The following is a 71359-nucleotide window of genomic DNA, read 5'->3' as shown; positions in this document are numbered from 1 at the left end:
TCTGTACACACTCTAGAGTTATATCATCATTGACAGCTTTCTGATCACCAAAATTACCAAGAGTAGATGTATTCAAGCAAACTGATTTTTCACTGGTGTTGCGGCCTGGTGTTGCAACACCGAAGGCAACACCCAGTGGGTTGACTTGAAAACACCTCTTTTCTTTCAACAATGCAGCCAGGGAGGTATGATCTTCTTCATCATTCTGTTCTTGATCTCTGTCAGAGTCATCATCACTCAAGAACATAGTCATACCTTTGTGGAATCGATTTGCACATTCAATTGCATAGTGTCCATATCCATTGCATTTCCTGCATTGTACATAATCAAAATTCTTGGTATTAGATTCATAATTAACAACATACCTTGTTCGAGATGGTTCTCGAGTAGGTGACACCCTCGACATATTTTCAGGAACAGGAAAACTAGGGTGCTTAAACTGTTGTCCAAATTTATGTTTGTTTATTCTCTTCAAATAATCTTCAAAATTCTGGGTGATCAAAGAAATTGAATCTTCACATAATTCTGAATTATTGACTTCCGGTGGTCGGAATTTGACGTCAACAACCGACACGTCCATGATAAACCTACAAAACAAAAATAACCAGAATCTCTCTTAGTAAGGTCAAGAGTTGGCTCTGATGCCACTTGATAGAAATCGTATTGTAATTGTAGGTTAAAACAAAGAGTCAGTGTTGTCCGCGGTGTCACAACATCAACGACAACACAGGGCAGCGGAAAATAAACAAAAATAAATAACACAAGAAATTAATTTTGCACGAGTATAAAACTCGTGCGGGTGCCTTAGGGCTAAATATCAGTAGTAAACGTAAGATCAGTCTTACAAAGTAATCCTAGTGATTTTACGAAAAGTCATTAAATCCTAAATTTCTCAACAAGTCGAGAAATCAAACTTACATCATAAATAAATCAGAGTAAAAACAATAGATGCAACTCCCGTAGCCTAAATTTGAAGAGACAGAAAAGATCTTTGATCAACACAGTTTCCACAGTGTTGTCTCTAATGTTTTCAACACGAACGGCAGCTCGGGGACAAGCAACAACGATGGTTGCAAAAGTTCTTTAGAATCTTCGAATTCTTCTATGTGATTTTCTCTGTAAGCTCTTATGAAATCTCCTCTGAAGTTCTGGTTTGTTTGTGCGCAGAATCCTTTCTTATAGATGAGAGTCCAAGCGTGGAGTCCTACACAAATAAGGAAATTAGTATTTGTTAGGAATAAGACTCTTTTAAATATAATTGATAATATCTTGATAATACATGATAATCAATAATACACAATATTTCCTTATCAAGATAATACTCAATCTAGGTAAATATTTTATCTCAATATTTTCGATAATATCACATAAATATTTACCCTATCATATCAATTCATATCTTGATAATATTTCATAAATCCTTTCAATTCGATATCAAGATATAATTAAGTTAAATATCTATCCTAAATATATTATCGAGATCATAGAATATTTAACCATATCATATCAAATATTTTGTCTAGAAGGCAAAATTCAATATTCTAATTAGCACGCTTAAGGAAAAAATTTTCAAGGAATTAATATTCCTTTCAATCTCCCCCTTTTGCCTTTCTGGACAAAACCAGCACAAAAAATTTTAAATATAAACTCCCCCTGAGTTTAAAACACTTCTCCCCCTGAATTTTAAGTCTCCCCCTGAAGGTGTTGTCCCTCGTGTTGGCAACACCAAGGATAACACGAACCTTGACGCTTAGAAATTCTATAATTCATATATCAGAGCATAAGAGGGGTAGAAGTAGTTAGTCTAGTTAAAGCATATCAGAGCAATTAAGGCACATAACTAGATAAAAAAAAGATAAAAATCAGAAAATTAAGGTTAAGATGAGATAAGGAAAAAAAATATGAGGTGACACCAATCAATCCAAAATTGATCAGTATCAGATCCCTCCTGATCTTCAGTGTCCTCATCCTCATCGTCCTTAGTCCCAGATGGACCTCATCGTCCTTAGTCCCAGATGGACCAGCCTCATTTTGTGCATTCTCTCCCCCTTTTTGGCCAAAAATGCCAAATCTTGTACGACAGTCACCTAACAAGGCTCCATAATGATCCAAGTCCTCCTGGGCTTGGAAAACTTATTTTCAGCATGAGCCATGAGAGCCTGAAGGATAGAAACATAAAATTCTCGAGAAGAGGGTGTATGCACAATTTCATCAGTTTCTTCAGTGTTGTCTCCCGTGTTGGCAACACCGGGAACAACATCAGCACCAGTAACAGCAGCACTAGATTCAGACCAAGGAAGGTCAAGGTTTCTCTTCCCTCTTATTAAAGCAGCTGCAACCTGCAGATCTTCAGTCAGTTCAGAGATACCTTCACCAAAATCACAAAGCAAATCTTGAAACTCCAAAATTCCATAGATCAAAGATGGAAAAGGCATTTGATGGATTTTAAGCTTCCATCTGCAAACTGGAGTATAGTCTTGAATACGAGCTTTGCTAAAAAAAAAATTGCTCTCAGTCTCTATTTCAAATGACACAAACGCTTGTGGTCGAGTCACCACAGTGGAGCGTGTAGAAAGAATCCAATTTTGTATAGCTGTTTTGTGTAAGATAGAGTAAAAGGATGTGAGCTGTGCAACAGAGAGTTGTCCAGGAAACTTTTGAGCAAACCACCGATGAGTAAGCAGTAACTTTATGAATATCAAGGTGGTTCCTCTCTTCAATATCCGGTGAGTCTTGATTGTGGCAGGGTTGAACTCAAAAAGCTTTTTTTTCTTACAAAAATTCCAGCACTGGTTTCCTGCTGTAGGGAACCACTGAAATAAAAATAGCTTTTGATCCTTCAAAAATTCAACCAAATTGATCCTTCCATAGGCATCCACATCGATATTCTTCTCATCAATCAGCATCGATTCACATACAAGAGCCACACAGCAGTGAATTATCGAGATCATAGAATATTTAACCATATCATATCAAATATTTTGTCTAGAAGGCAAAATTCAATATTCTAATTAGCACGCTTAAGGAAAAGATTTTCAAGGAATTAATATTCCTTTCATATTTTATTAATAAACTTATTAATATAATAAGCTAAATATTATTAGGTTTCAACTCATATAACACTTAATTGTGGACTTAATTCGCATAATTTTTATTGTTGGGGCGATCAAATTGTAAAATCACGAAATGCTATTTTATTTTTGTGTATTTTTTTAAAAAAATTAATTAATAATTTAATTAATTCATATTTATAATTATCTAATTAGAACAAATATATAGAACAAGACTCAAGAGATTAATTTGACAATCTATTTAACAAAATTTATTTAGTAATTGTATCCGAACATTTTGTTAATAATTATCCGATATATTTTTTCTCTTAACAAAACTTTGAACATTATCCGGAATATTTTAAAATTATATGTTTTAAGTTGAATTTTTATTTTTATTTATAAATATAAGTTTCTAAATAGTATATTTAATAAAATTATCACATATTTTTTTATTTTTTGAACGAAATCTTGAACATGAAAAAAAATTCGGGATTTTCTCTCCCTAGCTACCCGACAGGATCCCGAATGTATAGTCGGGTCCCGAAATGTTTCGGGTACGGGATCAGGAGAAAAAAAAGTTTTCCGATTCTTTTCGGGACGGGAGTTGGGTAGGGGGTTTACGGGACGGGTCCCGACCCTATTCCACCCCTACTCTACACTACCACCAAAAAAAGAAAAAAAAATACCATAAAATGTCGATGCAAATAATTGACACAATACCCAATCACATAAAGGATCAGCTTCGACATTTTAGTCATGATCATCCATTGATATACGTCATTGAAGTGGAAAATCCCAAGGCACGTTGCAGTGCTTGCGGGGTGGCATTATATTGTCGACTCCTTCTTATAGATTGCCATTTTTTTCTCCACCAACCATGCACAGAATTGCCCCGAATCGATCATTCGAGCAGCCACCTCATGACAGATGCAACTGTAAGAAATGTGGACAGTCATGCGATAAATTTACTTACGAATGCTCGGGTATGGACAGTAACAATACAGTACTAGTATTTTATGTCCACTCCCAATGTTTTTTCCCTTTGGAGATGAACATACAACATATTAGTCATCATAAACAACCATTGATGGTAATGTCTAAGGAAGCTTCGTTGGTCTGTGATGCATGTGGGAAACAACAGAAAGGAACATTTTTCTATTGCCCAAAGTGTAGTTATTACATTCATCAAGATTGTTGCTTATAATTGCCTGGTATTGTGAAGATCAATAATCATCTTCATCTTCTCTCTCTACAATATTCTCTTCATGAAGTCTATGTTTGGGATCAAAATTGTTTAATTTGTGACAAAGACGAATCATTGCACGACTTTGGTGGATATGTTTGCGAAATGTGTAATCTTGCGGCTCATATAAATTGTGCAGCATTGAAATTGGAGGAGCCAGGTAGGTAAGAACTACTTTATATATGTTTATATCCTTCTACTAATTAATTGGTTACAACTTTAATTTTGATGAGACTACATTCTTTTTTTTTTTTTGTACATTTTCACAGGCAGTGTTCCATTATCCATTCATCTTCCAAACACGCCTGATCTATTTCCAAGTTTGGTAATACGTACGTTGCTAGAGAATAGAGATAATAGAGAAATACCACAGTGACCATTCTTCTTGGATTATTTCTCATTATAACCAAGAAAGTGAATTTCAATTGATGAGGTGCAATGCATGCATTCAACCTATAATTGGACCTCCTTCTTCATACTATAGTTGCCCCCAACCTCAGTGTTCTTTTCTCCTCCACCAACTGTGTGACAAATTTCCTCACATTATCAACTACTATTTGGCAGACAGACCATTACAACTGTTTTCAAAATCAAGTAATTTCAGTTCTGTGTTTCATTGTGTTTGTTGTGAAAAACAATGCAATGGATTTGGATACACAATTGGAGAGGATGCCATTGATGTTGCCGACCGCCATCAAGCATGAATCACACAATATATCAGCATCCTCTTGCTCTAGTATTCATGTGGTCTCGATCTTTTCGACCTTCTTGCTGTGATTCGAGTGTTACCTATACAGGTTACTTTTGTAGACTGTGATTACTATATTCACATGCCTTGTGCCTTCCTACCAAAATCAGTTAAGCACAAATTTGATGAACATCCTCTGGATCTCGTTTACAACCCTACAAATCAAATCCAACATGAAGAAGATAAAGAAATTAAATGTGAGTTCTGCGAGGCAGATATCAATCCAAAGTTTTGGTTTTACTATTGTGGCAAATGTGATCAATCCTTTCATGTTAAGTGCATTCCTTCGACTGGGAAGTTGTCGAAGATCAAGTTCGGACGCAATCTTGATCTATTTATAAAATTTTGTACTCTTCGTTTCTGCTCGATATGTTTATTTTTTGCAACTATATATAATAAGTTAATAACATAATGGTTTTTGTTTTTTTAATCTCAAGTTTGAAATTATATCTTGCTATCTTTTATTTTTATTTTCTTGATTATTATCATTAACAAATACATGGGAATAAGATTTCGAGTGCATTTGTTATGGAAGCCAACAAAAAAAAATACTTATTTTTTTAAAAAAAATGTTTTTCTTAAAAACTTAGGCGTTTGGTTACAACAGTCAACACTTATTTAAGTCTAAATAAGTGTTTTTTTCAAAAACCATAAATTTTGGCTTTTGAGCTTCTGCTTCTATTTTTATTTAAAAAATTATTTTTTCAACATTTATCAAAACGCCAAAATTGCTTCTACTTTTGTATCCATGCGGACCATGCCGACACTTCATTCCTTTAGAAAAAAGGGCAATTCGATAAAACAAGACATGTACATTTAAAAAGTGGACAAATAATGTTACAGATGTTTTAATTTTCTTGATATCGTTTGGTACGAATATCTTAAATCAAAATATGAACATCATCTAATGGTTAGATGAATACTAATTTTTTTATATACATCGAAGTATACGAGAAAAATTTAATTCATATAGTTTTAAAAAAATTAATAATTCATACGAACAAAATAATGTTACATATGTTTTAATTTTCTTGAGGATCGTTTGGTGCGGCTATTGCAAGGATATGATTCAAGGTTTCATAGATGTATGACTTTTTTTCATTGTTCAATGTGTGAATTTTGGATCCATTTTTGAATGTTCAAAAGAAGTTTCAAGTCAAGAACATGGCAAGTTATTAGCCTATATATTAGGCTCCGTTTGTACAAAAATTTATAAAATATTTTTTAAGTGTCTTTTACAATTTTTTTATAATTTTTTTTAAAATTTATTTTAAGAATAAATACGTGTGTATACAAATATTTTATAAAAACAATTAAATTTAAAATGTAATATGTTTTGATTTTCATAATTGTCTTTCATCCTAAAAACATCTCAAAACACCTCACAATTGTTTTTAAAAACTATACTTAGAGAATATTTTTAAGAAATTTATCAAAAACATTTACAAAAGTTCTAAAACATATATTTTTAAGTTTTTTTCACCTATAGAATATTAAAAGCGTTTTTAAAATACCTCTAAACAATGACAGATATTGATTTTCCTTTTTAATGCCAATTGTGAAAAATAAAATTAAAAGCAAAAAGCAAAAACATGAAAAATTAATCACATTTTAAAAATCAATTTTTCCCCAAAAATTAAGCATAAAATCCCCTATCAGAAAGGTAAATATACCCGAGTTTTTATAACATAAGACTGAAATGTGTTAAATTTTTTTAAAAAATAAAGGATGTATTAGCTTATAATTACTATTTCTCATGAAGTTTTATAATTTTTAGATTTTTCACAAGGTGGACTGATGCAATTAGCCCTTAATGTGGCACTTACGTATGTAGCACAACATCAAAACTTTTGAAGAAAATGACTAGAATTAATATATATCGCTAAAGTTGAAATTTGATACTTTCCAAAGCGCTTTTATCCCAGACAGATTAATTATAGATAATGTTATTGTGGGATTTGAATGGATTCGTACTAATCCAAAAGCAAAGTCAGGATTTGCAGCTTTGAAATTGGACATGAGCATAATATATGATAGAGTGTAATGGTCTTTTTTGGAATCAATGTTATTAAAGCTGAGATTTGCAACAAATTGGGTCAGATTAATCATGAAGTGTGTCACAACAATTTCGTACTCTTTCCGTACCAACCATTCGATTTATGATCAATACTACATGTACAACCAAATTTGTACAACAATTTTTACACCACAAAAAATTCAATACAAAATTTTAATTTATCAAATCTCATGATATATTGAATGCAAAATCTCACGATATGATATCATATCAAAATATCACGAGATAATAGCAAAATATCACGAGATAATTGTTGTAAATATCGTTGTACGATATATTGGTTGTACCTCTAGCATTATTCTTCGATTTATTGGAGTATTTTTCCAAAAAGGAGCTTAAGGGGATCCAATATCTCCACACTTATATTCACTAGTAAGGAACACGTGCGTTGCAACAATTTGATAATTGCAAGTGATAGGTTGTTTAAATTAAGTACTGGTTGAAATCATTACAGCCATGAAATTTGGGGAAAAAAAATGAGTAGAAATATTCTTAAAGCTTTTCTTGCTTAATCTTTGTTTCTTGATCCTTGAGCTTCTTTTTTCGTCTTGATAGTTTCTTGCTTCTTCGAAAGAATGATATTTTTTTATCATCTCCTATCTCAATTAATTGGGGTCTTTTTTATAAAATTAATTTAAAAATTAAATTAAATTTCAAAAATAAAGTGAGCTATAGCGTTTTACTGCTAATGTCCGCTTATGCTGGCAGCGTCTCAATTTTGGGGACCGTGCCATGTATGTATGGCACGTCCCATGATCCTTTTTTTTTTCTTGTGGTTCTTTTATTTATTTATTTTTTGGGTTTTTTTCATGCAATTTGTGAATAATGATTTATATTTATTATATTGTTAATTTTTTCTCAAAAAAATCTAATTTGTTATTTAATTTATGAATTGATCATCAACTAAATTTTTTTATTTTATTAAGAAGACAAAATCTAATATAATTTTTTTTAAATGTTATAATTACAATTTATACCAAAAATTAAAAATAGTTATTATATCTTGAATATATTCTAAATCAAATGCATGCATTATCAAATGTCAATTATAGTTCAACAAATATATTTTGTTGATCAGCTTTTATTGTGACACTCAAACGATGATAACTTATATAATGATGAAATGATAATTAACCAAACAAATTATTTTTTATTATTTAATAATTTTAACTGATTATTTTAAAAAAAATTAGTTTAACCAATTTTTTGTAAAGATATTAAAAATAAATTTGATATAAAAAAAATCAACGTATTTAATTATCAGATATTTTAGTAATTATATTTCCATCATTATATAATTTATCATCGTTTGAATGTCACAATAAAAGTTGATCAACAAAATATATTTTTTGAACTATAATTGGCATTTGACAATGCATGCATTTGATTTAGAATATATTCAAGATATAATAACTATTTTTACTTTTGATATAAATTGTAATTATAACATTTTTAAAAAAATGATATTAGATTTTTGTCTTCTTAATAAAATAAAAAAAAGTAGTTGATGATCAATTCATAAATTAAATAACAAATTAGATTTTTTTTGAAAAAAAAATTAACGAAATAATAAATATAAATCATTATTTACAAATTATATGAAAAAAGAACCCAAAAAATAAATAAATAAAAGAGACACAAAAAAAAGTATCATGGGACAGTGCCATACATACATGGCACATGGCACGGTCCCCAAAATTTACAAATAGTTGTCGCCTGGCAGCATAAGCAAGCACTGCAATTAAAATTGGACATTGTCCGCTGTTAGCAATAGCGTTTTATAGATTTTTGAAATTTAATTTATATTTTAAATTAATTTTATAAAAAAACCCCAATTAATTGACTTTGGCATGTTTTTTTCTCTTGATTTGTTGTTGAAACTTTCTGATTTTCTATTTTGGGATGTTCATTGCTCGTATGTTGATGTTTGTCTTTCATTTTTTTTGCTTTCCTCTTCTTCTCTTCTTTGAAATTCTTTGGCAGGGCATTTGTTTTTTCCAATGCTTCTACTATGATGGATAATGATTGATTTTTTTCTTCAATATTGTGGTCCAATTTGAACATAAACTTGTATTTGTCCTTTTTTTGTTGCTTGAAACGTTGTAGATACTTGTCTAGATCCTCTTCCTGTTAATTACATTTAAGTGGATTTATATTGTCATCATTATATGTACAGAATTATATGTTGTTGCTAGTAAGAGTGAATGTTTTACCTGGTTAATGAATTCATTTACTTGTAAACCAATCAACATCGTTGCAGCTTCTTCAAATAATGTCAATCTTGCTACCAGGTCATCCTCTTGTACAAGTAGCGTTAAACGATACCTATGAATGTTTATTTGTTAAAATAAAAAACTAATTTTTTCATTGCTTTCAATTAAAATTAATTAAATTGAATTTAAATATATACAATACATCAATTTTCAAGCTTACATGTGAATTAGATTAAGTTTCACTGTGACACAACGCTTGCAATTGCTTCAATTACTTGCTTTGGTGATAACTCTCAAACAGTTGTCACAAGTTTCATACCATGAATTTGACTTATTTTGTATATTGCTGATTCAAACCAATAGAAGAGATTCTGTCATATTAGAAATTTGAGGGGGACAAATAAAAGTGTTACTGAATTTCATATTGCAATTTTATTTTATTTTATATGTTATGGATGACCTTTGGAACGATTGGTGATGTATTTTTTAGATTTCCGCACATTGAATTGATATCGCATTATTTTCTGTGAGATAAATTGTTAATTATTGTCAAACTTTTCAAAGTTTATAGACTCCACATTGGAGAAGTTTGAATTCAATTAATATTTTTTAAAAATATTTCTCCTCAAGAAAATATTATTAATATTAAATTCTTTTTATACTTTCCAAGGATGATGAAAAATTTTGGATTGACTTTTGGAATACTCGTTTATATTAATATTAATATATAAGGTGGTTTAATTGATTTCTCCTCGTTGAATTCAATTTTTCAAATGATTAACTTTTTTATTCCAGATATCATTATTATTTTCAATTTGCATACTTTATTTTTAAAAATTATTATTTTAATTAAATTAAAATTGTAAAACATAATAATTAACTTGTCAGATATATTTGTATAAATTAAACTATTGACATATATATATTCGTTTTGATTAATTAATTTATAATGATAAAATTTATATTTCATGGGATTGTCAGAGATCCGTTTTCTATTATCACCGTCACAGTTCCCAATGATTAAATATAAAGAATGTAATTTGAAATTAATGCAATATGAAGCATATCAGGAAATAAGATTTCTTATTGCGTTTATTTCTAAATAAAATAAATTTTAAATTAGCCGTTATTGTGTACTTATTTAATTTTGTTATTGTCTTCCAAGTTTTCCGTACTTGAATGTGCATAATATTTATTTATTTATTCATCTATTAAAAATAATGATGATATGAGAGTGTTTGATGACAGCTATACTCATAAAATTACATCTCCAGTTCAGAGATTGTTTCTCTAATGAATTAATATAATGGAATCACATTATATTAAGAAAATTCTCCTCAAGTAACGTTGGATGTAATATAATATCATCATGGATTTGGTCATCAATGGAACTAAATAAATAAAAAATTTAATGTACCTCTTATGATTATTTCTACACCACATCCATTTATTCCAAGTCAATTTATATTTAAAATAATATTCTAATATATGTATATATATATATATATATATATCGCATACATATACATATTGATAAATAGATGTAAGGATTGGTAGTCATAGATTAAATCATTACATATATTATGACAGAGCTTTCATGGTCTTATAAATCTATGGATAAGTCCTGCTGTTCTTGAACGTGAAGTTTTGTTGAAGGCGAATAAAATTTCGATGTTTGTTGTAATTTTTGTATTTCATGTTCATTTATTCAAAGCCAATATTAATGATATTTTCACATTCATTGATTCATTGAGTATTTCGCAAGAGTTGAATTCTTTACTCATTTAAAAATTAAAAATTAAAGAGTAAACTTTCATTCAATCATTCATTATTTCTTTTGAATTGAACCAAGTTCATTTACACACTTAGTCATTTCTTTGGAAGAGAAAAGAAATAGACACAATAAGCAAAGATATCATAAACCCAATCAGGAAAATTGAAGGAGAAAACATAGATTCTTCAACTTTATTGAAAGCTATTAGAAAAGAAAGCACAACCTTTTACAATAGCTTACATAAATTGAATAACACGAAGATGATCTAACAATTCGGAGACCTCGTAGTTTCAACCGTATGCGAAAATAGTACCCTAATACACCCTCACAAAAAAATTGTCTACTTAAGAATTGTTCGATAGCATGATAATCCTTTTCTCGACATTGAATCTCAAAATGCATCTCACAATGAGGACTACATCCACAATAGGAACAATTGTAAGCCAAGCCATTTCAAGATTTAATAGATAATAGATTTATTCTAAATCTTATGACTCCTCAAACCTTGCAAGCATAAAGCATGCATCAATGCCCTTATATATAGGAAAAAACCAATAGGAACATGCAATTATATGAGCATTGGGAGAAATTTTGACCGTGCGTACAATTCCAAACATTCAGGCTTATTTAATGAAGAGAATGTCCAAAGAAATTTTATACTGTGCACAATATCCATCCAATAAAATCAAATCTATTTAATGATTAAGAAATTTGACTGTGTGCATATTTATATTTATATTTATATTTATAATTATAATTGCTGCCAGCCCAAAACTATACAGGACCAATATACCCCTAAACATGATTCTAATCTAGAACATATCATGATGCCAAATGGTTATTAGGGGTATTTCACGCTTGCAAACATTCATGCTTTTATATATATATATATATATATATATATATAATAGATTATATGTGCTCTAGGGCTATTCCGGATAATCACAAATGCAGTAGAATGTCGGCTGATTCGGGGAGTTAGGGTGACGAATTCTTTTCAATTGATCTCCCACATATTCTTTGCTGACGATAGTCTGATATTTTTCAAAGCTACGAAGAGGATTGTCTACAAGTTCAAAAGTTCCTTCTTATGTATGAAAAGTCCTCGGGACAATTGATCAACTATGATAAATCCGCTCTAACATTCGGTCTCAGTACCTCTCCACAAACAATTGAAGAGATCAAGAACTTGCTCAATATTTCAGTAGTCAAGGCCCACAATTTCTTTGCGGAAGAAAAGGCCGCAATTTGATTACTTGCGGGTAGAGGTTTCAAAATGAGCTACACCCGTCAGGTTGGCCCTCTCTGCCATAAAAAATAGATGAGTTGGGTTGATATTTCATCCTAGCTAGGCTATGTCGTGTTTCCGGTTGCCATTTTCTTTGTGTAGGAGAGTAGAACAAGCTTGTGCAAATTTTTGATGGAGCGATAGGAGTGATAAAAGGGCGATGCATTGGACGAAGTGGTCGGCCTTGTGTAAGCCGAAATATATGGGAGGTATGGGCTTTAGGATAATTGCCTTCAATAAAGCACTATTAGCCACTCCAAATTCTCTGATGGCCAAATTACTCAAAAGGCCGATGCTTCAAACACAAATATGTAATGAGTAGGGGTTATCACGGTGCGGTTTGACGGTTTTTCATAAGAAATTCAAACCGAATTGCCAATTGCGGTTCGGTTATATTTTATTTTTTTTGTTGCGGTTTTATATGTAAAATCGTTTTCGCGATTTTCGGCGGTTTTAAGCGGTTGCGGTCGGTTTGCGGTTTTTTTTAATGATAGGTAAAATGAAAAAAAATAAAACTATTCTAAGTATTAGAATAATGAATGAAAACTATAATAAACAAAATAAAACTAAATAAAATAACACTCAAGCGACAAAATAAAGTTACTCAACTATAATATGTTTAGGCAAGGTTGAAGATTAATATTTATATAGAAAAGTAGTAAATAGATTATGAAGAGAGAAAGAGAAAATTTTTTTTTGAAGAAAGTGTTGGGAGAGAAGAGAGTGGAGGCGGCATATGATCGAATCTATTGTGTATATTATATAAAATGTGCTATAAATATAAATCTAGCTAAATACTAACATACACGGCGGTGCGGTGCGGGGCGGTTTGGGCCAAAAATTATAACCGAACCATGGCGGCGGGGTGGTTTCCATTTTTTTTAAAACCGCGGTTATTTCAAAAAATGAGATACGACGGTGTGGGGCGATGCGGGGTGGTCGGTTCGGGCGGTTTTTAAAAAAATGTGATCACCCCTAGTAATGAGTGCTGATCTTGGCTCTAATCCGTCTTATGTACTGCTCACTCTTTGGTGGAGTAGATATCTTCTTGTAAAGGCCGGTTACATGTTGGAAATTAACAGTGATGCACCCCAACCCTTTCAATCAAATCATCCATATCCTACTTGGTGGAATTTTATTTGGAAAATCAGAATCCCGCCAAAGGTACGCATTTTCTTATGGTGCGCTTCTTGGAATTTCATTCCTTCTTCTATGAATTTATTGGCACATCACGTTCCAGTTAATGATATTTGTGTATTGGGTAAAATGAGTTATGCTTCTACGAGTCATGCACTTTGATGACATCCCAAAATTTCCTTCCCGTGTTCGTGAATTCTCCTCCCGTTTTTGCCTGAAATTCATGAAAAAACCGGTCAGGGGGCGCCAGGATTTCTCCCGGAGTGACCCCTCCGATGCCGAAGTCAGGCAGAGAAACATGGGAGAAAAATATAGAAGAAAACTGAGAGAGCATAATGGGGAAAAAGTACTCTCTTCCCACGTTGTCTGTAATCAAGAAGAAAACAATATATATAATAAAAACTTCCCTGTCCTTCAGATAGTTGAGAACGTGTGTTCATGTCAGACGTGTAGTCCCTGATGTAAGCCCATAACTAAGAGGGCAAGGCCCATGGTCTGATGGGATGCGGCCCATGATCCCATAATACTGACAAGTCCAGGCCCAATGTAGATAGTAAATATTTTGACATGCCCATATCCATTAATAATCACTAAATGTCAACCATCACCGATAACCTGCTTATGTTATCACAAATCCCGGTCTAAGTTCATGCGAAAAATAAATATATCCCGATATATCATCGAACGATATCTCGGGATATATCCCATGACATCACTACACCTCCCTTAAGAAGTCGGGCTAAAGTCATCACTCGTTGTCCCGATTTGTTCCCTCCATCCATGAACTTAGACAGAAATGCGCCAATCATCCTCTTGAAATCGAATTGATGCTTCAGGTGCAAAGATTCCTTTCATGCAAGGCCAAGAGAATGACCATGGACTTGTGTTTGAGGAGAGGTCGAATTAATATAATAACTGTTGAATAAAATAAAATCCTCGAGGTTGGATCGATACAGTCGTTGGTGAATAAATGATCAAATAATCTCCCATGCCAAGTCAATAGACTTGTAGTGTCGAATGCATTGGGCTTTGGTAGGTGTCGGGGCATGGAACCTCCCGAGCTTTGTATGTGCCAAGGGCTTAGGATGCCTTGGGCTTTAATAAGTGCCGGGGCATGAAAACTCCCGGGCTTTGTAGAGTGCCAAGGGCTTATAAATTTCTTGGGCTTATAGGGTGCCAGGGCGTGGAACCTCCCGGGCTTATAGAGTGCCAAGAGCTTATAAATGCCTTGGGCTTATAGGGTGCCGGAGCGTGGAACCTCCCGGGCTTTGTAGGTGCCAAATCTTAGGATGCCTTGGGCTTTAGTAGGTGCCGGGGCATGGAACCTCCCGGGCTTTGGATGTAACAAGGGCTTAGAATTCCTTGGGCTTTAATATGTGCCGGGGCGTGGAACCTCCCGGCCTTATAGAGTGTCAAGGGCTTATAAATGCCTTGGGCTTATAGGGTGCCGGGGCGTGGAACCTTCCGGGCCTTGTAGAGTGCCAAGGGCTTATAAATGCCTTGGGCTTATAGGGTGCCAGGGCGTGGAACCTCCCGGACTTATAGAGTGTCAAGGGCTTATAAATGCCTTGGGCTTATAGGGTGCTGGGGCGTGGAACATCTCGGGCTTTGTAGGTGCCAAGGGCTTAGGATGCCTTGGGCTTTAATATGTGCTGGGGCGTGGAACCTCTCAGGCTTATAGAGTGCCAAGGCTTCCTTGGGCTTATAGGGTGCCGGTGCGTGGAACCTCCCGGGATTATAGAGTGCCAAGGACTTATAAATGCCTTGGGCTTATAGGGTGTCGGGGCGTGGAACCTCCCGGGCTTATAGAGTGCCAACGGCTTATAAATGCCTTGGGCTTATAGGGTGCCGGGACGTGGGACCTCCCGGGCTTTGTAGGTGCCAAGGGCTTAGGATGCCTTGGGCTTTATTAGGTGCCGGGGGATGGAACCTCCCGGGCTTTGGATGCCATGGCGTAGACAGTGTACTAGGCTTTTCTGGACCGCAATGGCGGAGATATTGCCATGGGCTTTTAAATGAGTGCCCGAGCCTTGAAACTCCGGGACTTTAAAATATAGATGTCAGGGCCTTACTGCTAAATTGCATGCCCGATAAATTCTGACGGGACTTACTGCTAGATTGCATGTCCGGGCTAAGTGCGACTGCAAGAAAACATGATATCGAGGCAGAAATAATCCCAGACAATAATGTCTTATAATTTGAACGTATAATGTAAGATACAAAATTACAAAAGGACATCCCTAGCAATATAATCTCGAATTCGAGAGAGAAACACCAGCATAGCAAATTATGCCATTAAAATTTGTCAAGTTTCCTTCAAAATCATAACTCACTAGTCGAATATATCCAAGTTACAGCATGATTGAGAAAAAAATTATTTGATTGGGCAATCGAAAGTATGTGTTAGGATGACACAAAATGGAACATTGCTCCACGAGGAATTCCACTACCATTTGAGCAAGTCCAACCATATTGGTTTTTTGAAATGAAAATTCAAAGTCAATCGGCCACTTGCTTCCAAAATCTCAATCTTGCTAGATCAATATGCGAAAAATACAAAATCAAATGCTTGACTTTTCTAGATCCTCGTGTTGGAAATTTTTGAAGGTTCGGTACAAATTCGGATGTAGTGAATAATTAAGTCTCGCATATCTCATAAATTCAAAGCAATATATGCATGACTCGGCGAGTAATATCCCTTGACGTGATATGCAATCCTCTGCAAATTACATACTAGACCTAATATAATTAAGCATTGTAAAATAAATACTTATATTTTGTTGCAAGTCAAGGATGAGCAAGAGATGATAGTCTCCAATAGATGACCTCTAGCCATTGAAAAGGCGGAAACGAACTGAAATCTTACTCATGTTTGCATAAACATCTCAGAGAGGGCCAACATAACGTTATTAACCCGTTCTCGATCAACTCGCACTGGACCGAAATTCTTGCCAATGAAACAATGCCTCGGGTGCTACTCCTGAACTCGAACGGCGGCGATAGAGGCAATTAGTCGAGCACTTGGCGGGGAGAAGTAAGCAAACCAACGTGCCGCAACAGGGTAGTGATTAAAATGTCTCTTAACACATTACAAACAAGTCCACAAACACTCCAAAATCGAACCCAAGAAACCCCAAACACAGCAACAAACCGAACGACCAAATGAAAATGCAAGAACCCTAAATCTGTGCAAGTTAGAATCTGCACACAATCGAGTTATAGTAGCGGTTTCACCCCAATTCTAACATCCAATCAACATGAATAGGCATAAGAAATCAATAAGACACCCAGCCCAAATAGCACAACAGTTGCGCATCTTCGCCCAGAAACCAGCAGCACCCATCGAGCAGGAGGAAAAACGAAGTGATGAAGCTGATGAACTCGAGATTCAGGATAAAATTGATCCAAGGTATTTGGAAAAGCAAACCAAATCGATCCTAGATGATAATAAATAAAAAACGATGGAAGAGGCCCGAGAAATCTGCAAGTTACGCTTCTTCTTTTTCAGCGGGAGAAAGAGAGGAATTCTTTGTGCCCGGATGCATTTTTTAAGAGAGAGAGAAATTGAATCAACGTTTTATATTTGATTTTTCACATACGGCGCCAATGATGACATCCCCCGAAATTTCCTTTCTGTGTTCGTGAATTCTCCTCCTGTGTTTGCCTGAAATTCAAAAACCGGTAAGGGGCGCCAGGATTTCTTCCGGCATGACCCCTTCGATGCCAAAGTCAGGCAGAGAAACATGGGAGAAAAATATAGAAGAAAACTGGACATCATCATGGGGAAAAAGTACTCCCTTCCCACGTTTTATGTAATCAAGAAGAAAATAGTATATATAATAAAAACTTCCATGTCCTTCAATAGTTGAGAACGTGTGTTCATGTCAGACGTGTAGTCTCTAATGTAAGCCCATAACTAAGAGGGCAAGGCCCATGATCTGATGGGATGCGGCCCATGATCTCATAATATTGACAAGTCAAGATCCAATATAGATAGTAAATATTTTGACATGCCCATATCCATTAATAATCACTAAATGTCAACCATCACCGATAACCTGCTTATGTTATAACAAATCCCGGTCTAAGTTCATGCGAAAAATAAATATATCCCTATATATCATCGAACGATATCTCGGGATATATCCCATAACATCACACTTCTTTCCTGTCTTGCTGTAAAATGTATTTGGAGATGCTATCCATTCTGAAATTTATTGAAAAAATTTGGAGGAGCATCATTCTTTGAAATTGCATTGGCTTTGTCTAAGAGTATATATTACGATGGAGGAATTTGAGTGGTTTACGGTTGTGAGTTGGGTGGTTTGGGCAGAAATTTGTCAGAGAACCCACAACTCTTTGGCACACAAAACAGATATAAGCATTGACTGGGCTTGTTCTATGTTAGAACTTAGAAGGATATCGTCGTACCGATAGAGAGGACACGGTACGATCTAATGTACAGTTGACATCAGATCATGGTTGGATACCACCAGCAATGAACCAGGTTAGATTGGATGTTGACGCGTGTTAGGATGTTGCTAAACAGAAATTTGCTGTTGGGGCAGTTATCCGAGATTAGAGGGTTACAGTGTTGGGTGCTTCGGCGTGTGCCATTAGACAACTCGGATCAGTGAAAGGGGACAGAATTATTGGCCATTAGACATGGGATGGAGTTTAGCTTGAAGATTGGGATTACTGATATATGCATTTTTTCGGATTCCACTCGAGCCATTAATTCTCTAAATTCAGAAGACTTAGGTCCTTGTGACGTTATAACAATGGAAATTAATTGTAACACTCGGTATTTTAAATACGTAAATCCGCATGCATAATTAGGATATTTAATTATTTAAATTTTAGATTTATGGGTTAAATAATTATGTGAATTATTTGTGCATGATTTAATTTATTTTTAAACATTTAACCCATAATTAGTGATTTTTATGATTTTTAGTATTTTAATTATTTTATAGCGTAGACGGGACCGTGGACGGACGAGATGATAACTTTCTAGCCAATTAATTTCATGAGCCTTTTTAGAGCCCTAAAATATTATTTTGAGTTTTATTATCTCAAAATTTTTAGTATTTAATTTTATGTAATTTTAGGAGTCCATTTTTATTCAAAATAAGCCAAAATATTGACTTATTAGTATTTTTAAAATTCCCTAAATTTATAATTTCGGGATTTTTATATGTTTAATTTAAATTATCAGATTTCAAATTTTATTTAGAGTTTTAAAATTTTATGTTTCTTTTTATTTAAAAATTTTAATTAACCTAAAACCTATTTTAATTAAAAAAAAAACCTAAACCTAATCTCCCCAAACCCCACGTTATTTTTCCTCTCAGCCGACACCCCTCCTCCATCTTCATCTTCTTCCTCGAACCAAAGCCAAGGTGACTCCATAGCTCGATTTCTGTAAGTTTTGAAGGGTTGTTCATCGTTCGTCGTCCCGGGAATCGTTCTACGCGCTTCTAAACTCAAACATTGGTGAAAGGCATGATTTCTTCTCTATTCTTCGTACCATATCAGTGTTATAGTGTGTGTGTGTATGCATCGATTTTTATTTAAGTTTTCTTTAAGAAATTCAATCGGTTTTGATGTATGCATATGGTGCTTGAAATTGTTGATCATGTTCACGTTTTTTACAAGCCATGGATCGTTCTAGCTGCTGGTCATGGTTGATAGGATGTCTAAGGTGGGTCTAGGCTCAAGTGGCTCGAGGGGCTTGAGCCAAACGAGCCTAGAATCGAGCCAAGAGGTGGTCGGATCCATGGTAGACGCAAGCTAGGGTTTCGGATTAAGGGGCTTCGGGTTCCTTGGCTAGGGTGCATGGGGACCGGGGCTGGGCTAGGTTCAGTCCGCCCAGACGTGGGCTACGTCTGGGCGGCGGCGCTCTGGCCAGGGGCGGCCGGAACGAGGCGGCAGCAGTCCCTAAAGGACTGCTGCACGCGGCGGCCGAGAAGGGGAGGGAAGGGGGAGTTTCGGGTTTAGGGTTAGGGAGTGGTCCGGGTTGGGTCTGTGGTCCGGGTTGGGTCAGTAGGTTAGCGGGTCGGGTTAAGTTGGTCCGGGTTCGGGTTTGGTAGGCCGGGCTCGAGTCTTTTTATTTTTAAAGTATTTTATGAATTAATTTGGTTTTTGGGCCAATTAATTAGAAATAAAATTATTTGGACTCCCAAATAATTTTATTTGGGCTTTTAAAATTTTAATTAAGTTAGTCCATTAATTTTATGGGCTTTTGAGCCCATAAAAGTTATTGGGCCAGTCTTTGGGCTTTTGGGCCCATTGGGCCAGTTTAAGTTGTTTTTGGGCCTAGAATATTTTATGGGCTTTAAATTATTTTAATTGGGCTTAGAACAATGTTATTGGGCTTAAGTATGTTATTGGGCCAGATTTAAGAAATTGGCTTGAGTGTTAGGGCCAGCAGTCCGGTACAATCCATGAGAAATTTGCATGTGTCCTGATTATATATTTAATTATTTTTATGCATTGAAGTTATTTTAATATTTATATGTTAGTAAGAAATTAAATTAAATATATATGAAGGACACACATTTTATTTAAGTACATGCATTCATGAAATAATGCATAATTAAATGTTTAAGGTTGAGCAATAATAAAATATTTTATGTTGGAAGTTGAAGTAGTGTGACAATTTAAGGGGGATTCGTCCCCATATGTGAACTATTGAAGGGCAATTTACTGCCAATTTAAGAGGTGATTCGTCACCGCCACGTACGTTGGTTTCCACGCTGATCAGTATTTAATGTATGATTTAAAGTTACACTACGGATACAACCATGCGATGTTAAAAAATTAATTGCTCAACAATGTTTATGTATTATGTTATTTAAGTTAAGTTAAGTTATGTTATGTTATGATATTTTCAAGCATGCTCATTCATGTATATGTATGTATTAGTATTTAATTGTTTTAAATTATTTTAAACCCTTGTTATGTTAGCATGTTGGGCCTCTAGGCTCACTACACTGGTATGGTGCAGGTGAGTTCGTAGAGGAGGATGTAGCTCCTACCGGCGGCGAGGACATATGAGCGGACATGCAGTGACCCCGTGACCGTGATAGATGTCTGAGTCACATTGCATGTTTTTGATTATGTCAGCACGTTACACATTTTATATTATTTTTCAGTGGTTGTGAGTTTTGAATATTTATTTGAATATTGTCAGTGCATGCAAACTTTAATCATTTTACTTATGCAGTATTTTTAATTAAATGTTTGACTCAGATATTTATTTTATTTAAAGAATGCGATTTTTATTTAAGTTATTTATTTATTTATTTTAAATCTTTTTATTCTGTGCATGTATGTATGGGCATATATGTACATATTTTATTTAGAAAAAAAAATTTTCCGCATATTTATTTATTATTTAGAGAGTTAGGGTCGTTTCAGTTGGTATCAGAGCACGGTTCTTTGAGGGGTCATTACTGCTATGCGAGCTCAGAAATCCACGCTACCGGTCTGTAAGTTTTAAGTGTTTATAGCATGATTTAATTTTTAGAATTTAAGCTAGCATTAATTTTAAACAACTTAGTTATGCATGACGATTTACGTAAAGAAATATGTGGTGGTGCAGAATGCCTCCCAGACCGATGAACAGACGTGGGGGATCTCCACCTACACCTCCACCTCCACCTCCACCTCCGCAGAACCCTCTAGCAGCATTGGAGCAGGCCAATGCGAATATGATGGCAGGGATTACTGCTCTGTTAGAGCAGCAGGCTACTCGTCCTAGGTTGTCCCATGAGGAGGACGTTGCTGAGAGGTTCCAGAAGAAGGGACCCAAGGAGTTTGTTGGTACCACCGATTCTTTGATGGCTGAGGGATGGATTCGCTCTCTGGAGTCCATCTTTGCTTATATGGGGATCACAGACACCGACAGGGTGAACTGTGCGACGTACATGCTGAGGGGTGACGCAGCGCTTTGGTGGGAGGGTGCTGTCAGGGGATTTCACCTTCTTACACTGACGTGGACAGAGTTTAGGCGTATCTTCTACGCCAAGTACTTCACAGAGGATGTGCGCAGTCGCATGATCCGAGAGTTTATGAGTCTCCGTCAGGGGGACAAGACAGTGGTCGAGTACGTGAGTCAGTTTGAGAGGGGCTGTCGCTTTGTGCCTCTGATTTCAGATAGTCCACCAGAGAAGTTGAGGTAGTTTGTGGAGGGTTTGAGGGCGGATATCAAGCATGATGTTCGCATGGCAGACGTCCTTACTTATGAGTCTGCAGTCAGTAGAGCCTTGCGTTCCGAGAAGGGTTGGAGAGAGATTCAGAGAGAGCAGCAGGGGAAGAGGCAGTTTCAGGCTGGGTATCAGCGACCATCTTCGCAGCCTCCTGCGAAGAAGCAGTATACAGGGCCGGCTAAGGGCCCGAATCCACAGAAGCAGAGGGGCGGGGCCCCTAATGCCATAGCTTATCCTACTTGCCCGAAGTGCCAGAAGATGCATTCGGGACCTTGTCTATTGGGAGCAGGAGTTTGCTACCACTGTAGGGAGCCAGGGCATCAGATAACTAACTGCCCGAGGAAGAAGAACACCACTGGTAGGGTGTTTGTGATGCAGGCCGAGGAGGTAGATCCAGACACCTCCTTGATCACCGGTATATCTTACCCCTAACATTTTAATAATTTTCCTTTGGTTAAAAATTTCGTCATTAATTTGGAATTTGTTGTTATTTGGGTTATTTAACTGCATGTTAGAATAGGAAGCATGTTTTACTTGTGATTAGAATTAAGAATTAGTAGTGACTCGTTGGAAAAAATTTAGTAGTGGTATGAAACTGTTGGGAATTTTCTGCGTGCAGGGAGAATTCTAGTTGGAGGCAACTCCACGTTTGCGTTGCTAGATTCAGGGGCTACGCATTCGTTTATCTCCCTGGAGTTTATCAGGCGGGTAGGCATCACACCTGAGAGTAGTGACAGTGGGTATGATGTTACTATGCCGTCAGGGCAGATTATTTCTACCTCGAAGGTTATTCGAGGACTGGAGTTAGAGCTGCAGGGACACTCCATTCGAGCAGATGTGGTGGTTTTGCCATTGAGTGGATTCGATTTGATTTTGGGTATGGACTGGTTGACAGTCAATGGAGCTTCAATTGATTTTCGTCTGAGATCAGTGTCAGTGAGACCTACAGTAGGCGACCCGTTCACTTTTCATGCATCTCAGAGCAGTGATATTCCTCAGGTGATATCTCTTATTCAGGCGAGGAAGTTGTTGAGACGGGGTTGCCAGGGGTTTCTAGCGAGTATCGTCACGACTTCAGAGCCATCTAGCAGACCATTATCAGAGATAGAGGTGGTTCGTGACTTTCCGGATGTCTTTTCGGAGGATGTTGCAGGAATTCCACCAGTGAGAGATGTGGAGTTCAGCATCGACTTATTGCCAGACACCGTGCCTATCTCTAAGGCACTGTACAGACTTGCTCCTACCGAGATGAAAGAGTTGAAGGAGCAGATTCAGGAGTTGTTAGAGAAAGGCTTTGTTCGTCCTAGCTTTTCTCCGTGGGGAGCTTCGGTGTTATTTGTGAAGAAGAAGGATGGCAGTATGAGACTGTGCATCAATTACCGAGAGCTCAACAGGGTCACAGTGAAGAACAAGTATCCACTACCGAGGATAGAGGATTTATTTGACCAGTTGCAGGGAGCTTCAGTGTTCTCCAAGATCGACCTGCGATCTGGTTATCATCAGTTGCGTGTTAGAGATGCAGATGTGTCCAAAACTGCTTTCAGGACACGATATGGGCATTACGAGTTCTTAGTGATGCCATTTGGGATGACCAATGCTCCAGCGGTTTTCATGGATCTCATGAACCGGGTGAAACGACCCTAACTCTATAATAAATAAATATGCGGAAATTTTTTTTTTTTTTATACTACTAAATAAAATATGTACATATATGCCCATACATATATGCACCGGATAAAATATTTAAAATAAATACATGGCTAAATAAATAAACAATTAAATACTTAAGAAAAAATGCATTCTTTAAAATAATTAAACATCTGAGTCAACCCTAGAATTAAAAATATACTGCATAAATAAAATAATTAAAATATGTGCATGCACTAAAACATTTAATAAAATATTCCCATAAACCTCAACCACTAAAAATATAATAAAATGTTTCACATGACATCATGCACGGTGACTCAGAAGCTGTCACGGTCACGGGGCTACTGCAGCGCTGCTCATACGTCCTCACCACCGGTAGGAGTAACCTGCTCCTCTACGTACTCACCTGCACCATATCAGTGTAGTGAGCCTAGAGGCCCAACATGCATACTAACAAGGGTTCAAAATAATTTAAAACAATTTAATACTAATACATACATATACATGAATGAGCATGCTTAAAAATTACATAACATAACTTACTTAAATAAACATAAATACATAATACATAACATACATACTTGAGTTGTTGAGCATTTATTTTCTTAACATCGAATGGTCCTATCCGTAAGTGTGACCCATAGTGCGACTGGTCAGTCTAAGAACCATCGTACGAGGCTGGTGGCGAACCACCCATACATAAATGGCAGAAAACTGTCCATACATAAATGGCAGAAACTGCCCATACATAAATGGCCACACTACTTCAATTTCCACCTAAAATATTTTATTTGCTCAACCATAGAAATTAAATCATAGCATAAAAATTGATTTCATGAATGCATGTACTTAAATAAATTGTGTGTCCTTCATATATATTTAATTTAATTTTCTTACTAACATATAAATATTAAAATAACTTAAATGCATAAAAATAATTAAATATATAATCAGGACACATTCAATTTTCTCATGGATGGTCCTGGACTGCTGGCCCTACACTCAAGCCCATTAACTTAAATCTGGCCCATTAACATACTTAAGCCCAATATCTTAAACTTTAAGCCCAATTAAATTAATTAGGCCCATTAAAATTACACTAAGTCCAATAACACTTAAATTGGCCCATTGGGCCCAAAAACCCAAAGAATGGCCCATTAACTTTTATGGGCCCAAAAGCCCATAAAATTAACGGGCTAACTTAATTAAAATTTTAAAAGTTCAAATAAAATTATTTGGGAGTCCAAATAATTTTATTTCAATTAAATTGACTCAAAAACCCAATAATTCTTAAAATATTTTAAAAATAAAAAGACTCGAGCCCGACCCACCAAACTCGGACCCGAACTCACTAACCCGACCCACTACCTAACCGACCCAACCCGGACCACTCAGACCCGACCCAGACCCCTAACCCAGCCCAACCCGATCCCCCCTCTCCCATTGCTTCTCGGCCGTGAGCAGCAGGCCTTCTTGGCCTGCTGCCGGCCGGCTCCGGCCGCCCCTGGCCGGAGCGCCGCCGCCCGGACGTAGCCCACGTCCGGGCGGACCCAACCTGACCAGGCCCCAGCCCCCATGCAGCCAGGAACAGGAGCCCGAACCATTCTACTCAAGAACAATAAACTGCGCAGAAAAATGGGCAGCCATGTTCAGATCGGTCCAGGCCGAACCTATCCCATTCCAGCCCTTGTCCGACCCTACTACTCGACCCTAGGGACCCCAAGGAACCCCTCTAACCATGTACCAGCAGCCCACCCAGCCATGAACAAGAAAACGTGAGCATGAATCATCAAAATGCCAACCGAGTGCAATAGAGAAATAAATTTTGAAAACTTGCTGTCCAAACATGATGAATCTCGGTCCTACACACCCACACACATACATACACTGATATAGGATTTAAAAAGGGAAGAAAATCATGCCTTTCACCGTAGATGACGAGAAAACACGAGCGTGGGACGGTTCCGGGACGACGGGACGAAAATACGGCTTTTTGGAGCTTCGAAACTCTTGGCTATGGCTTCTCTGGGTGACGGCTAGATGGAGAAGAAGGAGATGGAGGTGGGTGTCGGCTGAGTGGAAGAAAACGTGGGGGGGGGGGGTAGGGATAGGTTTAGGTTTTAGTTTATTAGAAAATAGGGTAATTAAATATATAATTAAGGATATAATATATATATAAAATATAACTTAACTAAAACTCTAAAAGAAATCTTTAAAAAATCTGAAACATAAAATAAATCTCGAAATATTAATTTAGGGGAATTTTAAAAATATTAAAAAGTCAATATTTTGACTAATTTTGGATAAAAATGACCCCTAAAATTAAATAAAATTAAATACTTAAAATTTTGAGATAATAAAACTCAAAATAATATTTTAAGGCTCCAAAAAGGCTCATAAAATAATTTGGCTAGAAAGTTGTCATCTCGTCCGTCCACGGTCCCGTCTACGCGATTAAATAATAAAAATACTGAAAATCATAAAAATCACTAATTATGGGTTAAATGCTTAAAAATAAATTAAATCATGCATAAATATTTCACATAATTATTTAACCCATAAATCATAAATTTAAATAATTAAAAATCCTAATTATGCAGGCGGATTTATGTAATTAAAAATACCGGGTGCTACACCGGGTCATTCAGCCGTATTTAGATCAGTTCATCATAGTCTTTATTGATGATATTTTGATCTATTTTAGGAGCATCGAGGAGCATAGACAGCATCTTCAGACAGCCTTGCAGACTTTGAGGGAGCATCGGTTGTATGCCAAGTTCAGCAAGTGCGAATTTTGGCTTGAGCAGGTGGCATTTCTTGGCCACATTATTTCGAGAGATGGGATTGCAGTTGATCAGTCTAAGGTTGAGGCAGTGCAGAATTGGGGTATTTCGAAGAATGCTTCAGAGATTCGCAGTTTCTTAGGTTAGGCAGGGTATTATAGGAAGTTCATCAAGGGTTTTTCCTCTATTGCAGTACCCTTGACTTCCTTGACCAAGAAGAATGCGAAGTTTATTTGGAGTTCAGACTGTCAGAGGAGCTTCGATCAGCTGAAGGAAGCACTCACTACTGCACCAGTGTTAGCGATGACAGTACCACACGAGGAGTTAGTGGTGTACACCGATGCGTCTAAACTAGGTTTAGGCGCAGTACTTATGCAGTGTGGTAAGGTTATTGCGTATGCGTCGAGGCAGCTGAAGATTCATGAGCAGAATTATCCGACGCATGACTTGGAGTTAGCAGCAGTGGTTTTCGCTTTGAAAATCTGGAGGCACTATCTGTATGGAGAGAAGTGCAAGATTTTCACAGACCACAAGAGTCTCAAGTACTTCTTCACACAGAAGGAGTTGAACATGAGACAGCGCAGATGGTTGGAGTTGGTGAAGGACTATGACTGTGACATTAGCTACCATCCGGGTAAAGCTAATGTAGTGGCCGATGCTTTGAGTCGGAAGTCGTCAGTGGTATCATGTTTGACCGTACAGTTACCACTACAGAGCGAGATTCAGAGATTTGGCTTGGAGTGTTATCCGAGTGGCCATGCACCGAGCTTGTCAGTGTTGACGGTGCAGCCAGTTCTGCGAGATCGGATTAGGGAGGGATAGTCTACTGATGAGGAGTTGCAGCGATGGAGACAGAGAGATGAGGCTAGAGGTAACCTCTTGTATACAGTGGAGGATGGTATCGTTCAGTACCGTGGTAGGATGTGGGTACCGAACGTCGATCAGTTGAGAGCTGAGATTTTAGCAGAGGCTCACACATCTCCGTACTCCATTCACCCCGAAAGTACGAAGATGTACAAAAATTTGCAGCTATTGTATTGGTGGCCCGGGATGAAGAGTGACATCGGGAGAGTAGTGTCAGAGTGTTTGACTTGTCAGCAAGTCAAGGCAGAGCATCAGCGTCCAGCAGGACTTCTTAGACCTCTTCCTATTCCGGAATGGAAATGGGAGAATATTACGATGGACTTTGTGGTTGGCTTACCGAGGAGTGCCAGAGGTTGCACAGCGATTTGGGTGATTGTGGATAGACTCACCAAGTCAGCTCATTTCTTGCCGGTGAGGACTACTTATTCTTTGACACAGTATGCAGAGCTTTACATCAGAGAGATTGTTAGACTGCATGGCATACCAGTGTCTATTGTGTCAGACAGAGATCCGAGATTCACATCTGCGTTTTGGAAGAGTCTGCACACGGCTTTGGGGACGAGGCTTTTGTTCAGTACAGCATTTCATCCCCAGACAGATGGTCAGTCTGAGAGGGTGATCCAGGTTCTCGAGGATCTTCTAAGAGCTTGTGTCATTGATTTTCGGGGCTCTTGGGAGACTAGACTGTCATTAGTGGAGTTTACCTATAACAACAGCTTTCAGTCGTCTATAGGTATGGCTCCTTATGCAGCATTGTATGGGAGGAGATGCAGATCTCCTGTGCATTGGGATGAGGTTGGTGAGCGGATTTTACTGGGTCCTGAGATTGTGCAGCAGACAGCTGACATTGTGACTCAGATTCGAGATCGGATGAGGACTGCTCAGAGTTGTCAGAAGAGTTATGCAGATGCCAGACGACGAGATTTGGAGTTCGCTGTAGGTGATCACATATTCCTGAAGGTGTCACCTATGAAGGGAGTAGTGCGTTTTGGCCGGAGAGGCAAGCTTAATCCGAGGTATATAGGGCCATTCGAGATCTTGGAGAGAGTTGGCACGTTGGCCTACCGTTTAGCTCTACCACCGGGGCTAGCGGCAGTGGACAACGTTTTCCATGTATCTATGCTTCGGAGATATGTCTCCAACCTGTCGCATGTGTTGGATTTCGAGCCCTTACAGTTGCCACCAGATCTAGTGTATGAGGAGAGGCCAGTGCGGATCTTGGCAAGGGAGGAGCGGAGGCTTAGGACGCGGGTCATACCGATGGTCAGAGTCCAGTGGCTGAATCACTCGGAGGAGGAAGCTACTTGGGAGACCGAGGCAGACATGAGGACTCGCTACCCGGAGTTTTTCGGGTAAGTACTTTAATTTCGAGGACGAAATTCAATTCAAGGGGGGGAGAATTGTAACACCCGGTATTTTAAATACGTAAATCCGCATGCATAATTAGGATATTTAATTATTTAAATTTTAGATTTATGGGTTAAATAATTATGTGAATTATTTGTGCATGATTTAATTTATTTTTAAACATTTAACCCATAATTAGTGATTTTTATGATTTTTAGTATTTTAATTATTTTATCGCGTAGACGGGACCGTGGACGGACGAGATGACAACTTTCTAGCCAATTAATTTCATGAGCCTTTTTAGAGCCCTAAAATATTATTTTGAGTTTTATTATCTCAAAATTTTTAGTATTTAATTTTATATAATTTTAGGAGTCCATTTTTATTCAAAATAAGCCAAAATATTGACTTATTAGTATTTTTAAAATTCCCTAAATTTATAATTTCGGGATTTTTATATGTTTAATTTAAATTATCAGATTTCAACTTTTATTTAGAGTTTTAAAATTTTATGTTTCTTTTTATTTAAAACTTTTAATTAACCTAAAACCTATTTTAATTAAAAAAAAAACCTAAACCTAATCTCCCCAAACCCCACGTTATTTTTCCTCTCAGCCGACACCCCTCCTCCATCTTCATCTTCTTCCTCGAACCAAATCCAAGGTGACTCCATAGCTCGATTTCTGTAAGTTTTGAAGGGTTGTTCATCGTTCGTCGTCCCGGGAATCGTTCTACGCGCTTCTAAACTCAAACATTGGTGAAAGGCATGATTTCTTCTCTATTCTTCGTACCATATCAGTGTTATAGTGTGTGTGTGTATGCATCGATTTTTATTTAAGTTTTCTTTAAGAAATTCAATCGGTTTTGATGTATGCATATGGTGCTTGAAATTGTTGATCATGTTCACGTTTTTTACAAGCCATGGATCGTTCTAGCTGCTGGTCATGGTTGATAGGATGTCTAAGGTGGGTCTAGGCTCAAGTGGCTCGAGGGGCTCGAGCCAAACGAGCCTAGAATCGAGCCAAGAGGTGGTCGGCTCCATGGTAGACGCAGGCTAGGGTTTCGGATTAAGGGGCTTCGGGTTCCTTGGCTAGAGTGCATGGGGACCGGGGCTGGGCTAGGTTCAGTCCGCCCAGACGTGGGCTACGTCTGGGCGGCGGCGCTCTGGCCAGGGGCGGCCGGAGCGAGGCGGCAGCAGTCCCTAAAGGACTGCTGCACGCGGCGGCCGAGAAGGGGAGGGAAGGGGGAGTTTCGGGTTTAGGGTTAGGGAGTGGTCCGGGTCGGGTCTGTGGTCCGGGTCGGGTCAGTAGGTTAGTGGGTCGGGTTAAGTTGGTCCGGGTCCGGGTTTGGTGGGCCGGGCTCGAGTCTTTTTATTTTTAAAGTATTTTATGAATTAATTTGGTTTTTGGGCCAATTAATTAGAAATAAAATTATTTGGACTCCCAAATAATTTTATTTGGGCTTTTAAAATTTTAATTAAGTTAGTCCATTAATTTTATGGGCTTTTGAGCCCATGAAAGTTATTGGGCCAGTCTTTGGGCTTTTGGGCCCATTGGGCCAGTTTAAGTTGTTTTTGGGCCTAGAATATTTTATGGGCTTTAAATTATTTTAATTGGGCTTAGAACAATGTTATTGGGCTTAAGTATGTTATTGGGCCAGATTTAAGAAATTGGGCTTGAGTGTTAGGGCCAGCAGTCCGGTACAATCCATGAGAAATTTGCATGTGTCCTGATTATATATTTAATTATTTTTATGCATTGAAGTTATTTTAATATTTATATGTTAGTAAGAAATTAAATTAAATATATATGAAGGACACACATTTTATTTAAGTACATGCATTCATGAAATAATGCATAATTAAATGTTTAAGGTTGAGCAATAATAAAATATTTTATGTTGGAAGTTGAAGTAGTGTGACAATTTAAGGGGGATTCCTCCCCATATGTGAACTATTGAAGGGCAGTTTACTGCCAATTTAAGAGGTGATTCGTCACCGCCACGTACGTTGGTTTCCACGCTGATCAGTATTTAATGTATGATTTAAGGTTACACTACGGATACAACCATGCGATGTTAGAAAATTAATTGCTCAACAATGTTTATGTATTATGTTATTTAAGTTAAGTTAAGTTATGTTATGTTATGATATTTTCAAGCATGCTCATTCATGTATATGTATGTATTAGTATTTAATTGTTTTAAATTATTTTAAACCCTTGTTATGTTAGCATGTTGGGCCTCTAGGCTCACTACACTGGTATGGTGCAGGTGAGTTCGTAGAGGAGGATGTAGCTCCTACCGGCGGCGAGGACATATGAGCGGACATGCAGTGATCCCGTGACCGTGATAGATGTCTGAGTCACATTGCATGTTTTTTATTATGTCAGCACGTTACACATTTTATATTATTTTTCAGTGGTTGTGAGTTTTGAATATTTATTTGAATATTGTCAGTGCATGCAAACTTTAATCATTTTACTTATGCAGTATTTTTAATTAAATGTTTGACTCAGATATTTATTTTATTTAAAGAATGCGATTTTTATTTAAGTTATTTATTTATTTATTTTAAATCTTTTTATTCTGTGCATGTATGTATGGGCATATATGTACATATTTTATTTTAAAAAAAAAAAAATTTTCCGCATATTTATTTATTATTTAGAGAGTTAGGGTCGTTTCATTAATACTCTCTTGGTCACATGATCTTTTATTTCTATTTGAGACGATCCTCGAATAGAGTAGCATATCGTCTAGCTCGTAGTGTTTTTGAGTTATATATCTTCGAATGTTGAATGGTTCGTTGAAGACATGTCTTCTTGACTTCGTAATACTGTACGTAACTCAAGATCTTTTGGTATAAAATTTTTGGTTTGTTTAAAAAAATTGAAATGTGATAAAACAGAGAATCAAAATTGCAAAAACAAAAAAAACACTGAACCAATAACATAATTTTCCCATTTTAATATTTTAACTATATTGAATCAATCCCATGTCAACCCCATTGAACATTGGATTATTGACAATGACACTCAACTGTCTCAGTCAATCTTTAAAAAATTATTATACCATGTTTATGTATATATGTACATTACATATTTTTTTGAACAAATATGTACATTACATATTATTTGTGTGTGTACGCGTATGTATATATATATATATATATATATATATATGCCCAAAACTTGTTTCTCTCTATATACAAAAAGAGCATGGTGGCTAGCTGCATTTTTACCATAATAATTAAGTAATGCAATTCCTCAAAAAAAAATTTCTTGCAGCTTCTTGATCATTGTGTTGCTAACCCCCTCCTCCCCATATATCTCCAACTGCAATGCAAGTTGTGAAAGCCTTTCTGCATGCCTTCCATCCCATTTACCTAGCCACACCCATCAAACATGTAAGTGATCGATGAATTTATTTTGAACAATGTCGAACATTTTATGCTTAGTTCCAATTTTATAGTTTTTTAGTTTATGAATCTGTGCTCGAGTTGGATTGATTATTCGCGTTTTAAGACGACGTCGAAGAAATTAAAAATTGAATATAACTAAGAATCCTCACCTTGAACTCCTTGAACTTCTATGATCTTGTCATTGATGCAGGCTCTGGTGGTGTGATCTGATAAATGGCGACCGCATTCTTTTGTCTCTCAACATTTTCAAACCATCCTTGCTCCATTTCACAAACAAACTAATTAGAAATTAATAACACATAAAATTATTTACATGTTCTGTATCTAAAACAGATTCATTACTATTATTTCGCATCAAATTAATTTTAGAGGTATTAATTACATACTCCATTTATGTCTCTAGTTTTTTTTTTCGTATATCTGTGTGTGTATTTTGTTGAAACACATTATCTTGAAAGCTCGATCTTACACGACATGACATAATGAATAGTCTAATAGGTTCCTCTTACGTGTAGGTTAGATGTCAAGGACTCTACTACTGCGCATCGTTTGACTCGTGAGATGAGATGACAAAAAGATGTATGTATAACAATGCTTTATAATCCTCATCTTCCGTACAACTTGAGTCAAACGTTTTATGAAATAAAGATGTGCAATATCTCATTCTTCACATCAAAGGTTGCCCTATTATAAACGTGCAAGTTGGTCGGATCATTAGACAACCAAAACAACACAAATCTAACTTAAGAAACATATGATATTTCGTGGTACATCAGTCTTGCACCTTTGATCTTATGACTGTCATACCATATTGATATTGAAATCACATACATGTCTTACGTAATGTTTGTAATTGCTTCTAAGAACACTTTTGAGCTTTTCCTTTAAAAGTTCCAAGTAGCTTCTAGCTAGCTAGTAGTATGAAAGTATTTCAAAGATCATTTATTTCCTCTCGCGAATCAACAATAATATATATATATATATATAATTCGATGGATCGAGAGTTTACCAAGACTAGGATCGAATCCCCGATGATCCAGCTCTCGATACTCTTGACACAGGGCGCAAGGCAAGCAGAATCCATGAGCAAGACAATCGTTACAAGGGCTCCCCTTAATGTTGAATCTTGTTCTGATTATGGTACGATTGAAGCAAGTGTATGCCCACATACAGTATGTCATCGAGAACAATCCAAGAATCACCAGTGCTTCCCTTGTAGCTGCAGCATTTGAAATATAGCAACATATACAATGGTAGTTTTTAGAGAACAAAATGGAAGCGCTTGTCATGCCTAAAAAAAATCCAAAATACTGTCTTTTTTTACAATATATAATATGTATGCATATATGAATGTGTGTGTATACATATCATATGTATATCATCTGTTTGTTTCTTACACGTAGTTCCCTCGGTTATGATCTCCACGATCTCAGAAGCAGTGATGCATGGACAGAAGAACGTTTTGCAACCTCGTACGTACAAAAAAACAAATTTATGGGAAGGAAGAAGAGAAATGATTGCAAAAGGCTAAAATGAGATGAATAATCAATATCCATAAATTCTTGATGATGGCTTACAAATTTTCATGTCTCCATGACATCCGAAGAGACCGGTATTCCATTTCGATTCTTGGTGTCGTTTTGAATCAATTCCCACCGGAGTCGGTTGTATATAGAGGACACCCGTGGCCGGGATTGGCGGGCCATCGCCATTCGCCGGAAAATCATGAGAGCGTAACTGCTGTGGAGGATGCCGGAGTTGGAAAAATTGGTAAGAAGGCATGGTTCATTGGGAGGGGTGGGGAAAATGGGGATCGGAGGTTTATTTCGTGACGGTCTTTCTAATTGAATAAATGCATGTGTGATTTGAACGGCCACCCCAACTTTTTCTGAAAAATAAAATAAATTAACTTTTATTTTAAATTATATGCCCTGTTTATTTTGAAACTGTGGCACAATTGTAAAACAAAAATAATCACTCTTTCGAGTCATCTAAGACAATAATTTTTTTACATTTCTTATAACTAGAATGTGATGATTTTACACCCAAAAAAAGAATGTACTTCAAAAACAAAATGAAATTAATATTTGGAACATGATGAGTTGGTTTTATACAGGCAGATATCATATCCCTTGCTTCCATCCTACAAACAGAAAGGCGAGAAAAACCATATGGACGTCCTAGCCTTGGATGCCGCCTCCCAAGCAGTTGAGACAACGCTGAACCCTACAATAACAAGAAACGAAGAATAACAGTTCTGCACTTTCGTCGTCTCACAGATTTAATCAAGATAAATAGCCTTGAATCGGAAACCACTCACTTGAATCCATCACAAGTTGGGCAAACACACGGATTTATAACCAAAGGATCATAGAGAGGGGACCATTTTATGGTGCCATTTGTTTTGCAGAGCTTGCAAGTGTAAAATCCCACTCCTTTACAACTCCCACAAGGCCTTCCATATTTCTTCTGCAAAAGTAAACCTGTATGACAATATAGCTTGGAAAGAAATGCAATACCTATGACTTTGTTGAGCTAAAATAGATCGCAATTATGAAGCAGCAGCAAATCACTGAATACATAACAAAAACTCAAATTTTGATATGATGGGAAGAGCAGCATATTGAAAACCTCAGAGATTTTGATGCCCTGTTCGAATATAGAACGAAAATCCTTTTAGAGGCAGTTCTAAAGGAAAAAGGTAGTTGGAGTATCACTCCATCCCAGCAGTCTCAACCTTTCTTTGCAACGTAGTTTGTTCGGAAACTGAAGAGGTTACAAAACCAATAGCAAAAGATCCACCAAGAACCGCAGCCGCAACAGTAGCAACCAAGCGCAATAGTTGAGAAACACCACCCTTGGACATTTGAAACAGCGACTCTAGTGTATTTAATTCAGAACAAATTTAACTGCAAATGAAATAAAATGAAAGGTGTGTCCTCAGAATGCCACAAGATACAATGAAACATCAAAATCCACCCCGTTTCTTCGATACCCATACTTTTGATTCAATATAGCACACAGGAAGATCTTGTCGGTCCTTTTGACAGTACCGTAAGGCAAGTTCATTCATTTGTTTATCACACCGTTTGCAGCTCTTCATATACATACATAGAGATGCACGAGTTTGAGTTCATCTAATTTCTCATTTACACTTATTAAAGCTCCAGAATCAGTCCCTTGTTTACATTGCATAATAGCTGTTCATTATACAATCCAATCCATATATGTAATTAGTTCAGGACAAATTTACTGAAAATGAAAGAAAATAAAAGCTGTGCCCCCAGAATGCCACAAGATACAATTAAACAGCAAAACTCACCCTGTTTCTTGATATCCATTTCTCACTTTCAAGTTCAATAAAGCACACCCAGAATCTCAGTATAATAAAGTACATAAGACAATTTTAAAAATGACCCAACAAAGAAGATGATAACCCATGAATCAAGAAAATCTACAGAAACACCATTGTAGTAAATTTTGCCCGAAAAAAAAAGAAGAAGAAGCTCAGTCAAGTTACATAGTAACAAAATTCAACCAAATCATAACTCACTTCCGCAGGCAAAGTTTCCCAATCCAAACCAGGAAACAACCCTTCGTTCTTCTTCACTTTCAATCAAGAATTTGGAAATAATGCACAGCATTGGCTTGGAGGAGGTGAAACAGAGGATTGGGAACGAGGGTCGAGGGCAGGCGGAAGTTTTTGGACCGAAAACATGGACTCAATTCAGTGAATTTGGGCCGTAAATTCGAAGTCCAATAGCCCAAGCTCTTTGGTCAAAATCATTTAATAAAATAAAATTGAAAAAATACATGTGGTGAGAGGTTTTGGACCAAATTCCAATTATTCTCATTAGGTTTTGCGCATTATAAATAAAATATAAAATAGTAAAAATATATACAAATTTTTTTGGATAAAATATATACATTTTTTTAGTTAGTAGATTTTATTCCAATTGAGTGTTATCACAAGTTTGAAACATTAACGTCAGATAAATTCAGTTACCGATCAAACTAAATTTTATAAAACTGAATCGACCAATTTGTTTTCAAATACAGAAAAAGGCTCAACCAATTTTATTTTTTCAAAAAAAAAATATTATTATTATGCACGAGAACTAGTTTTTTAGTAGTTAAATAAATGTAGAGCCCGTGGTGAGCTCACTACAAAATATCACAAATATGGTCCATACAAATTTAGAATCATTTTGTTTTAAAATATTGTTAAATTATATTACTAAATCAATTTTTTTAAAAAAATTTAAAAATTTTATGGTCAACAGAATGAATGAGGCAAGGGCACATCGCGGATGAGTTAACACAATGGTCTCAGGTTCGATTCTTGTTTATTGCGTGTAATTTTTTTATTTATTTAAATAGATTTAGAAGTTTTTTTTTTGTAATTCTTCTGTTCGACATAAATACAATTCGAGTCCACGTTCAACACTCATCTGTATTGCGAATAACTTTTTTATATGTTGAGTCACGTATGGTTATAATTTGAATAAATTTTGTATTCTAATAAAAAAAAAAAAAAAAGAAAAAAAAGACAATGGCATCGGCACATCAATTTGCCTTAATATTTGCGCCATCATTGGCCGATTTTTGAAGCAATGAGAATGGAGCAAGTGTCGACATTCTGATCCAGATGTACCCCCTCCTCAGCTAACCTTATTATCCGCCAATAAAATCATCATCATCGTCACTTGTCTGAGATTGGAAGCGAGATCATCAGCCTTACCCCGGAATGTTTTCAGGTAATCCATACATTTTTTTTTATTGCGATTGTTAAATGTAGAAATTGTTCATTATTGCATCTGTGCAAGTATCGGCAGCACCCGCCAAGCTCGAGCATGCAATCCAGTTAACCTTTTTCCGGCTGAAAATTGTGTTTATGTCAGTTCGACTATGGGTTATTCTTGAGTTCGTCATTTGTCGCTATTAGAGTGTTGATTCCACGTATGTTAGGAAATTCTCTTTGTTCTTTGATGAATTAATGCTGGTTGTCCTTTAATTGGGAGCTAAAATTAATTCTTTCTGTGTGAATATAATCGACTGACTGTAGACGACAAAAGGCTTTAAAGCTGGAATAAGAGTGGGGGTGAGGTTGTTTATTGCAGGATTAAGGCATAGTCGTTAATATTCTGGCAGCATGATTTTCATTCTTCTGTGATGATTAATTTGTTATCCTGAGTTGGTGTTTTGCGGTAATGATTCTAGTATTTACTTCTTGGATGTGGTAGATTTATAATGATGACTATGTACAAAAACAAGGGATTGGGCTCGATGGTGGTGCCTCTTCTGCTTTCGACTTTTGTTCTCTACAGCTGCATAAGCAGTGCCAGTGCTAGTTTGACTAGTGCCTTTGTTCGTAATGAGTGGCCATCAGTTGATATTCCTTTGGACAATGAAGTTTTTGCAGTGCCTAAAGGTTACAATGCTCCACAGCAAGTAAGACTACGTGTTCTAGATGATTTGCATGATCCCATTTGACAGAGTATATTAGTGTTGACAGCTGAGAGAATCAGAGAAATGATATTTATTATAAGATTTCAAGGACATCATGATTTTTCTTTTGTTCCTCAGCACCATAATTTTTTTGTAACCCGGACTTCAGGGTTTCAACAAGATAGTGATGAAATATCGATCAAATGAATATAAAATAACTTTCTCTAAAGTCTTAGGGTATCCTTACATAACTTTCGTGATATTGGACCCATTTAACCAGACATAATTTTTCAGTTTCATTTTTCTTTTTATAATTACTCAGTGGTTCCCTAATGGTTTTTCTGTTATTTTAACGTGTTTTGATTTGTATTTTCAGGTGCACATTACACAAGGTGATTATGATGGAAAGGCTGTCATAATCTCATGGGTGACAGCTGATGAACCAGGGTCCAACACAGTTCGATATGGATTATCAGAGGGAAAATATGAGTTCACAGCAGATGGAACATTTCAAAACTATACCTTTTATAATTATAAATCTGGATATATTCATCAGTGCCTAGTTGATGGTCTTCAGGTACCAGTGACCTGAGTTTTGTTATTTACAGTGACATGTTGATGCCTAGAATCTGTAAAATGAAATAAACTCCTGTTTTTTTCTCTTCTTATATGATACCGTAGGCATGTGTATGTTTGAATCAGAATATACATCTGTCTTCCTAAATTTGGTGATTTCAGTAGATACCAGATGCCCCCAAAGTACTCATATAGTAATCTATCCAACAACAGGTTATCTTCTCTCATTTGAGACGGTTGCTAATTTTTTGCAGTACTCTACGAAGTATTACTATGAGATTGGGAGCGGTGGTTCTTCCAGAAGGTTTTGGTTCCAAACACCTCCAGCAATTGATCCAGATGTTTCTTACAAATTTGGAATTATTGGTCAGTTTTTCTTTTATATTAATATCCATATTAGCAAATTCCATGTTTGAGAGATAATGGATAGGCAATATACTGCTAAGGAAATGAATTATTCATCTCTCAAGGTCTTTGATAGGATTTCTGGGTCACGTACATGATACATCCTTTGGTTTCAGCAATTTCACTATTAGATGAAAGCTGTCTTTGCACAGACGAGGTCGATAATATGTTCCCCAACCCAGTTATGGTAAACAGCTAGGGGAAGCAAGACCTGAACTTTCCAGGATACACTGTACGCCTTGAAAAGGGCCTAGACTTTGTGAAAAATCTCTATTAGGTGTACGAGTGAGAAAAGATTAAACTGCAAATGTGTAAGGTTTATGTTGAAGTTCTCCTCCATGTGTGTAGCAGTCTATTACAATGTGCTCTGTACGAATGAAAAATCAACTTCCAGTTTTCTTAAAGCTCATTCCATGTTCAATGGTGAACAAATTGTGCTTTATGTTGAAAGTAAGAAAGCGAACACTGAGTTATCTAATCTATCTGTTATATATGGTATCGTTTTGTGACAATATCATCTCTCTGTGAGGAACTTTCTGGAATGAAATCTGATGGTCAGATTCTTTATATTATTATTATGAATGAACTATATGAGTTTCAAAGGAAGTGAACACTGAGTTTTCTCATCTATTTGTTATATTATGGACTTGTGGTATCGTTTTTGTGACAATATCATCTCTCGGTGAGGAACTTCCAGGAACGAAATCTATTGGTCTTCATATGATTATTATTATTATGAATAAAATATGAGTTTCAAAGGAAAATAATTTATACATAAGGCCTTCTAGATGTATAAGAAATTTTATTGCGAGCCCTCTTGAAATGGGTGTACGATATCCAACAATAGTCAATGGTTAATAAAGTATTTATGAGATCCCAGGTTTTGAGATGCAAGGCTTCAGGAAACTTGTATTATTATTTACTTACTAAGATCGACTGCCAAATATTGATGTTATCATTCTTCTATCGTCTTTGAGATAGTGTGTGTCCTTATAAGGTGCTCTTTTTAACAACTTTTCCGTAAGCTATAAAAAACAATATATGAGTTCATGCATTTAAAATACTCGTCCATCTTTAGTTTTTGTGCTCATCATATTTCAGATAACTTTTATGCTGCCAATTTGATTTAATTTCGCAAATTTAAGGTGTTTTAACAAAATTACTATTGTTACTTGATTGATAGTTAGTTCATGAAATCTCCTCTAGTTAAAGTAGCAGGAACTTTGTTTATTTCACTGCATTCTGTTTTTGAGAATGATGCATTGGTTAAAATGGACAGCTTGATAAAAATTTGAGCTTAAATGTGATGGGTCCTTTTTTAATTTTTATTTCCTCCTAAACCAACCCAGATGAAAAAGAGGGATTCTTTGCTGTGAGATAGGTATGGAGGGGTTTGGGATGGCATTTGAGTGAGCGATGGTTCCTTAGGAAGTTCAGTTACCTGCTCGATCATCTTGTGTTGTATGACCAAAAATCATTTGCTACATTCTCATCTGTTGATCCAATCAAACTGTCGAAAGTCTGAGACCCGGTGAAGCAGAACTGACTTAGAGGCAAGAATCATGCAAGCAAATTTCATGGAATAATTTTGGGGCTACATTTCATCATTCTCAAAACTTTAATTGTTTGCGGCATATCCATGCTTTTGAGCTCGATCTCTTTGCCACCATTATCTCATAGTTTTTGTATATGGAATGAGCAGAATAAATGTTTTTAATGAAATGGTTTACATTTAATTTCCTTATGGAATGCCCATTTATGAATCAAATTATTTATATATTGTAGGGGATCTTGGTCAAACATATAATTCCCTTTCAACAATTGAGCATTGTGGGCAGACTGATGCACAGGCTATCTTATTTGTTGGCGATCTTTCTTATGCTGATAGATATGATCATAATGATGTTGGTATCCGCTGGGATTCATGGGGTCGTTTTGTTGAGCATAGTGCTGCTTATCGTCCGTGGATCTGGTCGGCTGGAAACCATGAGATAGAGTACTTTCCACATTTGGTAATAATATGCAGAATGCAGAGACTAAAGACAGCAATTATTTATTTTTTTATCCAAAATTTTAGTTGTGGGGAGAGGGAGTGGGGGATGCTTTGATTTTACTTTTTATTATTATTAATTTTCTTAATTTAAACCTTTTTATTTCCTTCCCTCTGATTCTACAGAAAATATATCCCTATTGCAAAATGCTTTCCAGTTCAATTTTGATTGCCTGAATATAAGTAATTTCTAGTGCTTTATTCTGTTCTTGTCAGACACGGTTTACCACTAGAAAAAAATATTAACTACCGAAGGGACAGTTTCTTGTCAAAAAATTGTCTTCATTTGGCTTCTACCGATCGAGCAAAGATGTAGGCATCTCTTACTGATGGTCATTGGTTGTTTTCTAAATCATATGTTCTGCTTCAGTTTTGAAATACTGAGATGCTTTTTCTGATTCGCTTATGTGAACTGTGAGAAAACTGTCCCTGTCTCTCCCCCTGTTTATCTCATTCCCTCTTTTTACCTTCGTAGCTTCTCATAATTTATTTTAATTTTTTATTGCAGTCACAATAGTCTCAGATATAAGCAACATGATAACAACTTACATATACTAGTAAAATTTCTATTAATGCCTTTTTTTTTTCAGCGGGAAGTAATTCCGTTTAGAAATTATCTTCATAGATACCGCACTCCTTATGTTGCTAGTGAGAGCAGTAGCCCACTTTGGTATGCCGTGAGACGGGGGTCTGCTCACATTATTGTCCTGTCTAGCTACTCTCCATTTGGTAAGTTTGATTGCCACAATGGTAGTCGTCTCCTTACTTTCTTTTAGATGAAATGGTATTAATTTCTATTAATAAGAGAGAATTATCTGTACTGTTCAAAGGAAGAGTCTGGACTCTGTTTCTGCTTGATGAGCATCTAGTACATTGCTTATATACCTGACTTGCAAGCACTTGTCATCCCTCCTATGCGGAGTAATAAATTGTCTGGTTAGGAAAGCCTTGATATGAAAATATGATCACAACTTTCAAATGTGCACTCCTTTTGGTTGACATCATGTTTCAGTAATCATACAAGCATTTACCAATCTGCCCCAAGTTTCAGCCTTTTGGATTAGTACTTACCACATGTTCAATGTACTATAGCCCATCTTTTCACATTCATGCTTCCAATTTATCTTTTGTTAGTTAAATGATGGAATTTATCTAACATGGCAAGGGATGGTTGGTTTTTATGTTACTTTAGTACATTGAACTCCTACAGCGATGACTGTCGCGAAACCTGTGATTATATTCTAACTATTTTCTTCCTTCTGTTCTTAAATAAACTGGGAAAAAGCCATTTGTGGTAGTGTATTATCTGTTTATTAGTCATTTTCATCTGATAGTCTTCCCCTGCACTGATTTTTTTCCCTTTAGTTTATATCTATCAATAATTCACTTTATGTCTCTTCTTAATTTCAGTTAAATATACTCCTCAGTGGAGGTGGCTTGCTCAAGAGTTGAAAAATGTAGACAGGGAGAAGACTCCTTGGCTTATTGTCCTGATGCATTCTCCAATTTACAATAGCAATGATGCTCATTTCATGGAGGGGGAAAGCATGAGAGTTGTTTTTGAGAGCTGGTTTTGCCACTATAAAGTTGATGTTGTTTTTGCTGGTCATGTCCATGCCTATGAAAGATCGGTTTGTCTCTTCATCCAACTATACCACTTTTCCTTTCTCACATTTACTGAAGTGTATCTATGCAAAACGACCATCCGTACAAGTTTATGACGATGATCTTGCCAAGGCAGATAATTTTTGTCAAACTGTCTCGCACCAAGTCTCATGGTTACTTGTTCTAGTAAAACCTGAAAGTTTGTTCACCCTCATGGGGACCATTTTGTCTCTTAGTAAAAAGTTCCCATTCCCCTACACTGTTATGATGTTATCATTTCACCTTGTGTTTATGTTGAGTTACCTGATTAGCTTTTCTACTTCCAGTACCGAATCTCAAACATACAATACAATGTATCATCTGGAGCTTCCTACCCTGTACCAGATAAGTCGGCTCCCGTTTACATTACTGTTGGAGATGGAGGAAATCAGGAAGGTCTAGCTTCAAGGTATAGCATAGCATGTTAGATTGATTTTCCTAGTTGGTCCCATGTAGTTTGTTCTCCTTAGAATCTTCACTTCATACCGGCACTACATTTTTTTATATGCTTCATTGAAGTTGATGCCTCTGCAGATTTAGAGATCCACAACCAGATTATTCTGCTTTTCGGGAAGCCAGTTACGGACACTCCACCTTAGAGATAAGAAACAGAACACATGCACTTTACCATTGGAATCGGAATGATGATGGCAAAAGAGTGCCGACAGATTCATTTGTGCTACACAATCAGTACTGGTAATTTCAGTAAACTGCACAATATCTGAGGTTGAGATATTCTTTTCTTTGCCTGCATGTGAACCGTCATTACCCAATTTCGTTTCAAACCAGTTGGTGCCATTATATGGATCTATCCACTTCAGTATGCTTTGGTTTCAATGTAATAACCCCCAAGTCATTTAAGTTGAATTTCATTGACTTTGGGCCAAATTAAATCGGCTTGTTTCCTGAATGCTGTACAAGTTAAGAACTTACGTACCATTAGGATATATAACCTGTTTGTGTTGTTATTAGCTTGGATCAAGGTTAAGAAAGCCCATCTGTTATTTGTTTCCATCGTTAAAAATGTGTTGAACCAAATGACGGGGGTGATGCAGGGGAGACAATCATCGGAGAAGAAAGCTGAAGAAGAACTATCTCCATTCGATCATATCCAAAATGGCACACAGTCAGTGATAGTGATTTGCTGCTTGTGGACACAAGGTCACATTTCCTGAAGAGATCCCAAAAGCATACATGAGCTGAGTGATTGATGCTTTTTTCAAGCCTTCTATCTCATATTTGAGGGAAAAAAGGCTTTTTATTATGTTGATTGTATTTGAGATCGATAGTAAACTATGGTTTTATGCATATAGCTCCACTATCTTCTTCATTGTATTCGTTCCTATCAACAATTCACTTTTGCTAGGACGATTTATTTCATTGGAGCATATGTTGGATCAAGTCAATAAAGTGAAGTATCTTATGGTGCATCACATTCTTTTTGTGGCAGTTTCACTTACATTCGACTTGAATATCATTTTATTCATCGATTTCACGACCGTGTTGTGCAAGTTTTAGTCTTAGATTCATATGGATTGCTTACCTTTGTCCTTCTAAAATGGAGCTCAATGAGTTCTACTTTGCATCTTATTTAACAAAGCCCAGCAATTCCTTAAAGAGCTTGCAAAATGTAGCAACTTCTTCCCCCATTTTTACTCATAATTTTCTGCAGATTTACTGCCTTCTACCCCTCTAGAAATGTCTAAATTCTGTGACAAAAATCATTAACAAAGTCTTCAAAAACATCATTTCCATAATCGCTGTGGCAGGGAAAATTTTCATCCATGCTGAGGAATGGGAGTCCACTCTGTCTAGCAGCATAATTAATCCAGTCCATAAGATAAGGATAAGGAGTCCACTGATAAGAAAGTGAAGGCAACGTTTGTTTTTATTCCACATTCTGATTTTTGTACGCAACTAGAAAGAGACACGTTTTTTTTTTTTTTTAAATCATCAAAACTGGCATGTGTTATGAAATCCTTTTGCTAATTAATTTTGTGAGACGGATTACAATATTAAGTATTTTTTTACGTGAGAAATATTTTTTTCATCATAGATATGGATTGAATCGACTCATTTCATTGATATAAATTCGTGAGATTGGGTCACAAGAGAATACTTATTCAAAATTTTATTATGTCTCATTTTTACATTGCACTTCACAATCATTGTTCCAAAGTAAAAATTAATCTTATCATTGTATTATTTCTTACCGAATGAGTTATACTTTATAATTACTATAATTAATGACATGATCTTTCTTTGGATTTGAAATTTCTCCCCTATTTTAAACTTGTTCATACATCATCATCATAATAATGGATTAATGGTAATGGATTTCAAACTCTTTTAAATTGGAGTCAATTGAAATCCATTTATCAAGTCTGGATCCAAATTACTGCATTCAAATGCAACTTAAAGATGTATTTGTGTTGAGGTATTTGGAATTCAGAGATATGATATGATTTTATATTAATTCCTCCAATATGACCCTATATTTTAGGTGATTCGTGTTTTGTCACATCCCGTGCCACAATTTCTTAAAACATAGAAAAACCAATGATAAGTCTAAATTAACAACTTTCAAATATCGCATTGTACGATAAATTTATCTGAAAAGTTAATCCATTAACTCGAAGCCAACACATACGGAAAAGTTAAAAGATACCACGATCCAAGGTTAGGGAACTGTCAGGGAGGGGAAAAATAGGATTTGGAATTGAAATTCTTGGATTTATAATTCTATTTTAGTGTTTGGCTAGGAATTGGATTCCATAGTTTTGAATCTTATAATCTTTCAAGTTTTAAAAAATATTTATTTTAGTATTTTGCTTTTGTTAGACTTAAGGTTTTAATAAAATTATTTTTTTAGTTGATAATATAGTTATGATATTATCTTATATTTAATATATCTTAATCTCTTGTTACCTTATAAGATACAATTTTGAAATAAAGGAAACAAGATCATGCTAATTTTGAAAATAAGAGTTCACGTAGAGTCTACATGGAAACAAGAATTTTATAAAAAGGCGTGGAGGCTTACACGAGGAGAGAAGATGGAAGAGTTAAAAAATAGGATTTGGATTTGAATTTTGATTTTGATTTTGATTTTGATTTTGATTTTGATTTTGATTTTGATTTTGAATTAGAATTCGATTTTGAATTCTTGGATTTAGAATTTCATTATAAGGTTTGGCTAGGAATTGGATTTAATAGTTAAAATTAATCTAATTTTATATGTAAAAATTTTTGTTTTACTTATTATTTTTAAAATATCTTTCTTATTAATAATATTTAATAATCACACATATTTTTTTTATACATGGTATTTGATAAAATAATTTATAAATATAAGGAAAATATTTATTTTTACTAAATAAATTATTTAATAATGAAAAAGTGAAAATTGAGATAAACTCAACAAATTATGATAAATTAAGTTTTTAGCATTAAAAATAATTGAAGTTCATCGTAAAAAAAAATCTACATAATTTTTTAGCAACACCTTGCCGTCAACCCAATCCGAACCCATCTGAATTGACACTCCTATTATGTATCACATGATTTGCATTGAGATAATTATATGAGATATTTTTTTTTTGAATAATACTTATGATTTTAGTTTAATATTTTTCTCTTGAACTTTTTTTTTTATACTTGGCCAATCAAGTTGAGTTATTTGAAAGCAGTAGAATTCAAAATTTTCTTTTTTAAATGATACGTTCCATTGTATGCAATCACCAATAAATTAACATTTACTATTTCAAATAACTTAATTTGATTGGTAAAATATGAAAAAAAAAGTTTGAGGGAAAAATATTAAACTAAAATCATAAATATCATTGAAAATTAATAGTATACAATTGAGACTCTCGTGAATATTGTAAAACTGTATAATAAATAATAAAAAAATAAAAAATATTGTTAAAGTATTTTTAACAAGATAAACAATTATAGTTTGAAAAAAAAATAATTTTTAAAAGATTTTTGAAATAATTTTCTAATTTAATACGTATAACATTCTATGTAACATTTTATGCACATATATTATTATCCAAAAATAATATGGGTTGTGAGTCTTGTGACTCGTTGACTTTGCTAAGGGTGTATATATAATAATATATTTAATAAATAATTCACAATATTTTATTATTATGATTATGAAGAATCCAAAGATTAGGGTATAGAGTGTAGACTATAGAGTAAGTTGAAACTCCGGCCGAATAATAAATAATTTATGTGCATGGGTCCAAAAAGCACGTTATCCCAACATGTTTGGGGCGCAGAGATCTTATGTTACATTTGCTCATAGATTTTTATTCTTTATTAATTTTTTTTTAAAAAAAATGTCTTAATTTATTATTATTATGTATCATATTTATTTTTTAATCATACGTGACTTCATTATTGTTTTCTTCGGAAAGTACCCCGAGTAGGATGGGGACATAAAACGTCTACACCACAATGTAATTTTTCTTTTAAAAAAAAAGTTTCATAGAAAGTTTTATTGAACTGTCATCCTTAAAATTAAATTAATAATGACTACGGAAATCAATAAATTTATGTCATTAGATTGATAGAAATAAAACAAATTTATCCACGCTTTACACATGCAACGTGATATCTAAAATTTTCGATGAGAGCGGACAAATTCAATAAATTTGAAAAAATATACAATAAATATCATATATTATCTTTATATGTTTTTTACAATAACACTCCCAAATTTTATATTTTGAAAATACTGAATAATATTTTTATTATTAATTGTATCAAACACGTATGATACCAAATAATTATTTGATCATCTTTCAACCAATTACGAGGTGATGTTTTAATAATTTTCATTATTCAAAAAACGATATCTACAGTTGATTACAACGGATATATAACAAAGCTAATTTTCAAAGTAAATATATCAAATGAAATAATTGATGTTTTTTTTTCTATCGCTAATTTCTGCAACATCAGAAAATTGATTGCTACTTCATATCTCCAATAAATACATGATGTTGGTGCTCAAAATGTGCTAACTCAATTAAAAAAATCAGATGATAAAACTCAATCGAATTATAGTAATTTTTCTTATTAGTTTTGCGTCAACTTTAATAATATTAATTAATAGATATGTGCACATCGATTTTGAATTTTAAAATATATTTATAATTACTATTTCTTGTCTACTTTTATTTTTATTATTATTACAAGTAATCGATAATCTAAAAATTTAAAAAGCTAGATAACGATAAGTTGAATTTAAAAATATCTGAAATAGTGAAATTGGAAAACAATTGTAATAATATTAGAATTTAGAAGAAGGCCAACAAGGGTACGGAAGCAAAAGGGCCCCACTTGTTATAGCTTGGTTGGTTGTTTTTAATTAGTTCATCTTCATCAATAATCGATTTTTTGTAATCAGTCAATGCAATTTCTTCTCCGTGGATCACAGTACTGCTAGCCTAGATGGCGGTTTCGAATGTCTTGGCTGCGGACGAGGACGAGGAGTCGCCGGCGTTGCTGGAGGAGCCGCTGCTGCTACGGTACCAACAGCAGCGCCAACAGGAGGAGTCGATGCGCCTGCGCCGATCGCAGTCTAATACGTCCTCTCAAGTTGCCATTGTTGGCTCTGATCTCTGTCCAATTGAGAGCCTTGATTACGAGTAACCTCTCTTGTTCATCTACAATCTCCGTTTGTATGCGAACGCGGATGCTTCTGTGGGATTGGTGTTCGTATGTGTGTGTGTGTATTGCTTTGCACTTTTTTACAAGTGTGTGACAAATATTTTCTTGATCTCGTCGATGCTGACTCAATTCTATGTTTTTTTTTTGTTTTTGGATAAAAGAAATATGTGAATCCTGTGATGGGATAAAATCGTTTTACTTTCGGCTGCTTTGTTATTTGATGGAAATACTAGTCTTAATCAAATAATCATGCCGCGATAATGTCATCATGTCAAAAATATGATTGTTAAGGTAATTGTTTAAAAGATTTATACCACATAACTTGTTCTTATCGGTTGAAGCTTTGGAACTACATGCAAGGTGATTTTGTCACTCATTCCTTCCTGTTATTTTGCCAGAGGTTCCTTTCAATGTTGTTAATGAGAATGATAATTTCTGGGAACAATCACGGGTTCATGTTGGAATATGTTTATTTTTTGTATTCAGGACTGATTAAATTTCCTTAAAATGCAATGACTAATGAGGATATTGTTTTCCATTGTGATGTAAAACATTTATTCAAGTTATAAGTTTTGTAGCATTATTCCGTTGATGAGGCTTCGTGCATGTAAGTTCATTTTTTCGACTTGATAGCATTGCCATGTCTTGTCCCTGAAAGAGAGGTTGCTTTGTGGCCTGATAGAGTTTAATGAGTCCACAAACATTTAGCTTTATCCATATCATTTTAATATTGATTATTGGAGGAAATGCTTGTTATTACGAATCCTTGAATCGCTTCCCCTTGTACCACGTGATTCCTTTCTCATTTCTTTTTTGTTATGAATAATTTGATCACAATAATACATCCTTATCAAAAAGAGAATTTAATTTAAGAATCATTGACCGTGTCATGTTGTTTGCCTATACTCTTGATGATTTTATGGCAATTCATGGTCTAACTGAAGTAAATTTTCGTGTAGGACCATAGAAAACGATTTTTTCAAACAAGATTGGAGGAGCAGAGGGAAGATCCAGATATTTCAATATATACTCATGAAATGGATATTTTGTTTTCTTATTGGAGTTATAGTCGGTCTACTTGGGTTCTTCAACAACCTTGCTGTAGAAAATATAGCTGGAATCAAGTTTGTCGTTACCTCGAACATGATGTTGGCCAGAAAGTAAGAATCTTGGTACTTTTAACAATTTATATATGATGTTGGACATAAAGTTAGAATCTTGGTACTTATGTTTGCATAAAGATTTTATAATAAGTTTTGGTTTATTCAATAATATAGATTTCAGAATGATAATTTTCTTCATGTGAATTGATAAAAAATTTCAACTTCATTGCTGCTATTTGCTTTGTTAGCCTGCAGGTATCTAAATTGCTGGAGGTTACTTCATGTTTTGCTTTTGAAACTTTTAAACCTATAGCTATGTTATAATTAATAATTAATTTTCCATGGTATCTGGGCATTATTATTTTTGTTTGCTTCTTTCCTGCCACCTCTCTCATGTTTTGTAGGTTTTGCATCTGAACTAATGCATATATATCGAGTTTGGATCAGGTACATGGTGGCTTTCCTTGTATTTGCATCGTCAAATTTTGGATTGACATTGTTTGCGTGCGTGATCACTGCTTTTATAGCACCTGAGGCCGCCGGTTCAGGAATACCAGAGGTTAAGGCTTATTTGAATGGTGTAGATGCACCAGCAATATTTTCGTTGCGAACTCTGCTCATCAAGGTACCTTCGGATTTGAATATTTGGGTTTAAATTACCTTGCTTCTTTTTCTCTATCTTCCTATTTCTCTCTCTGCCTCTCATTAGGAATTTGTGTAATTGGGAATTTATCAACAACTCGTTGAGGATATCTGGAATCGGTAGTTAGTTGTGAACATGAAAATTATGTTTAAGTGAAATAAGGCTACAATTCAAATTGCTTAGGTCAAGTGCCTGATTGGCATCTCTTCAGTCCTTCAGATCAACACAAATTAATATAAACTTGTATTAGTTGCCAAAAAGAATATTTTTGGCGCTGATAGCACACTCCTCGTAATAATATTCATAATTTCAAAGGGATGTGCCGCTTATATCTTGCTGAAGTGTTTTCCAAAAGTTTTCTTTGTTATTCTGGCTGTTTGATCGCAGTTTTGGCAGGATCCTTTTCCTGTGGGTACATGATAAATCTCCAATTACGTTTCCCATTGTTCACAACTTGCCGTTATTACAAAGAGACACTCTTTTTCCAGTTATATGCTTCATCCTCAAATATTGTTGGTAACACTCTTCGGCTAGTTTGCAGAAAATGTTGTGACACAGCCTTAAACGTTTGGCTGAAGCTCATTCTACCTGTTTCACTTTGAAATATTACTTAATTAGAAATTATATCGACATTCTTCCAATTTGTGCCAAAGCGTTGGATATTGGCACCCAATGCAGCCTGCGCCTGGGCTTTGGGTGTACGTATAGATATAATGCTTTCAAGTTTCAGGCAATACAGCCAATTCCCCGCTCTATGACTAGGAAAGTTTTGTTTCGAAAAGGTTCTATAAGCACGTGTTTTCAACAATCATTCTTTATGCTTCTTAGCTAGCCAATGCTGTCTTTCACTGAGATTCAGAAGACATTTTTCTGCTTGTTTAGTTAGTTCAACTTCCCTAGGACTTCTCACCCCTCTGTAACAATTGAGCCACTGTTCTCCAGTTCCAGATCATTTTTCTTTTCTAATCTTCCTGTGCAACCCCAAAGATTCAACCCACCCTTTTTGTGAATACCCTTCTTAAGCATCAAATTGTTCAATTCTAAGTGTGTGAAGGAACAAAAGTCTGAGAAGTTTTTATTTTTCTAGCCGGAAAAAACTGACATGACCATCGAATCCATGCTAGAATTATTAGTTCTCTATTGTCAAGAGAAGGAGACCATACATGCTATTGAAGCTGTCATTCTATCATCATCAATAACCTTACGGAGTTTATAATCAAGCTACTTGGGATTTGCTACATTTGTCTCTCTTATTCATCGTGCTGAGTTTGAAAAACAGAGTTTCTGTTGTCTCCAAATCACCTAAAGTTTCTTGATGACTCCATTCCAAGTTAATTTTACGCCCTCTTCAATTTTTATGTCTACTGTTTATAGTTCGTTTTATTTTATCCGTACTGGATTTCATGATCGAATTTCAATATGGTTCCAAAATGCTATAATTAACAATGTGCTAACTGAAATTAGGATCCGAATGATGTGCACATCACTTTAACCATATTGCATAACTTAATCGGCAATAGCTGGGTTATGTTCGATATTGTCAAATTAATTTTAGAAATAGCTTTTCAAAGTTTTCTGAAAAGTAACTTTTATTTGGAAATTTGTGGAGCTGATGTGATGTTTGTTATTTGAAAATGTGTTTGGTTTTAGATTTTAAATGTGAGATATTATAAAATTTGAGGATGCATTTTTTAGGAATGATATGGACCATATGGTAAGTGCGAGAGCTAGTTGATTTTGAGAGGTAATGAGATAAAACAGCTGGATTTTGTGAAAAATAATCTCTATCGAAAAGCCAAATAAATGAAACCTATGGCTTTTTTTTAAAAAAAAAAAAGAAAAACAAATTCGTATGATTAAATTGTACTTCAAAAGTGAATAGAGACTCTTTGTGTAGATTGATAATTGCTTTAGATATAATATCCAGTATTGTCAAGTGTTCTTCAAAATTTTCAAATATCTTCATGTCCACAGATTGTTGGAAGCATATGTGCTGTGTCATCGTCTCTTAACATTGGAAAGGCAGGGCCAATGGTTCATACAGGTTCCATCGTAGCTGCACTAATAGGTCAGGGTGGGTCAAATAAGTTTGGGTTGACCTGGAAGTGGTTGCGGGTTTTCAATAATGATCGAGACAGGCGAGATCTTGTTACATGTGGATCTGCTGCAGGAATAGCTGCTGCATTTCGTGCTCCAGTTGGTGGTTTGTTGTTTGCTCTTGAGGAATTGACATCTTGGTATAACTTGAAGTCTTGACTTATGTCCTTAAGCTTTCCTTGAGTCCAGACTATAGATAAGGATTTATGTTGGTGTTATTCGTAGAATTAAAGGTGCTAGTTTCTTCTCACTCATCTAGGATTCTGGATCGATGTTAAAATTTCCATACATAAGGTTTCTTAAGTTTCCCTGTTGGTTTTGCCTCATTAGCTTTAAGATTGATGCATAAGGTTGAGTTGGTCAATATACTCCCTTCTATATCTCTGAAAGATGCAATCATGCTAGGCATTCTGATTGTACGCCACACATGTTATCTATGTCGCTACTTATTAAATTAAAAATTTCAAAATGTTAGGATAGAGAGGATAGGAAAACTTTGATAAGAATTTTGTTTTTCTTGTTTATGCTTCTTTGGGTGGAATTTTGTTTGTTATTTGTGGCATTCTTAACATTCTTGTTTAATTGATTGATTATGCTTCTTTAGCATGTATTTGATGTCATGTTTCTATCTTTGTCGTAAATTCTCTCTATATTTACAAAGTAAATTTCACATTTTTGGTAATTCATTTATTATTCATGCATTAATGGAAAATGTTGCAAATTTTTTTTTTTATCTGGTATCTTATTCTTAAAGTTCTAGAGGTGTAATCATAATTGCCTACCAAAACTTAAAATATCATAATTTCCCAGAAAATTGTAAAACTGCTGTTTTACCATGACTTTGAAGTGTCTTGTTCCATACTTCCTTCGTCTTCGTTGATTAAGTTGGTTCTGCCAGTGTTCCGACTCTTTCCATTCTTACCAGCAACATCATCCATATTGGTTATCTCGTCTCTGTTCTTTACCTCTTTATTTATTTATTTTTCAACTTTTCCTTACCGGTTACATTGTCTCTGCTGCTTGGTATTATCATTATTTTGGTCGACTTAACTGCTTCCATTTAATTTCATCTTTAGCCAACTTTCAATTATTTAATTTGAAAACTTTGGGGCCCTGGATTAATTTAGCAATTATCTATAAATTAAGTAAAAATCAATTTTTTGGTACATATCCTTTTAGCAATTTGGTAATACCAAGTCCTATTGGAGTTGCAAGTGAAAAAATGGTTTATTAACCTATGATGACGAATATGTATGTGAACATGAGAATTGGGAAGGAGGTATATGTAACGGTAAACAATGTGTGGTTCTCAGAATGTATTATATCGGTGCTGCTAAGATTAGTTATACTTGACTTTCTCTGCAGGTGGAGAAGTGCTCTGCTGTGGAGAGCTTTCTTTACTACAGCTGTTGTTGCAATTGTCCTTCGAGCTCTGATTGATGTCTGTTTGAGGGGTGAATGTGGACTGTTTGGTAAAGGGGGTCTCATAATGTTTGATGTCACCTCAGCAAATATATCCTATCACCTGAAGGATTTACCTCCCGTTCTTCTTCTTGGAGTTATTGGAGGCATTCTTGGAAGTTTCTACAATCTTTTACTCAATAAAATTCTCCGAATCTATAGTGTGATAAATGAGTATGTGTTTGCTTTTGATTCTTTGATTTTCTATCCGATAGTGAGGTGATTAAGTGTCCCATTTAATCCCCTAACCTGTACTTCGGGATTTGTAATTGTTTCTTCTTTGTCTGTGTCAGGAAGGGAATTGCTTACAAGCTAATTTTGGCTTGCTCCATCTCCATTTTCACTTCCTGTCTTCTATTTGGACTGCCATGGCTTGCATATTGTCGTCCTTGCCCATCTGATACTTCAGAGCCTTGTCCAACAATTGGCCGTTCTGGAAATTACAAAAAGTTTCAGTGCCAGCCCGGTCACTACAATGATCTTGCCAGCCTCTTTTTTAATACAAATGATGATGCTATAAAAAATCTCTTCAGCAAAAACACAGACTCTGAGTTTCATCTTGCATCGATGTTTGTTTTCTTTGTCACATGCTACATTCTCAGCGTTATCAGTTATGGTATTGTAGCTCCTGCCGGCCTCTTTGTGCCTGTTATTGTGACAGGTGCAGCTTATGGACGATTTGTTGGAATGTTAGTTGGTTCTAACTCGAATCTCAACCATGGCCTATTCGCAGTTCTTGGTTCTGCTTCTCTTCTTGGGGGGACTATGAGGACAACAGTTTCCTTATGTGTAATTATTCTTGAACTCACAAATAATTTATTACTGCTACCACTTATTATGCTCGTTCTTCTCATCTCCAAGACTGTTGCTGATGCATTCAATGGAAATATATACGACCTCATTGTGACATTAAAGGGTTTTCCTTACTTAGAATCTCATGCTGAGCCGTATATGAGGCAATTGACAGTAGGTGATGTGGTTACCGGCCCGCTTCGGATCTTCCATGGAATCGAGAAAGTAGGTAATATAGTCCATATCCTCAAAACCACAAGGCACAATGGATTTCCAATTGTAGATGAGCCCCCATTCTCTAATTCTCCAGTTCTATTTGGTTTAATCCTCCGCTCTCATCTTGTCACACTATTAAAAATGAAAATTTTCTTGCGAACCACGGCGCTTGTTGGCTCATATGCCTCTACACAGTTTTCGGCTGATGATTTTTCGAAGAAGGGATTGGGCCATTGTGACAAAATTGAAGATGTAGATTTGTCCGCGGAAGAGATGGAAATGTTCATAGACTTGCACCCCTTTACTAACACATCACCGTACACTGTTGTGGAGACCATGTCGTTAGCTAAGGCTCTCATTCTTTTTCGCCAAGTTGGTTTGAGGCACCTGTTGGTTATTCCCAAGATAACAGACGTAAGACATTTTATTTTATAACTGACACACCATTTATTGATCCTTGTTCTCTTTTTCTGGTAACCATAAACAATATCATTTTGACGTAATTTTGGTCTACATATAACCCATTTTCCTTTGCCAGGTAGTCTAAAAAACATAAGTTGGGCATTCATGAGTATGAACATATTTGCCTTCATGCTAATCTTCCTTTGACACATGTTGAGAAACAAAATGCCTTCTTAATACTCATGCTAATCTTTGTCATTAAATGTAACTGTTTTCTTGGAAGTTCATTGATTTCTAAGCCTATCATGATTCAAGAGCATGTATTTTATTTTCTTGTGGGGGCTGTGACTCAAAATTATTTGTGACCATCTTAGTCCATATGGCTAGTCATGATGTTTCGATCGAGCATATTTACTTTCATGGGTGTTGATGTCCTTGTTGGATACATATAATTTAAGTTTAATATTTTACTTTCATTCTTTTTATTAAGGTGCCATTTGTTTTTTTATATTTTTTTGCAGAGAGTTCCTGTTGTTGGTATATTGACTAGACATGACTTCATGCCAGAACATATTCTTAATTTATACCCAAATTTGGAGACCAGCAGATGGAAAAGATTGAGATTTCAGTTGCCTCAGACGCGTAAGCCTATCTAGGGAATTGCAGTTAATCCCACGAGTGTTTTTGAAGCTCTACGAATCACCTTTGATTTGAATCAAATGATGCACCAATCTCTTCTCTTTCTTGGATTCAAGAGCAGCATAAAGACACCTTCATTCTCCATCTGTTGGCCTGGTATGCATTCAGGTCTGGCAAAGATGCCAGTCTCTAATTATGTATAGGTACTATGATTTTTTTTGGTTTTATTATTATTTATTAAAATAAAATGAAATGAAATAAAATAAAATTAAAATTATATAAATTGACACCATCCAACTGTATCATATTATTTTCGATCACATTTATGGAGAAATCTACGAATAATGTGGTTCTGAACATATGTCTAAACGAGAAAAACGTAAACCATACAACTCTGTATATCATCTTGCTCCATGAAGCAAAATTCCTCAAACTCCTTAGCCCTTTGGGAGCAAATCTCAATGACCAGATGAATCGAAGCCAAAATCGCTCGGCTGTTCCCCTAACTGGGACATTGGATGTAACAAAGGGAATAGTATCACAACCTCACGATCAGTAAGAGAATGGCTCAACATTCTGTGGGCCGTGCTTCTATTGTTTCACTTCAATTCTTTTTCATTTTTACGAAGTGTAATGTAATGTCACTTGGACCTTGTCGTACAGCTGGCATCACTAAAATAGAAGTTTAGGTCTGTAAACTACTTGTAAGCCACTTGAATTAGCCATCTGGGTGGCTGTTTTATGCGAATTCCATCAGTCCACATGCCTGAATATCTCTCTCTGTCCATGCATCTGTCTTTCTTTTCTTTTTGCAAATGCTTTGGGGAATCAACTTTAGCATTTATCTTGACAATATCTTCAATTCAATAGTCCAAAGCGTTTCAGGTGTTATCTGGTGACTCAACACTTCATTGGTGATATGTTTATCGAGTTAGATTTCTGTCATACTAAATGATTTTTACATTTACGGAATCACGAGCATAAATATCGCCTTACCATATACTGAGAAACATGTTATACCCAAGAGTGTCGTTCATTCTATTTCAGTATTTCTCCTTAGTTGGCAGAAACAACATCAGTTATAATGCTCCTTTTAAAGACAGATCTAAATCACTTGCTGTCGGTGTTAGTTTGCGAGCATGTTCTGTGCAATTTTTAGCATGCCCAGTTTCCGTAAAGTTTTTACCGGATCATTTTACACTTGTGCTCGAGTCTAGCTCGAGCTTTTGTCTCCATTTCCTGTAAGATATTTAGTGGGGAAGTTTGTCCGGGCTAGAGTTTAAAGAATAGAGCTAGACCCCTTTTACACACATATTTAATCGATTGTGTAAGAAGATCTTGGTGCATGATACTAATATTTGAAGTAGTTTTCAATTCTTTTTGGATCCATGCCCTCGTGGATCCGTTAAATTTTTTATAATTTTTACTCACTGTTACATAAATACAAGAGTTTAACTTGTAAGAATGTGTCGCTGCTCAAATACCATAACAAGTTATTTAGTTCAACTAGCAGCTACACCTTTACGAGTATAATAAATATGGTTTAGATGAATAGTTTTCGTAGGTTTCAAAACAATCCATATGGATTGGGATAAATATGCTAGCGGTGTTTTAAATGTTGCTGTCATTCTGAACCATGGGAAGGCAAATTGTTCTTCGATGGTTCAACATTCCCCATCTCGGGTTTTTGGCAAATGACAACCACTTGATCATTACTGGAATTAAACTCCCTGAAGTTAGCCACCCTCCCCAACTCTTCTACCTCCTCTATCACGAGATCGAGCCTCGCGACTGCCTCGACTAGCAAGGAGGCAAAGGCAGCAAATGGAAGTGCCTCCGAGAACTCGAGGCTCATGACTGAAATCTTGCTCAAGGTTGGCCTCAGCATCTTTTTTTCGGCCTCCTTCCCTTGCTCCCTTACCCTTTGCGACTTCCACTTGAGCAATGCTGATGTATCGGTTTTAACGCTCGATAGCAAAGCTCCGTAGTCCTGGGAAGACTTGTCTCTGGCAGTGGCCGCTGCCAAGGCGTACATGTTGGTCTTGGCGTTGTTGGCTTTGGATCCGAGAAAGAGCCTCGGTTGGGATTTTAGGGCGGTGTCTAAGTCTTGCAACGCCTGGTGTAGGTGGTCGGATAGAATCTCAGGCGAGCAATGGCGGTGGTTTTTAATACTTTCAGCTAGTTCCAATAATGCTTTGGTTACTTCTGCAGCTACTCGTACGCACGGGTCTTTGAAAAGGGCTCGAACCGACGGTGGAGTCTGATAATTATACAAGTTATGAATGAGTGAATAAAGAAGTTGAGAATAAATTCCTTTCAAAAAAAAGAAGTTGAGAATAAATGTTACATCTAAGTGTAGCACCAGTGAATCAATAAAACTAGACAAAGGTCATTCTTTTTGAGGTAAAACTCTATCAAACACTACCTGAGTAGTAATTTCTAGGTTTGCATTTGATTACGGTATTTTTCGTATAACTTGAGCTTATACTCTATCAGCCCAATCTTTTTGAGCTAGAGCAATTTGTTTGGAGAATTACGAAATTACTATTGAAGATAGTAAGGATAATCAATTTATCTTAAAAGTAGGTCTTTGTGAGTTAATATCAATTAGACGAGTCGATTAGTCTATATGTATATATTGGAAATTAATAATTTTTATGAGTCGAACGGATCAGATATGTCTCATAAAATTGATTCATCTCACACGAGTTTTTGTGTTATCTTAAAATGTTAGCGATTTAAGCAATATTTGAAAACGGTAATTACTCCAGTTGGTAGGCACACACTGGGAATACCCAAAAGTTGGATATTGTCCAACAAAATGCTACTAATCAAAATAATGAACCTGAATTTGAGTTTGAATGCATCCATGTAGAGCTACGATTGTATAACCGAAATGGCGAAGAACGTCTCCCAATTTGACGTACTGTTGCCATGGCAACCTGTAACAGTGTATTGAATGTGGTGGCTCCCAACTAGCATGCAATGCCTGTGCATATATTCATCAACAAAATGATCAAAAGAAAGATAAAGAAACTATCGCATATATCTCTAGTTTTGAATTTATGTGTATATATATATACCAGTGTCTCATCGATGGATTTTGAGTCCAGAACAGCTTTATAACCCTTGTAGATTGGATCCTCCAATGTTTTCTCTTTGTCTTCGTCTATTGTTTCATTTCTGAAATATTCATTCACACAAGCTGCAAATCGATGGGGAAAAAATGTATCATTCTTTTCCATCCCTTGTAATATTTATCATTGGGTTAAAATCAAAAGTTATAGTTCGTGATTACGGAACATCTCGTATAATTTGAAATGTAATTTGAGATGTAGAGTTGACACACATGTTACATATTGATCACTTTGTAAAAACGGTGATTGTTGTTACTCCTCATCAATCGGCAACCAATGATCGTAGAATTGAATCTTTGTTTTTGTACGAAAATCAGTTTGATCTATGCTACATCGAGAGTAACACTTTTGATGCATTTTACAAAAGATGTTCATATAAACATATAAATTATCAGAGAAAAAATAAGTATTGATGAACCTCACATTGTTGAACATCTTATATAAAAATACATCGAGAGTAACATATTGACTGTATAACGTAGAATGAAACACCAAAGTCTATGGTCTCATGAGATCCTAATTTTATGTGAGACACATACCTTCAATGGAATTTGCCAATCCTTGAAGCTTAGAAACAGTGGAATTGTGGAGATCTTGGCCAGACCAATTGGGGAAAACGAAGAGGCTCATTATGAGACAAATTCCACAGCCAATGGCGATCGTGTAAAATCTTTCGTGGGCCATCTTTAGCACATTATGAACTCGATAGCTGGAGACAGTAATCAGATTGAAGGTCAACAAAAATATCACAACTCCGTATTCGTAATTTTTCTTTATGTAGGGGAAAAATCTCATGTACGTAGCTGCTGCCCCTGTTTTCAATAAACAAAATAATTTCAATTAATTTCTTCTTCAACCAACCATCGCTCGACTTAAAATAATTAAATTCCAAGTTTTTGTCAAGTTACACACACACAAAGTAGCTAGGCATGGTAAGGATCGGATCCAACCGGTTCCGACCCCGATTAAACCGGTTTCGAACTATGGAGTGATGGAACCGGACCAATCCAATTGAAAGATCACATAGTATATACTACAATAAAAATCACATCAATCTGTATATATTATGCATACCTATAACAAAAACCGCGATCCCGATGAAGATAGCTCGATATACATGTTGAGTTTCTTGCGCGATATACTCGATCAAGAAAGCCAGTGATCCAGCCAACAATGTGCCAAGCCCTCTATTTAAACCTTTGCACAATGTTGCCCCTACACACCATATATAATTAATCATGTAACATCAAACTTAGATCATACTCAGATATAATAATTAAGAAAACGAAAATAATAAAATACAAACCAGCAGTGAACTCGAGAACCACAACGACAGTCATAACAGCCCAAATGGCGTTTTGTCCAATTCCTTCAAACAATGGTTCCATCAAATACAACATTGTAACCAACGTTAGAGAAAACCCCACTTTAAGTGAGTGAAAAACCCGACGCGGATCCTCTCGCCCGACTCGACATATCGTTTGCGTGGTCGAACCCGCAAAAATTCTCACTTTCTCAAGTGCTAAAACATTGGTTGTATATTTCTTGAAGCCATCAATCTTGGCTGTCCACTCCTTAGGATTTTCAATTTCCATTGATTAAAAATCACAATAAAGATTAATTTGTGGTGCTTAAAAAGAATAAGAAGGAAAAAAAAAAAGAAAGAAAATGGAGAGTTTGTATGTGCATGCAAGTTTAGTAATTTGAACTGGGGACACAATCTAATGCTAGGACATGGAGGCTATATACAAGAGAAAAGGACAAATGGACAATAGTAAAGGAAATATTGTATGGTTCAAATTTTGGCAAATTAACTAGTGGAAGAAAGCTAAGGTTCTAGACTTAGGCCCCGTTTGGATTTGGTAGACATTTTTTAAAAAAAACACTTTTTTAAGATATAATTTTTTGCTTTTGAAAAAACTCTAATTTTGACTTAAAAAAGTGCTTATTTAAGCACTTTTCTGGTCAACCAAACACTTTATTAAATGAAAAGCACTTAAAAAAGTATTTTTTTGGCCTGACTTTTGAAACCAAACGGGGCCTTAATTACAACATAAAGATTTGAGAAAATGTCCAAATTCATCTTCTTGTGGTGCATCTCACATTTCATGTACCTATTTCTGTTTCCTATGTGAAAAACCTCTTTAAAATTGTTTTTTTTTTTATAATACCCAAAATTATACATAAGAATTAGGCTACAACTCCAGTAATGAATAAACATGACACAAGTTTAAATGGAAAAGTTGCACTTAACTCCCACATTTTTATGCCTTGATTACGAATTTACAACTAATTAATATAACTTCTCATCTATAGTTTAGTTTCATGCATCATTTTTGTATCACCTGAGCCTCTACCACTACGTACATATATGAATAATCATCTACATTTATAAGAAAATAATTAACGAAACATATATAATTTGTGAGATGAGATCTTAATTAATTCCTTACATGGGAAAAAAAGTAAAAATTTGAATTTTAGCATTCACATGTACGTCTTTTTCTTTAATGTTTCCTTTTGGTTGATATATTCACATGAAATCCGGCTGCAGGAAATAAGTTTTGGGGTGATTATACTTGCTTGCCTACCACAACTAAATGTTGCAACCATAACAAATATTTTAGAGGTTAATATGTTTTAGCTAGCGCCTAGCTGTATACTTATAAGTCAAAAGCATTACATAATTGCATGCGCACTGTTCCTGATTCTTGTGTTACGAGGACAATATTTCTTCCCTTTTCTTCTCTCGTCATAAATTTCTATGGGTCAGGTCTCATTTGAGACGATTTCAAAGATCTATATTTATGAGATGAGTCTATCTCATTTCATGTATCTATAGAGCGACCAAAAGTAATTCGTTTACATAAAAAAAAAAAAAAAGTAATTATGAGTCGAGGTCGAGTTGAAGATCCGTATTACAAAATAATTAATATGTGAAAATTTTACAAGAGTTTCTGTGATTTCTCTAAGAGAGGACAATATTATGATTTCTGCTCTTTTTTCATACTAAATAAATGTTATTTTTGAAAAAAAGGGGAAGATTTTATTTAAAACGAATTAAAAACAAGGAAAAAAATTGTATTTTTGGTTTTGTATATGTCTCTTGAGATTTTGATTTTTTGTATTGTCAAATTTCAGTCTTAGTTTGTTATCTTTGTTTCTTCTTCTTTTTCTTTTTTTGTGTTTTAGTCATTTTTTCAATGTGACGTATGTAGTGCCACATCAAAATTCCCAATTAAAAAGTTCAAAACTTCCAAATCGAAAGATACAATAACAACATTGAAATTTGATGACACGAAAAACCAAAATAAAAAAAAACAAACATACATGACAAAAATATAATTATTTTCCTTAAAAAAATATCCTAGTAATAATTTTTTTTGCCGAAAAAATGGGTTGTGTATTTGTTCATACGAAATCGGGAAGTTTGGTGGCTGATATTCACAAGTTGTTCATGTAACACCCTGAATTGTCATCATATAATTAATATTCCCTAATCGATGCTATGTCTAAAATAAGCAAAATATATATATGTTTTAATGGCCATTCGAGATTTCATTGGATTTTTGCTTAATGTCGAGTAGAATCCACTAACGGGGTATGGACTAGCCACCAATCTATCTATCTATATATATGATTGTGTAATATATATAATACTGCCAACATTTTTAAATCACAATTGATCACCTCGATTCCCACTTACTACGGATTCACAAACCCAAGAAAGAGCAAGAACAAGTGTCACAGCGCACGGGTAATTCAATGTTAGATTGAGGATCATATTACTTTCATTTTATATCTAATAGTCGAAAGTTATTTCGTAGTATGATATTTTTTTTTTTAGTAGACCTCACATATTTAGAGGCATATATTATTTTATGTTCTTCACAATGAATGAGAATGCATGTTTTCGCCTAAAGGCGCACAGCCATATAACATCCATGTAAAGCATAAACAGACTCCAGTTCATTTCCATATTCATTTGTTTGCGCACGTATTTTTAGGCTTTTAGCTTTGTTATCCACCAAAATTAAAGATTAATTCTTGAATTTAAAGTTACAAAAATTTAGATTCACATCATATTGCTGCAATGCTTTAACGAGATAATTAAAATAAGATCCGGACTCCGGAGTCATTTTCAAAAGGGTTAATTTGTTGAATTAAAAAAAAATTGTTGAATCTAAACGAAAAAGGTTAATTTATAAATGCTTTTTAAGTTTTTTAGATTCAATCTTGTAAGGGAACATTATATTTTTAGTCTTAAACTTGTATGTTTTTTTGAATTTTATAATTTTGTCATTGTGGATAGTGTGTTTCTAAACAAATTGGACTTGGAAGGAGTGTTGGGCTTGTTGAAGCCCAAATAGGATAAGTACTAAGGAAACAGGTGAAAGGGCCGACGGCTGAACCCAAAATCAAGAATCCGATATAACGGTAGAGGTGCCCATCAAGTGAGGAAGATATATATAAACAACGATCGAGGGCAAAGAAAGCTTGATCAGATTTCTTGTAAATTTGTTTACCTTGATATTTGGATATTGTGTATTATGATTGATCTGAAAGAATCAATAAAAGTGAAGAAGTCTTTCCTCCGTGAATGTAGGTCTTACGAAACCAAACCACGTAAATTGCATTGCGTATTGTGTTGCCTCGATAGCTTAGATGGTGCTCATATTGTGCTGTGTTTTTCTGTTGATGTTATAGTCGATCAAATCGTGCTATTGGTTGAATTAAACCGTCGTATTTGAATCTTGGTGAACAGTCATACCGGTAACGGTATGAAATTTGAAAATTTTGGTATATACTTATAGACAAACACTTTCATGAGACGGTCTCACGGGTTAATTATGTGAGACGGGTCTCCTATTTGGGTCACCCATTAAAGAGTACTACTTTTTATGCCAAAAGTATTACTTATTATTATAAATATGAGTAGGATTGACCCGTCTCACATATGAGACAGTCTCACAGAAATGTTACTCATACTTATGAAAGAGTGGGTGCCCGGTGAGCCAACTTGTGGCTAAGGGCTTTGATGACTCTTTGTATAAATAATCTTTTGTTTAATATAATTTACACTTTTATAATGGCAATGACTTTATCTTTCTTCATATTGTTATATTATGATATACCATTGTTGTTTTGATAAAGACCTTGAATATACTATAGTATATGTAAGATGTGGTAGTACATGGGGATGACTATCATGAAACACATCTTATAGTCACTGTATATTCTAAACAGTTCCTAGTCGATTGAGCCGTCCGTTAATAAGGATAAGGATCGCTCGAGATTGAGACTAGCATTTGCGATGCCGAGTACCACGTTTCATTGGTATGGAACATAGAGATGTTCAAAGCATGCAAATGGATATTCATACGATGAATGATCGAACTACTCTATCCGAACTTTCCAAGTGGTTATCACTTATCGAGTGGATAAAGTCCGTGGTTTTGGTTGTACACCATTAGTCCTTACTACTTGAAACATCATTGAGACTCTATATGCTAGTACTGTACTTTGACTCGTTTACCGACTCTATTAGGGTCATCAGGTGTCGGGATTGGGTACAGTTACGACACATATAGGAGTCGATGCTTTGTTGTCAAGGATTCACCACATACTTGCTAGTGTGGATATCCTATGCAATCTGAGGAGATATTAGTGTGACGAATCTCTGGCCATAGTACATGATGTGTTTTAACAAATGGTTTCTTAGTAGCACATGCGATGTCACTATTTGATCTTCAAGATGTATTGCATAGTTATCGAATCTCGAACGACTCTCGATTTACCAATGGTTGTTGATTCGATCGGGATATATGGATGAAGGGACCGTACTGTACGCTAACCAAAATCTATTGGTTCTTGCAGGCACTATCAGTGATACCTAGGGAATCATGGGGCGATGTTGCTAGGCGCTCTTACCATGATTCGATGGGCAAGTCGAAAATTGTTGTTTCGAGTCACAAGGAGTTGTGAGCCCACGGCTAGCTGTATCCCTGAACCATTGAGGGTCACACAGAGTAATGGATTTTTAATCCCCGTTGAGATAGTTAAATTTAAAGAGTTAAATTTAATGAACAAAGAAGTGAGACTTCTTATTTAAGAGTAGAGGAGTAAGATTTCCTAAAATGACATAGGGATGGGCATTTTTGGAAACCACTGAATTCGGATTCAAAAAATTTATCTTGACTTTAAAAGATGCAGAAATGGTTTCTGTGCACATTGGTGAAATTGGTTTATCAATCTGAGTCACGATGAATTTTATATTAATTTCTGAACATGCGGGCTTTGCTTGTCAGGCTTGAACTTATGACTAATGGGCCCTAAGCTGTTAGCAGCCCACATTATAAATAAGTTATTGCAGTACAGAAATTACACAACAGAGGTCACAAATTATTTTCGAAAACCCTAGCTGTGTTTTCTCTAAGTGGCCCCCTCCCTCCCCTCTGCTTGGGAAAAATCCAGCCTGTGAATTTTGAATTTGCAGTCTGGTTTAACGGATCAAATTCGTTAATTCTCTTCGTAGAAACTTCTGATAGATTTTCTAGTGCAATCTATCAGAGGGATTAAATCTCTGTTCGTGGACTTGATTGAAGAACAGTTCGTCCATCAGTTCCTGGGATATACAACAAGAGCAGAGTAATCTGTTGGTGTCCATAATCTCGATTCGAGATTGGAGGTAAAAATTTATAATTGTTATTTAATTTTTACACGCACAATTTAATCGTAAAGTTTTGATACCCATTATGGAATCGTTCCATATAAAAAAATTTTAAACTTCCGCTGCACCGGGTATCAATTCTGATTGATCTGACCGCCGTTCTCCAACAGTGGTATCAGAGCCAGGTTGCTCAGATCAAGCGATTAAATTAATCGATTTTACAAAAATTTTTAAGCCTCGGTTTTTGGAAACAAAATAATTTTTTTAAAAAAAAATAAAATTTTTTCGGGCAAAAACACGGGCAGCGCACGGCGCTGCCCAGCGCAGTGCTAGGCGCTGCGCAGGGCGGCGCAGTGCTAGGCGCTGCGCAGGGCGGCGCACGGCGCTGCCCGGCCCGAGCCCCTTTGGGGCGCGGGCAGCCCGGGAGCGTCCCGGGCGGCCCGGGAAAAATTAATTTTTATTTTTTTTTAAATTAAAATTTTAATATGTTAAAATTCTATTTTTGGTCCGATCGAAAATTGTTTTTGATTGGTCCACGAGGCGTCGGATCGAATTGTTCGAGTCCGAAAATTTTAAAATTGATTTTTGGATAAATTTGAATTTTTGGAAAATTTATAGATTTTATCCGTTAAATCAGATTTTATGAAATTAATTATTTTTGGTACAATTGATGATAAGATATGATCTTATGGAAATATTGAGTAAAATATGATTTTATGTATAAAATTGGATTTTATATGTAAAATATGATTTTATTTGATAAAAAGATAAAATATGATTTTGTATGTAAAATAAGATTTTATATATGGAATATGATTTTATCCTTTTAATTTAAATTGCCATTGCATGTTATCCAATAAATTAATTTTGAATTAAATATTATTGGATAAGGATGATCGATTGCCATGACCAATTTTGTAGGTGTATGTTAGGAATTTACATTTGTTTTTATTGTTGTTGGATTTATTAATGGGCCTGGTTTATGGCCCAATATGAATTGTCATATGCAATAAAAGTGGGCATGGTTTATGGCCCGTTCCCACCCCTTAAAATGTATCCCCTACTTGTCATGGTTATTTATTGTAAATACATTAGACTTAGTGGGAGATGAAGATTTGAAGACGGGGGTGGGCCCAGCAGACAATAAAGACTGAAGAAATATAAATTGGAAGCTCAATGTAATAGGATTGCATTGCATACCTGCATATTACCTAGGATTGGACTTAGACTCGTGATTGGCAACCACGGGTCGATTAGAAATGGAATCGATCATCCTATATAATATATGATATTTATAGTTGTATGCATGTTTTAGACTAAATTGTATGAATCCCGCAAGCATACAAATTTTAAATGATGAGACAAATTTTCAAAATTAAAATCCCTCATTTTAAATATGATTTAAAATTGATATCAAGATAAATAAAGGAAATTTAAAATTGTTTAAATGTTCCTACCTTCCATCAACGATCAATGTATGAGATGCTACCCGCGGATACGGTCCGGCTCATATTATTGGGGGGGCCCGTTCGTCGGAAAGCTGTACATTGGATCGACACATGTTGTAAGTTGGGTGGAACTCCCATGGGATCGGCTCATATTATTGGGGGATCCACATGGCGACCGTCCATCACAACTTAATATTGATGGGTCATCTTGACATGTCACAATAAACGGCGTCATATTATTGGGCCCTTATTGGACATGAGGTAAAAACGTGGAGGTTGCTTTGGAAGCAATTGGGCTCTAACTTTTGAAAATTATGGTTGGCTGATATTATTCGGGACCATAGTTTGTCAATTGGACTCCATGTTCTCACTAAGGAAAACAGTTTCCCGTTTTCACTAGAGGGTAGTGAAATCGTTAAAATAGTGGGAGTGGGATTCATAAAATAAATTTCGCCTATTTTATGTCTTAGTAAATTAATTAAACAATCAGTGATTATTGTCTGTTTCTTTTCAGTATTTCATTAAGATGAATTCGCGCAATCCACTATTCTCTATCCTCGAACAAAATAAACTGACTGGCGCAAACTATACGGAATGGTTCCGTAAGTTGAAGATTGTCTTGACTTCGGAGAAGATGCTCTACGTGTTAGAAAAATCTCCTCCGAAGGGAGCACCAGCTGACATAAGTCCAGAAGAATTGGCCAAACTTGATACATGGTGGGACCATGATATCAAGGCCAAATGCTATATGCAAGGCTCGATGTCTGATGAACTCCAGAGGCGATTTGAGGATACCGTGAATGCTGCTGACATTCACGTACAACTCAAGGAACTTTTTGGGGCTCAATCGAGAGCTGAAAGGTTCGCTACTGTAAAAGAGCTAATGACGTGTCGCATGCGTGAAGGGACTTCGGTCCGTGATCATGGGGTACGAGTGATTTGGCTCATACAGAAGTTGGTAACGCTTGATTTGGTGTTGGAGCATGAACTCAACGTGGACTTATTACTTCTATCTCTTCCTTCTTCGTTTGACGGATTTGTGGTGAATTTCAATATGAACAAGATAGAGGCCTCCCTTGAAGAGATGGTCAATATGCTTGTAACATATGAAGCCACTTTAAAGAAGGATAAACCGGCTTTCTTGGTGGGCTCCTCTTTTTCTGCTAAGAAGGGGCCAAGAACAAAGGGTAAGAAACGTTCTGCCCCACCCAAGAAAACCGAACCCGAGAAGAAGTACAAGACAAAGGCTTCAAACATGGAAAAGTCCAAGGATGTTTGCCATCACTGCAAGAAACCCGGTCATTGGAAACGTAACTGCAAGGAATATCTAGAGCAGTTGCGAACTGCGAAGGGTATGTTCTATATTGAAATAAATGTTTCACTTAATACTACTTCTTGGGTATTGGATACCGGATGTGGATCTCACATTTGCAATGATTTGCAGGTGATGACAAGAATTCGCAAGCTTAGAATGGGTGAGACCCAGCTGAGGCTCGGAAATGGTTCCAGAGTTGAAGCTAAAGCTGTGGGAGATGTTTATTTAATTTTGCAGAACGGTTTTAAGTTACTTTTGAGAGATGTTTTATTTGTTCCAGATTTGATTAAAAACATTATTTCTGTTTCTATGCTTGATAGAGATGGTTATTCTTGCAATTTTGTGAATGAGATTTGCAATATTTACAAGAATGAATGTTTGATTGGAAATGGACAACTTGAAAACGATCTATATAACTTAAAATTAAAAGACGTTCCAATAAATTATGTCGATAAACCAGTAACAACAAACAAAAGGAAAACCGATAGTCAAAACCCGGCAAACCTTTGGCATGCTAGGCTAGGTCATATTTCCTCAAGGAGGATGAACAAGCTAGTGGGAGAGGGCATGTTTGATATGTCTGATATTAACTCTCTACCTACTTGTGAATCTTGTCTGAAAGGAAAAATGACTAAATCTCCTTTTAAGGGGAAACCTGAGCGTAGTCAAAATCTGTTGGATTTGATCCATACAGATGTTTGTGGTCCATTTAGAATTGGTACTCAATTCGGCCACACCTACTTCATTACCTTTACTGATGATTATTCTAGGTATGGGTATTTATATTTAATGAAATATAAGTCCGAAGCATTTAAAAAGTTCAAAGAATTCAAGGCTAAAGTAGAAAACAAGCTAGGTAAAAGTATTAAAGCACTTCGATCGGATCGAGGTGGAGAATACTTAAGTACCGAGTTTTTGGACTATCTGAAAGAGAATGGGATTCTCTCAGTGGACTCCTCCTATAACACCACAGCTGAATGGTGTATCGGAGCGTCGTAATCGAACTTTGTTGGACATGGTTCGATCCATGATGAGCTTCACTGAGCTTCCACCTTCGTTTTGGGGCTACGCGCTTGAAACGGCGGTATTGTTGTTGAACAACGTCCACACCAAAGCAGTGGATAAAACACCATACGAGTTATGGAATGGCAAAGCTCCTAAGTATTCGTACTTGAGGATTTGGGGATGTCCTGCTTATGTGAAGCAGACAGTGGGAGATAAGTTGGATAGTCGATCCACCTTATGTTATTTTGTATGGTATCCGAAGAATTCAATCGGATATTATTTCTATCATCCTACTGAAACAAAAGTGTTCGTTTCAAGGAATGCCACATTCTTGGAGAAGGAGTTCTTATTGGATAAAAAAGGCGAGATGATGGAACTCGAAGAAATTCGAGAAGAACCCGAAATACAAAATAATGATCATACACCTCAGGAACCATTGATAGACACGCCTATACCTAAAAGATCCGAGAGGACTTCTAGACCTCCTATTCGATATGGTCTTCTTCTTGAAGGGGATCAAGATGAACCCGACGTTGGATGTGATCCAAAAAACTTCAAGGAAGAAATTTCTGATGCGGATTCAAATTTATGGCTTGAAGCTATGCAGTCGGAAATAGATTCGATGCATACAAACCAAGTTTGGTCTTTAGTAGATCCTCCCGATGGAATTGTTCCAATAGGGTGTAAATGGATCTACAAGAGAAAGCTTGGGCCTGATGGTAAGGTATTGACCTACAAGGCACGATTGGTGGCGAAAGGTTATACTCAAAGACAAGGAGTTGACTATGATGAAACCTTTTCACCAGTTGCAATGTTCAAGTCCATAAGAATCCTTATTGACATAGCTGCTTGGTATGACTATGAGATATGGCAAATGGATGTGAAGACTGCATTTTTTAATGGAAACATTAAGGAAGAGATCTATATGACGCAGCCTGAGGGATACACATCCATGGGAAGCGAGCATAAGGTATGCAAGCTTCAGAGATCGATCTATGGTCTCAAACAAGCATCAAGAAATTGGAACCAGAAATTTGATGAAACAATAAAGGATTTTGGTTTCATCAAGAACCCGGAGGAATCATGCGTGTACAAGAAAGTAGTTAAGGATGCTATGACATTCTTAGTACTTTATGTTGATGACATCCTACTCATTGGGAATGATGTAGGGATGTTGCAGTCAACAAAGATATGGTTATCAGGTAGATTCTCGATGAAGGATTTGGGTGAGGCATCCTATATTCTAGGGATACAGATCTATAGAGATAGATCTAAGAGAATGATAGGACTCACTCAAGCAACCTACATCGACACCATATTGAAACGGTTTTCAATGGATGGGTCCAAGAGAGGACATCTACCTATGTGTCATGGATTTTCTCTATCCAAGTCTATGTGTCCCAAGACTGATGAAGAGATAGAGATAATGACACATGTACCATATGCATCAGCCATTGGTAGTATCATGTATGGGATGATATCTACCAGACCGGATGTAGCATTTGCTCTGAGTGTCACGAGCAGATATCAAGCTAATCCCGGTCAAATGCATTGGAAAGCCGTGAAGGACATTCTTAATTACTTACGAAGGACTAAGAATATGTTCATGGTATATGGAGGAAGAGAACTAAAATTGGAAGGCTATACCGACTCTAGCTTCCAAAGTGACGTGGATGACTCGAAGTCAACCTTTGGATTTGTGTTCATGCTCAATGGCGGTGCTGTCTCTTGGAAGAGTTCCAAGCAGGACACCACAGCGGATTCCACCACTGAGGCAGAATACATTGCGGCATCAGCTGCTGCTAAAGAGGCCGTTTGGATGAGGAATTTCGTCCAAGAGTTGGGCGTTATTCCTGAAGTTGTTGGTCCAGTCCCGGTGTACTGTGACAACACGGGTGCCGTTGCTCAGGCAAAGGAACCAAGGTCTCATCAAAGATCCAAACACGTACTGAGGAAATACCACATCATCCGGGAGATCGTGGAAAGAGGAGACATCACTGTCGAAAGAGTGGCCTCTGCAGACAATATCGCTGATCCACTTACTAAGCCCTTGCCAGGACCATTATTTGACAAACATCGCGAAGCAATGGGTCTACGTAGTATGACTAGTTGGCTTTAGGGCAAGTGGGAGATTGAAAGAGTGGGTGCCCGGTGAGCCAACTTGTGGCTAAGGGCTTTGATGACTCTTTGTATAAACAATCTTTTGTTTAATATAATTTACACTTTTATAATGGCAATGACTTTATCTTTCTTCATATTGTTATATTGTGATATACCATTGTTGTTTTGATAAAGACCTTGAATATACTATAGTGTATGTAAGATGTGGTAGTACATGGGGATGACTATCATGAAACACATCTTATAGTCACTGTATATTCTAAACAGTTCCTAGTCGATTGAGCCGTCCGTTAATAAGGATAAGGATCGCTCGAGATTGAGACTAGCATTTGCGATGCCGAGTACCACGTTTCATTGGTATGGAACATAGAGATGTTCAAAGCATGCAAATGGATATTCATACAATGAATGATCGAACTACCCTATCCGGACTTTCCAAGTGGTTATCACTTATCGAGTGGATAAAGTCCGTGGTTTTGGTTGTACACCATTAGTCCTTACTACTTGAAACATCATTGAGACTCTATATGCTAGTACTGTACTTTGACTCGTTTACCGACTCTATTAGGGTCATCAGGTGTCGGGATTGGGTACAGTTACGACACATATAGGAGTCGATGCTTTGTTGTCAAGGATTCACCACATACTTGCTAGTGTGGATATCCTATGCAATCTGAGGAGATATTAGTGTGAC

General features: G+C 35.9%; 6 protein-coding genes and 1 long non-coding RNA gene across 9 annotated transcripts; 4 read left to right on the top strand and 3 right to left on the bottom strand.

The window, feature by feature from the left end:
• The first annotated feature begins 3745 nt into the window (after nt 1-3745).
• On the top strand, nt 3746-6898 carry LOC140888411 (uncharacterized). Its single transcript, XM_073296086.1, has 6 exons — nt 3746-4036; nt 4276-4456; nt 4566-4628; nt 4708-4994; nt 5094-5241; nt 6822-6898. Exons 1-6 carry the CDS (start codon nt 3746-3748, stop codon nt 6896-6898), a joined length of 1047 nt encoding a protein of 348 aa, XP_073152187.1.
• A 24769-nt stretch (nt 6899-31667) lies between these two features.
• LOC140892007 (protein PLANT CADMIUM RESISTANCE 2-like) lies at nt 31668-33681 on the bottom strand. The gene is made up of 5 exons (XM_073300732.1): nt 33389-33681; nt 33209-33280; nt 32821-33030; nt 31961-32067; nt 31668-31775 (listed from the first exon to the last, which is right to left on the bottom strand). Exons 1-4 carry the CDS (start codon nt 33591-33593, stop codon nt 31979-31981), a joined length of 576 nt encoding a protein of 191 aa, XP_073156833.1. The 5' UTR covers nt 33594-33681; the 3' UTR covers nt 31668-31775; nt 31961-31978.
• Nucleotides 31676-32972, top strand: LOC140892009 (uncharacterized). The gene is made up of 3 exons (XR_012152703.1): nt 31676-31796; nt 32327-32390; nt 32873-32972. It is a non-coding gene; the product is annotated as an uncharacterized lncRNA (long non-coding RNA).
• On the bottom strand, nt 33594-35499 carry LOC140892008 (uncharacterized). Of its 2 annotated transcripts, XR_012152702.1 has the most exons (5): nt 35365-35499; nt 34549-34720; nt 34132-34280; nt 33926-34037; nt 33594-33699 (listed from the first exon to the last, which is right to left on the bottom strand). XR_012152702.1 is itself a non-coding variant. In XM_073300733.1 (4 exons), the coding sequence occupies exons 2-4, from the start codon at nt 34675-34677 to the stop codon at nt 33992-33994; spliced, it is 324 nt and encodes a 107-aa protein (XP_073156834.1). In that variant the 5' UTR covers nt 34678-34720; nt 35365-35499; the 3' UTR covers nt 33804-33991. The 2 variants fall into 2 exon arrangements, 1 of the variants encoding a protein (XP_073156834.1); XM_073300733.1 differs by lacking the exon at nt 33594-33699 and having other exon boundaries at nt 33804-34037.
• A 911-nt stretch (nt 35500-36410) lies between these two features.
• Nucleotides 36411-43364, top strand: LOC140887192 (bifunctional purple acid phosphatase 26). The gene is made up of 10 exons (XM_073294282.1): nt 36411-36568; nt 37055-37262; nt 37636-37836; nt 38090-38201; nt 40026-40252; nt 40881-41019; nt 41701-41921; nt 42222-42343; nt 42469-42630; nt 42990-43364. Exons 2-10 carry the CDS (start codon nt 37062-37064, stop codon nt 43066-43068), a joined length of 1464 nt encoding a protein of 487 aa, XP_073150383.1. The 5' UTR covers nt 36411-36568; nt 37055-37061; the 3' UTR covers nt 43069-43364.
• Nucleotides 43365-47298: 3934 nt separating this feature from the next.
• LOC140887150 (putative chloride channel-like protein CLC-g) lies at nt 47299-55730 on the top strand. 2 transcript variants are annotated; one of them, XM_073294216.1, is made up of 7 exons: nt 47299-47594; nt 48576-48776; nt 49167-49344; nt 51337-51599; nt 52825-53094; nt 53214-54342; nt 54852-55729. In XM_073294216.1, exons 1-7 carry the CDS (start codon nt 47398-47400, stop codon nt 54984-54986), a joined length of 2373 nt encoding a protein of 790 aa, XP_073150317.1. In that variant the 5' UTR covers nt 47299-47397; the 3' UTR covers nt 54987-55729. The 2 variants fall into 2 exon arrangements, with proteins under 2 accessions (XP_073150317.1, XP_073150318.1); XM_073294217.1 differs by lacking the exon at nt 47299-47594 and having other exon boundaries at nt 48682-48776; nt 49124-49344; nt 54852-55730.
• Nucleotides 55731-56400: 670 nt separating this feature from the next.
• Nucleotides 56401-59701, bottom strand: LOC140887151 (aluminum-activated malate transporter 12-like). The gene is made up of 6 exons (XM_073294218.1): nt 59413-59701; nt 59181-59321; nt 58646-58918; nt 58053-58174; nt 57815-57958; nt 56401-57229 (listed from the first exon to the last, which is right to left on the bottom strand). Exons 1-6 carry the CDS (start codon nt 59699-59701, stop codon nt 56594-56596), a joined length of 1605 nt encoding a protein of 534 aa, XP_073150319.1. The 3' UTR covers nt 56401-56593.
• Nucleotides 59702-71359: the final 11658 nt, after the last annotated feature.

Source organism: Henckelia pumila, chromosome 3 (genome assembly GCF_033568475.1).
Source record: "Henckelia pumila isolate YLH828 chromosome 3, ASM3356847v2, whole genome shotgun sequence".
NCBI lineage: Eukaryota > Viridiplantae > Streptophyta > Magnoliopsida > Lamiales > Gesneriaceae > Henckelia > Henckelia pumila.
This window is presented reverse-complemented; position numbering and strand designations above follow the sequence as displayed.

Coding starts and splice junctions, on each gene's coding strand:
- LOC140887150 (XM_073294216.1), top strand. CDS start 47,398: ATGGCGGTTTCGAATGTCTTGGCTGCGGACGAGGACGAGGAGTCGCCG. Junction 48,777..49,166: donor AACATGATGTTGGCCAGAAA/GTAAGAATCTTG, acceptor AGTTTGGATCAG/GTACATGGTGGCTTTCCTTG. Junction 51,600..52,824: donor CTTGAGGAATTGACATCTTG/GTATAACTTGAA, acceptor CTTTCTCTGCAG/GTGGAGAAGTGCTCTGCTGT.
- LOC140892008 (XM_073300733.1), bottom strand. CDS start 34,677: ATGTCCAAGGGTGGTGTTTCTCAACTATTGCGCTTGGTTGCTACTGTT. Junction 34,281..34,548: donor AAACTACGTTGCAAAGAAAG/GTTGAGACTGCT, acceptor TTACTTTTGCAG/AAGAAATATGGAAGGCCTTG. Junction 34,038..34,131: donor CCAACTTGTGATGGATTCAA/GTGAGTGGTTTC, acceptor TTGTTATTGTAG/GGTTCAGCGTTGTCTCAACT.
- LOC140887151 (XM_073294218.1), bottom strand. CDS start 59,701: ATGGAAATTGAAAATCCTAAGGAGTGGACAGCCAAGATTGATGGCTTC. Junction 57,959..58,052: donor AATCCATCGATGAGACACTG/GTATATATATAT, acceptor ATATATGCACAG/GCATTGCATGCTAGTTGGGA. Junction 57,230..57,814: donor GCATTCAAACTCAAATTCAG/GTTCATTATTTT, acceptor TATAATTATCAG/ACTCCACCGTCGGTTCGAGC.
- LOC140888411 (XM_073296086.1), top strand. CDS start 3,746: ATGTCGATGCAAATAATTGACACAATACCCAATCACATAAAGGATCAG. Junction 4,037..4,275: donor ATTTACTTACGAATGCTCGG/GTATGGACAGTA, acceptor GGTATTGTGAAG/ATCAATAATCATCTTCATCT. Junction 5,242..6,821: donor AGAAGATAAAGAAATTAAAT/GTGAGTTCTGCG, acceptor TATAATTTTTAG/ATTTTTCACAAGGTGGACTG.
- LOC140887192 (XM_073294282.1), top strand. CDS start 37,062: ATGATGACTATGTACAAAAACAAGGGATTGGGCTCGATGGTGGTGCCT. Junction 37,837..38,089: donor GCCTAGTTGATGGTCTTCAG/GTACCAGTGACC, acceptor AATTTTTTGCAG/TACTCTACGAAGTATTACTA. Junction 41,020..41,700: donor GTCTAGCTACTCTCCATTTG/GTAAGTTTGATT, acceptor TCTTAATTTCAG/TTAAATATACTCCTCAGTGG.
- LOC140892007 (XM_073300732.1), bottom strand. CDS start 33,593: ATGCCTTCTTACCAATTTTTCCAACTCCGGCATCCTCCACAGCAGTTA. Junction 33,281..33,388: donor TCATGGAGACATGAAAATTT/GTAAGCCATCAT, acceptor TGTACGTACGAG/GTTGCAAAACGTTCTTCTGT. Junction 33,031..33,208: donor CATAACCGAGGGAACTACGT/GTAAGAAACAAA, acceptor CAAATGCTGCAG/CTACAAGGGAAGCACTGGTG.